The 67,997-nt window shown below is 40.3% G+C and overlaps 3 protein-coding genes across 3 annotated transcripts; all 3 read left to right on the top strand.

The window, feature by feature from the left end:
* The first annotated feature begins 29,176 nt into the window (after window positions 1–29,176).
* On the top strand, window positions 29,177–34,778 carry LOC136753900 (extracellular calcium-sensing receptor-like). Its single transcript, XM_066710281.1, has 6 exons — window positions 29,177–29,379; window positions 29,509–29,803; window positions 30,301–31,113; window positions 31,261–31,488; window positions 33,350–33,473; window positions 33,865–34,778. The coding sequence occupies exons 1-6, from the start codon at window positions 29,177–29,179 to the stop codon at window positions 34,776–34,778; spliced, it is 2,577 nt and encodes an 858-aa protein (XP_066566378.1).
* A 5,806-nt stretch (window positions 34,779–40,584) lies between these two features.
* On the top strand, window positions 40,585–50,492 carry LOC136753901 (vomeronasal type-2 receptor 1-like). The gene is made up of 9 exons (XM_066710282.1): window positions 40,585–41,005; window positions 41,107–41,188; window positions 41,340–41,469; window positions 42,711–42,868; window positions 42,954–43,248; window positions 43,728–44,540; window positions 44,770–44,997; window positions 47,995–48,118; window positions 49,579–50,492. The coding sequence occupies exons 1-9, from the start codon at window positions 40,585–40,587 to the stop codon at window positions 50,490–50,492; spliced, it is 3,165 nt and encodes a 1,054-aa protein (XP_066566379.1).
* A 2,213-nt stretch (window positions 50,493–52,705) lies between these two features.
* On the top strand, window positions 52,706–60,551 carry LOC136754139 (extracellular calcium-sensing receptor-like). The gene is made up of 6 exons (XM_066710471.1): window positions 52,706–52,905; window positions 55,525–55,819; window positions 56,217–57,014; window positions 58,825–59,052; window positions 59,139–59,262; window positions 59,638–60,551. The coding sequence occupies exons 1-6, from the start codon at window positions 52,706–52,708 to the stop codon at window positions 60,549–60,551; spliced, it is 2,559 nt and encodes an 852-aa protein (XP_066566568.1).
* The last annotated feature ends 7,446 nt before the right edge of the window (window positions 60,552–67,997 follow it).

The following is a 67,997-nucleotide window of genomic DNA, read 5'->3' on the forward strand; positions in this document are numbered from 1 at the left end:
TGTGGGTGAAAATGCCTTGTTGATGCTAGAGGTCAGAGGAGAATGGGCCGACTGATTCAAGCTGATAGAAGAGCAACTTTGACTGAAATAACCACTCGTTACAACCGAGGTATGCAGCAAAGCATTTGTGAAGCCACAACACGTACAACCTTGAGGTGGATGGGCTACAACAGCAGAAGACCCCACCGGGTACCACTCATCTCCACTACAAATAGGAAAAAGAGGCTACAATTTGCACAAGCTCACCAAAATTGGACAGTTGAAGACTGGAAAAATGTTGCCTGGTCTGATGAGTCTCGATTTCTGTTGAGACATTCAGATGGTAGAGTCAGAATTTGGCGTAAACAGAATGAGAACATGGATCCATCATGCCTTGTTACCACTGTGCAGGCTGGTGGTGGTGGTGTAATGGTGTGGGGGATGTTTTCTTGGCACACTTTAGGCCCCTTAGTGCCAATTGGGCATCGTTTAAATGCCACGGCCTACCTGAGCATTGTTTCTGACCATGTCCATCCCTTTATGACCACCATGTACCCATCCTCTGATGGCTACTTCCAGCAGGATAATGCACCATGTCACAAAGGTCGAATCATTTCAAATTGGTTTCTTGAACATGACAATGAGTTCACTGTACTAAACTGGCCCCCACAGTCACCAGATCTCAACCCAATAGAGCATCTTTGGGATGTGGTGGAACGGGAGCTTCGTGCCCTGGATGTGCATCCCACAAATCTCCATCAACTGCAAGATGCTATCCTATCAATATGGGCCAACATTTCTAAAGAATGCTTTCAGCACCTTGTTGAATCAATGCCACGTAGAATTAAGGCAGTTCTGAAGGCGAAAGGGGGTCAAACACAGTATTAGTATGGTGTTCCTAATAATCCTTTAGGTAAGTGTACAAGGCATCAATCATTACAAATTCAATTTGGCTAAAACAGCAGTTCAAAATACATTTTACAAATTCCAATTTACAATTTACACAAGTACAGTAAGTGACTTCCTACATCCTGGATGGTGAAAGCTAAGTGCTGTCAAGATGTAGGGTCACAGACAAGGGCTACGGGAAAGGGAGCAAGGAGGAAAACAATCAAGAACACGAGAAGCGTAATAAAAACTGTGAAGTGCTATCTAGCAGGCATAGAGGACTAATATTACAAGTACTGTAGGAAAAGATGTGTCTTGAGTAAGCGCCGGAATGAGGTCACGGACTCTGCTGTTTTGACTTCGGTGGGCAGGTCGTTCCACCATTTAGGGGCCAGGGATGAGAAGGAGAGGGCTCTGGAGGAAGGAGAGTGGAGAGGAGGTAGAGTTAGTCTTCTGGCACTGGAGGAACGCAGTGGTCTGGAGGGGATGTATGGAGAGACGAGTGACTGAAGGTAGCTTGGTGCAGTGTGGTCAAGACAGAGGTAGGTGAGGGTCTAAGTCTTGAACTGAATGCGCGCCGCTGTCGGGAGCCAGTGGAGGGAGCAGAGCAGTGGAGTAGCGTGTGCGAATCGTGGCAGAGAGAATACCAGACGAGCCGCAGAGTTCTGGATGAGCTGGAGCAGGCGGGTAGTAGATGCAGGCAGGCCGGCCAGGAGGGAGTTGCAGTAGTCTAGGCGGGAGAGGACCAGTGACTGGACGAGTAGCTGAGTCGAGTAGTCGGTGAGGAAGGGACGGATCCGGCGTATGTTGCTCAGGAAGAATCTGCAGGTGCGTGTCAGCGTGATGATGTGCTGGGTGTAGGAGAGCGCAGGATCGAGGGTCACTCCTAGATTTTTAGCAGAAGAAGGAGATAGTGTGGTGGATTCCAAGGGGATCGAGATGGGGAGGTCAGCAGAAGGTGAGGAAGAGTGGGGTAAAAAGAGGAGATCCGATTTGGAGAGGTTGAGCTTGAGGTGGTGCGAGTGCATCCAGGCTGAAATAGCAGACAAATCTGGGCACAGATGTAAATCACCCTTGTTAAGTGAAAATAATGTAATGTAAAACGCTCACACATTTTGGCCCAATAAATAAGCATCACCGTTTGTCCCATTTTCACATCAGACACAGCTAGTGCTATACCACTGCACATTTTCAACAATATATTAACCACCACCGTGTTCATCATGTCATCTGACTGGGACCTCTTTGATGAGATAGAACTACTGGAACTAGTATCATGTATTGATGGTAAGTATAGTTCTGAAACAGGGGTGGATATGTATATTAATATAGTCTGGTTCAAAAGTATTAGTATATGATACATAGTTAATGTATATATGTTTGTATTATTTCAGCGAAATTACCGGCTGTGGACTTGCAAAGAGCTGAGATACTGCAGCGTAGAATAACAGAGCCATCACTGCTGGACCAAACAGCCAGCTGCTCGACCCGGAAAGTGTCACTCACAAAGCCCCATTTGTCCGGCACGAACAGCGCCTTCCAAACCACAGGAAGCAGAAGTTTTGAAGGTAGGGCTGTGGAGTAGTGGTTAGGGCTCTGGACTCTTAACTGGAAGGTTCTGAGTTCAAATTGTGGGTAGGGCAGTGCTGCTGTACCTTTGAGCAAGGTACTTCACTTCACAGAAAAATGCCCAGCTGTACAAAAGTAAGTTGCCCTGCATAAGAGCATCTGATAAATGACAAGTAATGTAGGGCCAAGCAATGCATTCTATGCAATACAGACTTTATGGTATGATATAGAACAAGGTGTTTCGTATTTTGAAATAATTATACATTGTATCTTCTAAAACATAGTGACAAGTAATGTGTAAAGTTACGGTATCAATCTCTGTTTTCACTTTTCATGTTGACAGTTTTGGGGGATAAACACACTGTGAATAAACAACGTATTTTCAGAGAGGGAGACCGGCGAGGCAACCTTTACCCTGCATAACTATGCATGGACCCACCTTGTCCAAGTCTCAGAGTAAACTTGTAATGGCGATATGTAACATTCATTGGGTTACTGATGTGTTTTTATTATAATTTATTGTTTTCCAAATGCCGTGAAAGTTACTGTACAAAGCAAGATACCACAACACCTTCTATGTGTTTCTTATAACTGAAAACACTTTGCGGCCAGGGCAAGCAGGCCCCCTACAGAGGCCAGTGAAAGGGGGGCAAGGGGCCCACTTCTAAAGAAAACCGGACGTGTTGATAAGGAAGCTACTGGTGTGCGGCGTGGCAAACAGTTGCCGAGAAAAGCATGCCGTAAGACAGCCTGTGTTGCTCACGATTCAGCTTGTAGCGTTATGATGGGTTATTTTGATAAGAGCATTTTAGCTCTGAGCTGAAGCACTGATCCAAAGAAGACCTCTCCCCCCAAAGTTATAAGATTTCCTTAAAGCGTGGGACTGGTTTACATCAAAGTGACAGTCTGGGAGGATGGCAGCGAGAATAGGCCAATAGGCCAGAATCCTGCTGTGAGATGTCTGGGGAAATGGACGAGAGCCGAAATCCCGACACAGAGCTACGAACCCGGGCCAACTGGCATTTCCAAAAGATGGCATGGATTGACATCAGTCATAAATCAAGCCCCCCTCCAATAAGACACTGGGGGCTGAAACCGAAATCCAATCTCAAAAACTCAAGAACCAATCACCTATTGATCTGACAGGCGCATAAAGAACAGCGCTCTCTCTCTCTCTCTCTCTCTCTCTCTCTCTCTCTCTCTCTCACCTGAACCAGAAACTCGCTGCCACAGCTCAACCTGTAGCTCTGTTGCCCGAACCGGAACCAGAAACCAACCAAGTCTTTGCCGGAAACAGAAGAGTTAAACTGGGAGAAGGAGATTGAGCCGTACGAAGAATTCTTTTAAAGGACTTTATTAAATAAAGAACTTTACAGACTGCGCTGCCCGCCTGTGCCCACCTGATCAGTGGAGTTTTACAGCTGGACAATTGACTAAGTCGACTGTATATGCAAGTGTCAGTCATTTAAATAGCTATTTGAGTCTTAAGAAACTTGACCCTTGGAACCAAACAGGGCCCTGCTTTCCTGAAAGACTTTGTCTTCAAATAAGTACTGTGAGAGACCCTGCTTGCCAGGAAGATTTTGTGCACAACCTTGGAGCCTTCAAACCAGTGGAAAATCTGTTAGGAAAAGACTCTACACTCGCGAAACCCCAACTTCCAGGTGCATCGACTGAGTGGAAGTTCTTGGACAAAGCCGAACCGGACTGCCTTTGTTCCAAACCACACGGACCTCATGTGCTGCTATTATCTGAGTCCGAAGCCAGAGAGGCCTCTCTGTGACAAAGTTCAGATAAGTTTAACAGTTTGGAGTTTGTGATTCATGACATTTGAGAAATCAATTAGAAATGTTAATCTGTGATTCATAACTCTAGAATGTGTAATATAATTTAGTTTTCTTAAATATAAATGTGTGTTGCATTAAACTGTTTTGTTGATAATTTTAGAAATAAAATCTGTCAACGCCTAGCTTCTCATTCCTGTTTAACTGTTTAGTCTGAAATTGACACAAGTTAATAGACATTAGATTATAGGTGGCCCTGCCTATCCTTAATCATTGAATAATAATCAGTTAAGGGAAATTGTGGTAACAAGTAATGATAGGATCTTTCTCGGGACCTAAACGTAAATGAGACTGATATATATATAACAAGAAGTTACGTGACATAAATACTAACCTGCGTAGTTATTTAATGTCTGATTAACAATACTAATGAGAGACTCACCTTCGTCTTACTAACCGTTATTGTAGTCAATGTGTTTATAACCTTTTTTGTTTAACGATTTGTGTGTTATCATATGCAATCCCATGGTCTTTGATTTGGTCACGGAAGTGATTTGTCTTTGATTTGTTGATCTAGAGTTGAATTTTAATTAGTTTTTCCCTTTTGTATAATTAGTGTAGTGCTACATTTAGTCTTTGTTTTTGAATAAATTTGACAATTTATATCTTTGGAATTGGTGTCTGCGTCCAATTATTACAGAAATTGAATTCTACAAGATTCCAGGATTCGTGATAAGGTGATACTATAAATTCACTTCTTAAATTGAAATGTATAAGTGTACCTTACGCTACAAACTGATGACGAGCAGGTCGTGACACCTAAATGGAACCTGGCTTGTAAAAGACAACGGGTTATTGATGGCACCTCCGATGTGGAGGTACACAGTGAAACCCACTACTGTAAAAAGAGATAAGTGGACAAATAGCACAGCTAACGCCACTCCGAGTGTGCATAAAGAGATAGACAGATCAGGTGAACAAATGCCCTGTGCAGACATTCAGACCTCTGATGATTCTAGGGCCCTGTTGTTTAGCAATATATGTCACATTTGTTGGCAACTTGTAGAAGATTTACACACAGCTCATAGAAAAATACATGTTTTGACAAATGTGTTAAAACAAAAAGGGTATAGCACCGTTTCTGATTAGAGTTTGCTGAATGGTCCCACTGTGAGTGAAACATTTTCTCTGCAAGATGTAGAAGAGCTGATACAGAAAATAGCCACTTCTGAAAAGAAGAATGGAATGGAAGACAATGCAGAATGAAAATCAGGATGTTAGAGCTTTTATTTCTGAATCACAGTTACCAGCGCCTTTAGACCTCTCTATTCGGTGGAAGGACGAATGCAGTGACACTGTATTATCAACCAAAACCTGGCGAGGAACTCCGTTACTATGATTTCACCAGTCTGTACACGGATATAAAATGCGAGGGCTTTGAAAATTTACAAAATTACTTTGGGCTCGCAAAAGTCAAAGTTTACCCTCCTAGAAGATTGTTTTTCTCTGTGCTACCAACCAGAGACTTTTCATTATGCTCTGTCGGACATGCACTGACACCAAGCAGGGCTCCCCCTGCACACACAGCGATGAGTGCTTACAGGTGTCTGGTGCATGCCAGAGCTGCTGGCTGCTACAGACAAGGGTTACAGAATAGCTGAAATATACGAGATCTGGCACTTTAAGCACTCGACCAACACTCTGTTCTCTGACTATATTAAAATGCATCTAAAAGGCAAACAAGAAGCTTCAGGCTACCTCGAGTGGTGCAAAAATGACACAGACCGTGAACACCACATCAGGGAGTATTATAATAGAGAGAGGGTACAATTGGACCATTACAACATTACTAAGAATCCGGCCAAAAGAAAAATTTGGACAACGATCCGATTTACAAAACACCAGTATTGTGAGAGACCCCAACAAATTATTGAAATATGTGTTTGCCCCATAAGTCTCGTCTTGTGATTTTATTGACGATGACTGTGCCTGTGCCTGTGTCACCTGGAAACATACAAAAGAGCACTACACACAGCTATCAAATGTAAATATTTTAATCACCAGTTTCACCACCACCTATGCTAGGTTAGAACTGTACTCTCTTCTGGATGCATTACAAGATCGTTGTTTGTATTATGACACTGATTCAATAATTTATGTAAGCAGGTCAAACCAGTGGGACTCCGAATTCTGAGATTATCTGGGGCAATTCACAAGTGAGCTGCTCCCAGGTCAACACATTACTGAGTTTGTTGCTACAGGACCTAAATTGAAAGACCTGAGGTCTTGTCAAATTTAAATACAATAAATAACATATCAGCTCTGCATAAATATTAAAATGTATATGAATATGTATATATATTTCCTAGAATGGAATATATAAAATGTTGTTGTATAGTTCTGTCTGTCTGTCTCTCTCCCCCTGCATACCCACTTTTCTGGTTACACGTGTAAAACACGTGGAACAACTCTTCCCTCCCCCTGCACAGCGACTTTTCTCATTGTCTGGTTCCACGTTCAAAACATGTCGAACCACTCTCTCCCCCACAGTCTTTTGCACATCCCAGAATGCTTTGCGGAGGAAACGGTGACGTCACCCCCGATGCTTGGTTACCCTACACTCCTAAGGAGGAAGAGGAAGTAGAGAAGCAGAGGGCTGAGCCAATCCACATGCACACTGCCCTCTGCTGATTGGACATTATACATCTTTTGTTTAGAACTGTATATAAATGCAAACCCAGAAGAGATCTGTAAGAAAGCTGTTTGAACACGAGTTCACTCTGGTTTTCTTCCGGGCCGGCCTGATTAAAAGACTTCTTTACCATTTGCAACACAACTCCTGCGCTGCCGTTTTCGTCAATTTCTTTGGGTTTCTTCATAAATCCAATGGATATAAGCTCTCAGAAGGGAAAGCTTGTATCAAGGTAAAGGGTATCACATTAAACGTGGTTAATAGTGAGAAAATTAATTTCGATAGCCTAAAAGATTTGATACCTGACTATGCGGATAAGGAGGCTGGTGCAAATGGTGAAATAAAAGACATTACACTGAGGCAGCTGGGGATAGTACGTGTTAAGTGTGACTGGCACCTAGAAATGAGAACACTGCAAAAGACATTGAAAGTCGTGTATGATAAACGTGTCCTGGGACCAGACCTTACATTCTTGCCCTATGGGTATTGAACAATGGATTTTAGACTACAGCACCCGTTTTCATGTATTTTGTCAGGGCCCTCTAACTGCAGCAAGAGTTTTTTTTTTTATCAGACAATTATTAGACAATGGTAGCCATGTGTTATCGTGCATGCATGCAACCGCTCTATAAAGAACGATAGGTTGCGTATGCAACCCCGGTTATCTGAAAAAGGAAGCACTGCCCAAGGTGGAGGGGTTTCTGCGCACTTCCGCGGGAACCCGATCGAAAAGTCACTATATGAAAGCTTCCATTGGCCTCTGCGCTCGTCACTCAGAACAGATCCCTTCCCACTTCCTGTTCTATAAAACGTGACGTCAGCGCAGGTTCATCCTCTTTTGCCGGGAGCTTGGACTCCCGCGCGGCCTTGCAACCCTTGGGCAGTGCTTCCTTTTTCAGATAACCGGGGTTGCATACGCAACCTATCGTTATCTTTCAAGTCGGAAGCACTGCCCAAGGGGGAGGGGTTATTGTATAACAAAACCGTCGCAAGGGAGGAGGCAGCGAGCTGATAAGGGAGCCTGCCCCGAGGTGCACCGCTAGGGGACCTCGGCAACACAACTCCAGACAGTAACCTCAGGGGCCCTGTAGGGCCACAGCTGAGCCGTCCAGGAGCGAGGACTGTAGTCACGCTCTACCAGGAACTGTCTGCAATCAGCATATACAAAGTGGGGCTACAGAGGTTAACTCTTACGCCCTCAGCTTACAAGAGCAAGGCCGGCTGCTCTACTAGTGCAGCTAGGAGCGAGGCCGTAATATACTTGCACAATGTCTGGCGAGGGCAATCAAGCACTTTGTGCGTCCTCCGCGCAATATCATGGCAGTGGACCCCTGATCCAATAGGAGCGGGGCCACAGACCCAGTGAGAAAAATACAATATAATACATAGCTGGCTAGTCAACAGAGTAGCCGAGCTGAACAATATACAATACATATATATCGCGTGACAGCAAGACCTTCATGCTGTCAGCGCACAGCACAAGAACATCCAACTCAAATAAACAGTACAGAGTGGAAGAGCTCCATTGTGCTGACAATTTAGATTTCGTACAATGAACTATATACACCACGGGGCGCAGGAACGAAGTCATGCGCCACCCATGGAACACAGGAGCAGTTGACGCCTGCTGGTTAGACCGGTTAACGCAAGGCAACATTAGCTCTACTGTGTTAACAAAGGAACTACATACACAGCGAGGCAGCGAACTCAAGTGCCGTCAGCTGGGAACAGTGGCAGTAAACTCCATTCTACAATTTTAGAATGGAGCCACAGTCCTGCTGTTTAACACATAATACATATATACACATATAGGAGCTGGCTCATGCACTACACGTGGAACACAGGAGCAGTTGACACCTGTCGAATAGCGCAGCTAACGCAGGACAACTACAGCTCTACCGTGCGAATAAATTAACTATGTACACAGCGGGGCACTGGAGAACTCAAGTGCCCTCCGCTGGAGGACAACAGCAGCGGTCCCCTGCTCTATGGCATAATACAGCTCTTATAGAAATTGCAATATGACCCCGATGGGCAGATCAGCAGAACTGTCGCTCGTTCTCTCCTGACCTTCTCCAGGACCACGGCAGGTGGGCGGGGCTGTGGTCCGGGCTGTGGCCTGGGCTGTGGCCTGCGTTGCTGAACCTGAGGTGTCACTGGGTACACTCGGGCCAGCTGCAGGGACTGCTCCCTCTCCTAGAGGGTGCGCGAAAGCATCTCCTCCACAGAGGGGCCAAAAGTAAAGCCCGGCGAGATAGGGGCGTCCATGAGGCGAGTCCTGTCCACCTCAGGGACCTGCCATGCCTGGGACAGCCAAATCTGGCGGAAAAATGTTGCCTGGTCTGATGAGTCTCGATTTCTGTTGAGACATTCAGATGGTAGAGTCAGAATTTGGCGTAAACAGAATGAGAACATGGATCCATTATGCCTTGTTACCACTGTGCAGGCTGGTGGTGGTGGTGTAATGGTGAGGGGGATGTTTTCTTGACACACTTTAGGCCCCTTAGTGCCAATTGGGCATCGTTTAAATGCCACGGCCTACCTGAGCATTGTTTCTGACCATGTCCATCCCTTTATGACCACCATTTACCCATCCTCTGATGGCTACTTCCAGCAGGATAATGCACCATGTCACAAAGGTCGAATCATTTCAAATTGGTTTCTTGAACATGACAATGAGTTCACTGTACTAAACTGGCCCCCACAGTCACCAGATCTCAACCCAATAGAGCATCTTTGGGATGTGGTGGAACGGGAGCTTCGTGCCCTGGATGTGCATCCCACAAATCTCCATCAACTGCAAGATGCTATCCTATCAATATGGGCCAACATTTCTAAAGAATGCTTTCAGCACCTTGTTGAATCAATGCCACGTAGAATTAAGGCAGTTCTGAAGGCGAAAGGGGGTCAAACACAGTATTAGTATGGTGTTCCTAATAATCCTTTAGGTGAGTGTATAACCATGACTATTATTTTTAAAAAGGCTCTTCTTGTGAACGAAACTGAAACCAAAAGCGCAGCCGGACCTCCGGTGCACGGACGGGACAGAATCGGGATTAGCTATCAATAATAACTAAACACACACAAGACAGAGACGATGTGTAGCGAAAACAGTGGTGAACAACACTATGAAGTGAGCCAGCCAGCCGAAATACGCAGTTTGAATGTTTATTACAAACACAGACACAGAGAGCTTACGTTCCTGAGTCAAGCGAAGAGGCAAAAGAGGACGAACCTGCATTGACGTCACGTTTTATAGAACAGGAAGTGGGAAGGGACCTGTTCTGAGTGACGAGTGCAGGGGCCAATGGCAGCTTTGATAGAGTGACGTTTCGATCGGGTTCCCGCAGAAGTACGCAGAGACCCCTCCCCCATGGGCAGTGCTTCCGACTTGAAAGATAACTGAAGTTAAAATACCCTTTCATTAAATTTATAGAGGGGTTGCTTGAAACATTTAATGGCGATGAATTACTGCCATGTGATAAAGTAAACATGTTGATCATTGATGATCTTATCAAAAAAGCATGTGAAAGCGATGAGATTGAAAAAACTAAATACGTGCACCACAGAAACCTCAGTATTTTATATATTGTACAGAATGTGTTTTGTCATGGACGGAAAAGTAGAACAATTACTTTAAACACCAAATATATGGTCCTTTTCAAAAACCCGAGAGATAAATTACAGATTACAATGTTAGCTCGACAGATGTATCCAGGCAAATCTCAATATGTTTTGGAAGCTTTTGAAGATGCCACCAAGAAGTCTTTTGGATACTTATTTGTCGATCTCATGTCAAATATCCCTGAGGAATACCGTTTAAGGATGGGTCTTTTCCCCCCTGCCAAAGCTGTTGGCTTTACTCTGGCTGTCAGTATGTCACCGTGCATGAAGAGAAACCGCGCTGTCTTGCAGTTGATGGTTAAAGCCACCCCGCAGCAGAGGAAGGCCATTCTGTGTGCTGCGGGGAGTGACCTGGTGCAGGCTGTGTCGCTCTAAATACACTGAAAGGCAACATCTGCTTGAGCGCTAAACAATTTTGGAAACTCAAGAAAAGTGGCAACTCTTAGTAAAAAGACTGTGTCTGTTAAGAGAAAGAGAAATCTATTGAATCAGTCTGGGGGGGTTTATCGGTAATTTGCTAAGTATTGCCCTACCCCTCATTACCGGCTTACTGACTAGATGAAAATGCAATTCACTGAGAAAATGTATCTAGTTCCTCAGAAACAGATGGACTGAATTAAAGAGGACTTTCCAGTTGAACACGACATCAGAAAAATAGCCATGTATAAATTGGATGGGGAAATGACAGATATTCTGCAAAATTGGGTGAATATGACAAAGCGAAATGTATGCACAAGTGTTGTGGAGGTACTTGGCTCTGACGCGGCTGGCTGAATCTGAAAAAGCCACTTTGACATTGCAGATGCCTGATGCCGATACCCCGGACGATAAACCACACACAGAGCCTCTTTTCGATGATATTTTAGATGCTATACCGCAGAGGCAAAAGAAAAATACCAAAATATTACTTAAGACAATGGTGTCCAACAATTCTATAGCTTACTGGAATGAGAATGGGGAATTTGTGTACAAGGGGAGCCCTGTTCACCTGTCTCATGTGATTGATCTGATTAGGGCTGTCACACAGCCACATATGCTTGCTTCAGAGGGGCCCAAAAGGCTGGGGCAGTTTTATGACTGTGATGGTGGAGATTAACATCCCCGGTTCGGTACTGTCTAACAGAATTAACAGGGTGGTGTTGGAGAAACTAAAAATTACACCTACTAAAGACAGTTCTATGTCTATACAGAGAAATCCTATTTCTCCTGAACCAGACTTTGATATTTCGATGGAGGGGGCGGCTGCCCCACCCGAAACACTACAAAGAGACCAGCCTGCTAAGAGGTGCAGGCTGTTTGGAAAATGACCATGGCTGTCTCTGTCTCTGTCCTCATGGTTTTATTTATTGTATTATTATTTTGGTGTGTGTTTGTTTATATATAGGCTATAGAGAAACATACATTTCTGTTATCTTTAAAATGTTTAATCCTTGTGTGATTCTGATAATAAAAAATGTTATATCATTATTATTATTGTGTTTGCATGCCAAAGAACATTGTCAGTGGTGTTTAACTGTTTTTTGTTTATTTGTTTTGTGTGATAAGTGTACTGAATAAAAAAATGTAACAACAGTGTTTGTATGTATGAATTTATTAACTATATATAAACATAATTCATGTGTATATAATATTTTATTATCAGGTTAACAGGTGTTACATATATGAGAATTTCAAATGTCATTAAGCTTAAACACACACACACACAAGCACTATTCTATCATTCCTCTGCGTCTATAGTGTTATTCATACACTGTTCTAACATTGCTTATTTCTGTTGACTGATTTAGCAGTTATGACAGATCCTAAAATCATGCATTCGGTTACACATCTGACAATTCTCATTTACATGAAGCTTAAACAAATACATAGGTCTCATTCTCCTGTTATAACTTTTCACAAACTGCATTACCATGTTGTCATTACTAATGAAATTTTCAGAATACAAATCCAATATCTGATTATAAGCTAAACCTTTACAACATAGTGGTTTCCACATGATAAAGCATCCTGCAACTGTTTGGAGTTATAAACTGTTAACACTGCATCTGTGTTTAAGAAACGCATGATTGATTTAGGGAAAAAAGGAGCATGGATGACATCCGTAAGAATCAAAGAATTCAGCCTTCCCATCTCCTCCTAGATAGATAGCGAGTCAGTGCTCTCCATCGTGGGGGTGGGTGTTGATGACGAAACAGGCCGGCCTCCTATTGTGGACTCCTGACCATTTGGGGAGCTTATCAGATGGAAATACACCATGAAAATAATCTCTTGTGTAACTGTCCTTAGTCATGATGACCCCAATCTGTTGTGTATTCATGACCAGTTTAGTGAAAGCCACAAGGCAATCGTTATTCAACTGTAGTCATAAAGGACTGGAATGTTAATTTCAACAATGTTGTCAAAAACCGCATACACTATCATGTTCACGGTGGTTGGTAATGGCTGGGCAAAACGAATTTCTCTCAGGTTCCCTGTTTTTATGAGCGAATAGTGCCTGGTGCATGCAAACAGTGTGTAACCTCTGGCAAACTCCTTATGGTCCCCTACCAGAGGCTTGTCTTTTAGATGGTTTCCGGCTGTTTCCACCAGGTTAAAGTACTCCCGGACAGTTATCATTTTCGAAATCCGGTTGTAGCGGTTTAGAGGGGATCTGTTCCCCATCTGCATACAGGGCCAGGAAATTAATATCACAATGTTTAAGGTTGAAGGGGTTTTGTATAACGTCACCGCTGAAAGCGGCATTGTCCACAAAACCAATTACTATTATTTAAGGAAATTAGCCCAGAAACAAATTTTCCTGGTTGCAGACCCGGCTTCCTCTGGCCAACACTTTCATCTGAACCCGATCTACAGGGTATTTTGCATTAGCCACCTGCATCGCATCGGTGTGGCCCAGCCTGACAGCGGGGGCCACCCGGACCCTCTTCACAAACAGAGCTGCTGAGAGAACCGACAGTTTAAAATCCTCAGCATTGCTCATGAGACAGAATGCTTCTCTGTTACGGGTGAGTTTAATTTTCATATCAACACCATTCAGCATTAATTTGTCTTGAAAAAACATGTCTGCATGAATACACCCCAACAATTCCAGTTTTTGGCTTCCTGCTGTATAGGCAGCTCTATTTTTTAACCCCAGGTTTGCCCCGTTCAGTGCGGTTACTTCATGCTGGCCGGCAGTGTCTTTGACAAAAAGGCCTGCAGAGTATTGTGTGTTCAGGGTGCTTTCACTGTAGTTGAGAATGGATTCTATTATAGCCCTGTACGGAAAACAGTTGTTGCTCTGGCTAATAAGTGTGACGCTGATTGTGATGTTGACCTGGCTGGAAAGGGAGGCCACGGGGTAATTTACCAGGCCCACCCGATCATCTTGGGCCAGATCGGTGTCATCGTGCTTAGTAATTTTACAATTCAGATAGATCAGTGTTGTTCAGATCTAGATAGTCTTTGCCATTTCCAGTGATGTAGAATTCCAGTGGGGCGTTGACAGAGAGCGCTGTGAGAGGCGGCACCTCCACATAGAAGCTCTTCTCAATACTGGTCTGTGTGGGCGCAAGCTGAAAAAGGTCCAGTTCAGATTTGGTGCACTCCTCAGAACTCCAGTGAACGAAAGCCATGTTTAAAATATATCCCCGCGATGTTGTTGCCTGGAGCTCCTCTTCCTATCGGCCCCGTTTCTTTTATGATTGTGTTTCTTCCAAACAGCCCTTCTTTTAACAGGTGCTGGGGGTCTTGTGAGCCCCAGTGGTGACATTCTTTTCCTTTTAATGCCTCTCCTGATATACATTAGTCCCGGACCCTCCTGTTCCGGAGCATTTATTCTACTTGCCACCGCACTTGTAACCTGTACGACCACATCTTTAGCTATGTTTGTGGCCGCCGATCTGACGTGTGGTTTGACAATTTCTAATCCGCGTCTCAGAAAAGGCATAGCTTTTCTGAATAATGATCTAAATATACCAGCTACCCCCGCACCGTATTGTACCGGCATCCCAGCGAAACCGGGGAGGCCGTTACCCGCCTGATACTTGTAGTATTTCCTATACATGTGCGGGTCTCCATAGTTCTTAACAATCACCATGATTTAAAAGTGGTTGTATCTGGTCGGAAATGCAACTTCACTATTACCTTCCCGTATGCGAATGTGACATGTTCGTTCTGATCAGTCTTTATTTCAATGCTGATGGTGTCAAATTGATCCATGCTCAGAGGGACATAGTGGGGCTTATCATATAACAGTGTAACAAACTTGCCTACTTCCCCTTTTTTAGGCACACAATGCAGAAGTGGGGCATACGTGTCACCCGCTAGTTGGTGTTCAATTATATCGGTATAAACATACATGTGGTTAAAACCAGCAGTAATATCGGCAGGATGGGGCGATTTTTTTTCCCCCTTCTCGGGAATGAACCCCAAGACATGTGCTAGTTGGCCCCTGGTAAAAAAACAATTTAGTCGAATCCCCAAAAAGCCTCACGCTTCTACTAATATTGTATTGAAAGTATACCTTGGGCGATGTGGGGACTGCCTTGACAGCATTATTCATGGCTGTTAACAATACATCAATGTTCTTATAGTAGCCTTATGATATTTCATAATACCAGTTTGTATCAGTTGTCTCAGAATGCAATTCAAAGCTCTGTTTCCTGTCAAACATATTTATGGTCATGGGGTAGTGCATCTCCACCATCCCTACCTCCCATTTACCCAATAGTTCGATGGATTTGGCTAGATGATCAGTGAAGTTGGAACTCTTGTTGTTGGGAAATATTGTCTCCGAGGCATTACTGGTTAAAGTCAGCTAAAACCTGTTTTCACTCATTTTTTTGAGTCTCACAACCCCGGTGCTATGTCTTTCACCTCTGAAGCTTTGATCCAACTATTAAATTTAACTCCCCAACCCAGTCATTTGACTAAAACTTGTTTATTCCGGCCACAGCCTCTGGAGTATACTTTCTGTATACGATGGACTCTGTCACCATTCGGGTTTATCTTTTGTAACTCTTCTGTGTAAAACTGCCCTTTTATGTCATCACCAGCATAATATTTTAGTTTGTAAATAGGCCTTAATCCAGGCACACATACTTTGACTATGAATATTTCATCTGTGAATGTCAGCTAATACCCCTTTTCAAATTTCCCTTTTATTCTTGACACCTATGATCACCTTCTTTAAACTTAAATTTGTAAGGTTTGCTTTTTACAATTTAACACAGTCCTCCATACCCTCAGGGAATTGTCAGTTCTATGGAATACATGATTGTAACTATGAACCAGGTCTGGTAAGACATCCACATATCTAAAAGTGTTCACGGCTGTAAAGTACTTCCACATTTTTGATTTTATAGTCCTACTGAATCTCTCTACCACGCTGGATTTCACTTTACTGTTTGTCACAAAATGTACAATTTGGTGTTGCTTAAGAAGACTTTGAAAACCATGGTTGAGGAACTCTTTCCCCTGATCTGTCTGCAATTTCTTTGGAACACACCCTTGGGTGAATATTCTTTTAAAGGCTGTACACACTTGCTGACCCATATTGTTTTTTAACGGTGCTGCCCAGGCGTATTTGGACAGCATATCTATATAGGTTAGAATGTATTTCATGCCATTATTGAACTTTGATAATTGACCCATTTCCATCAGGTCTGCCTGCCATTGCCAGTCAATGTCTAGTACCAGTGTCAAGTTCCTTTTAAACCGCACCCTTGCCGGTTTGTGCACTGTGTATGTATATTGATCCGATAACCATTGTGAAACATGTTCTCTTTTTGCACGGTCACCCTTTGCTCTGGCACTTCTCAGTAGTGTATCGAGTCCTACCATCCTAACAAGATGGCTGACTGGAGAGGGTAAAAGGGTAAACCCCGGGGGGGGGGGGGGGGGTGGGAAGGAGGAGAGGGTTATGGTTCAAAGGGCCACTGGGGGTAAGGAGGGACTTCCTGTCCCATGGGACATCTGGGTAAGGCAGGACTTCCTGTCCCATAGGTTATACATTGATTTGCATGTTAATGAGGGAAATAAGTATTTGATCCCCTCTCAATCAGCAAGATTTCTGGCTCCCACGTGTCTTTTATACAGGTAACGAGCTGAGATTAGGAGCACTCTCTTAAAGGGAGATCAAATACTTATTTCCCTCATTAACATGCAAATCAATTTATAACTTTTTTGAAATGTGTTTTTCTGGATTTTTTTTGTTGTTATTCTGTCTCTCACTGTTAAAATACACCTACCATTAAAATTATAGACTGATCATTTCTTTGTCAGTGGGCAAATGTACAAAATCAGCAGGGGATCAAATACTTTTTTCCCCTCACTGTATATCCTGATAGGTGTCATCTCTTCCAGGATGACAATGCCCCCATCCACAGGGCATGAGGGCTCATTGAATGGTTTGAGGTGTATGATGTGAATCATATGCTATGGCCTTCCCAGTCATCAGATCTCAACCCAACTGAACACCTGCAGGAGGTTTTGGACTGACATGTTAGACAGCGCTCTATAACACCATCATCAAAACACCAAATGAGGGAATATATTTAGGAAAAATGGTGTTCATCCCTCCAGTAGAGTCCAGAGACTCATAGAATCTATACCAAGAGCATTGAAGATGTTCTGGTGGTCGAACACCTTACCGAGACACTTTATGTTGTTTTTTCCTTTAATTTGTCACCTGTCTGTATATTACAAGTATATTTAATTGTACTGTGTGTTTTGAGTAAAATACAATTTAATACATTATCCATTTACAATTCAGGATGTTTGCTGCACTTTGCTAATACATTTATAAAAAAAAAAAAACTATCATTGAAATTACTTTCTTCCAGTACACTCAAAATACAATACTTTTTGTTCTGGAAAATACCCTTCACCATTATGTGATACATAAAAAAAAGTTTCAATAATGAAAATGACAATTAGTCTTGATCCTTGTGACTTGTGATCTTTGGTAAATAACCTTTTGTTTTTGTTTTGATTTACAATTAATATTTGCAATGCTAATGTTGATTTTAATTCAAAGTGTTTTTTTCCCCATTAAATTCTGAAATTAGGGGAATTTGGTAATGGACTGCCACCCCTAGTGGGTGTGCAGGGGCGACTACGCTACATGACCACGCCACCTCCTTTGTTCAACAAGAGAGGACCTCTTCACCCACACCGATTCTCTCCCCAGGCAGGCTCGACAGAACCCCAAGACACTCCCACACGGACAGGTAACGGAAAATAATATTTATTAAATGAAATTCCAGTCAGGGAAAGACGACTGTACTGGATGTCCCAAGTTGTACAAGATATGTAAAAATAGAATTACTATATAAAACGTAGCTAAAACCGCCTTTATCAAAAACCCTTCAAAAAATATAACAAAGAAAAATAAGTAAAAGGAATAATAGTAAAATATTATAAAACTACTATTTCCCTACAACTAATAATGTAAACACAAAGACATCAACAATTCTTGTTCCTCTTCCTATCACAGGTGTGATCAACGCTCAAGCCGCACAGGTAAGTGGGATTAACCTCATGCTTTCTCATCCCAGCAGCCCGACAGTGCCCCGTTGGCCAAACGGACACCGGCAGGTTAGGAACAAAAAAATAATTAATACAGAAAACTCACTAAGCCCGTGTTTTGATCTATCTCAATGGGATCTCTGTTTTGCCCAAGGGCAGCGAAACCTCAGGTAAAATAAGAGCTATCAATGTTTAATGTCAGTTTCTTGCCGCAACTCTGAAGTATAGTCCGCAATAATACTCTCAAATGCAGTTCAATTGGAAGAATACCAGAAGGAGGAAGAAACCAAATGATCTAGGTCTCTTCACTGCAACACCAACCAAGTTCAAAATAAAGCTAGTTCCCAAAAGAAAAATGTCCTGTGGCTCTTAATTGCCATATTCAAAGTCTCTTCCAATTATGATCAGTGCATTGTCACTTACTGCAACCCTCCTGCATACAGAGTCAACCAGAAACCCAATGACTTAGCTGCTTGAAGCTCATGCCATCAATGCTCTGCTGCCAAGTCCGTAAGGTATACCCGTCTCAGGGTTTGGAATCTCCGTTTACACCATTTATAATCCACCAGGAAGTAAAGAATTCATCTGTCGCCGCAATGGTTCCCAAAGCTCCCCTCTCCAGCACTGGCTTTGCTTCTTCTTCCTCGGTCCTGCTACTGGCCACATAGCGATGTCTCTCATTCTGTTTGCTCTCTTGCTGAAGGATCTCTCCCAGCTTAAATTCTGAGACAGAGAACTGGGGTGCAGGTGAAGGTGATTAGGAGAGAGCGTGCAGGTAAATCCAGATGAGAATGTGGTTTGGTAACATGCACTTGGCAAGACAGACAATAAAACAATAAAAAAAACAATAAACCAATTATACAAAAAATAACATGATACAACAAAATAGAGAAGCAAAAGAATCATACTGAAAGCCCCTCGGGACAGAGAGGAAAAGAAACCTGTAACATTTGAGGAGATAACATATTTGCACAAATCTGTGTAGATGTTTGTGCAAGTCTAGAAACTTAAAGTACGTGACTAGATGTCCTCTTTAAGGACTGCCCAGAAACTCTTGCAAAACATCATCTTGGTATGTATAAAAGAATACATTGAAGTGAAACAAACTCCTTCCCGAGAGCTCGTTCTCTGCTGAGAGTCTACACTGTTGCTGTAAAGCGCTGACAAGGTGTGGTGTGGTTCGCTGGAATTCGAAGGGTTCCTTCAACTGAAGCATTGTACCTTAATACATACTTCATAAGTGAAAAGAACAACCGTGATCAAAAAAAGAAGTGCACACAACAATTTAATTAAGTGAAATAAATAATACAATAATTAACCAATTAGTGATAAATTGCCCGTCAGGCACTGCCCGTGACAGGACCTTTTTATTGTTTTCAAAAAGTTAATAAATAAATAAACAACATTCTAGAAAATGTGGTTAGCTAACAGGTTAGCTGTTCTAATTCATGCACTCATTTGGTACTGCAATCTATCAGGAATTAGTGAGAAATGCAGTAGGGCTTTCACTGATGTAAATATTAATTGAATGTTCTTTCTCTCAGGAAAAAAAAAAAAAATATCCACCTTTGAGAATTGATTAATTGGTGCGAGGCTGAACATTGTTTCATACTAATTTAGCATTTGAGGTTTACACAGCAGTATATAAGTGCCATAAATTAAGTACTTTGGCTCTAGGCAGGAGGAAACATATAAGACACTTACAATGTTGCGTCTTGCAAAAGTAATATTAATTGTTTTGTTCACAAGGGCTGATAAGCCTATTTGTCAGCTGTATGGAGAAAAAGAACTGCCTCAGTTTTCAAAAGAAGGGGACATCAATATAGGAGCTATTTTTTTCAATTAATAGAAGCCCTGTGGTTTCAAATACAACATATAAAGTCAATCCAGGACCAACTACATGTAAAAGGTTAGTGGTTTATTAATATTAAAATATACATTGTTAATATTAAGTAAATATGTATGTATGTGTATATACACATACATACATAGTAAATTAAGTATTATCATACTTCAGATTTATTGAATTGCATTTAAATATGTTTTTTAAATTATTATAATTAGTATGTTTATCATAATTATTATTTGAGAAGTATGTATTTTCTCCGCAGTATAGATCATAAAGAGTTGCAGTTTTCTCAAAGTATGATATTCGCCATTGAGGAAATAAACAACAGTTCAGACATTCTTCCTGATCTGACCCTGGGATATAAGATATATGATTCCTGTCATTCCATAAGTTTGTCTATAAAAGCATCTCTGGTTTTAATGAATGGCCAAGAACAAGGATTTCTCTCGGACCAGTCCTGCATCCAACCATCAACTGTCCATGCAATCATAGGTCAATCTAGTTCCACACCAACAATAGGCATTGCAGCAACTGTTGGACCCTTTGGGATGCCATTGGTGAGAAAAGTGTAATTAATGTCCTAGAGCAGGGGTGGCCAACCCTGTCCCTGGAGAGATGCAATCCTGTGTCATTGGATACCTTGGATACCTAATTAAGAACCACAATTGGTTTGATTAAGCAGTTAACAATCTGCAGCTCTCCAGGACCAGGGTTAGCCTAGAGGAATAACATTATAACTGTGTCAATCTTTCTATGTATCTGTCTATCTTTGCAGCTATACATATGTATATGTATCTGTGTCAGAGTGCATTCAATTCAGCAAAACTTCTTGAAAAATATGTAGTCAATGTTCCTGTTTAAGATCTGATCATTTATTTGGATCAGATTTTGTTCTGTACAATATTAAGAAATTAAATTAATTATGTCCAGTCACATTTTCAATGTGTTTTAAAATAAATAATCAAATCATTACAGATCAAGTACTAACCCAGAAACAGGACTATAACTATAACTTACATTTATGTGCATAATGTATCCTTCTAAAAACAAATGGAGCCAAAAGTGAAAATGGTCAAGAACCTATATTTTATTGTTCTCACTCCCATTTTAATATTTTGAAAGACTGTACAAACTGAAATAGGAGCGTATGTATGCAATCAATTAAGTAATGGAAATTAAAAATATGAGCAGTTACATTCTGTTTCTGAAGTGGTTCATCCAGTGCTCTGTACAAAATTAAGAACTCTGAGAGTGAAGTCCAACAACATGTTCTATTATGAAACTCACAGTAAATTATTTACCCAAAAACTAGGACTTGGGCTATATATCATGCTCTTTTAAGTGGAAGTGGACAAAAATGTAAAAGGTATTTTTCTAAATCAGGCTTAATTTCTTTTAAAGACATCTGTAAACGTAGACGTATGTTTTATTCATTTAACATTTTGTTTCTCTTTTACAGATTAGTCATTTTGCTACCTGCACATGCCTCAGTAATAGAAAGGAGTTCCCCACCTTTTTCAGGACAATCCCAAGTGATTATTACCAAAGCAGAGCGCTGGCAAAGCTTGCCAAACATTTTGGATGGACCTGGGTTGGGGCCATCAGAAGTAATGTTGACTATGGTAATAATGGGATGGCTACTTTTCTACAGGCTGCCCAACAGGAGGGAATATGTATTGAATATTCAGAGGCCATTTATAGAACTGATCCAAGAGAGAAATTCCTGAATGTTGTAGAGATTATTAAAAAATCTTCTTCAAAAGTTATTATTTCTTTTACAGGTGATTTAGATTTAAATTTACTGGTTAAAGGACTCTTGATTCAGAATTTCACAGGCCTCCAGTGGGTGGGCACCGAAGCCTGGATAACAAACTCATATCTGGCAACAAAAGAGAACTATAAAATCCTGCAGGGGGGAATTGGATTTGCAATTCCAAATATTGAAATACCGGGTGTGAAAGAATTCATTCTAAATGGTCGCCCATCAAACATCCCTGGAAATACTGGCTTAAATAAGTTCTGGGAAAGTATCTTCAGTTGCAGCCTATCTTCCCAAGCAAATTCAACCATTAAGCCATGCACAGGGAAGGAGACTTTGAAAGAAACAAAGAACCAATACACTGATATTTCAGACATGGGAATACTGTACAATGTGTATAAAGTAGTGTATGCTGTAGCCCATGCATTACATCAACTTTTTAAATGCAAAAATTACCACAGACCTTTTGAAAATAAAACATGTGCAGATAAAAAGAGGAAAGAACCTTGGCAAGTAAGGAAAATTGAACATATTCTAAGTTTGTATGTCCTTTTCTTGCTGCCTGATCTCTAAGTATATTTTAAAGCCCTCTGAGTGGTCCTGTATGTTGCGCCACACAGCATTTAGCATCACATTTGTCTTGTGCATCTCTTGTGTTCTGGGGAAAACAATAGTGGTGTTAATGGCCTTCAGGGCTACACTGCCAGGCAATAATATTATGAAATGGTTTGGGCCCACACAGCAGAGGTTAAGTGTTCTTGCTTTCACGCTCATACAGGTCCTGATTTGTGTCTTTTGGTTGACAATTTCACCTCCTTTTCCAAAAAAGAACATGAAATACTACAAAGACAAAATCATTCTAGAGTGTGATGTAGGATCGGCAGTGGGGTATTATGCTGTGTTAGGGTATATTGGATTCCTCTCTGCCATGTGCTTTGTGTTGGCTTTTCTGGCTCGTAAACTGCCTGATAACTTCAATGAAGCCAAATTCATCACATTCAGCATGCTCATATTCTGTGCAGTCTGGATCACCTTTATCCCAGCTTATATCAGCTCTCCTGGCAAGTTCACAGTAGCCGTAGAGATATTTGCCATTTTATCTTCAAGTATTGGATTACTGTTTTGCATTTTCTTACCAAAATGTTATATTATTTTACTTAAACCAGAGAAAAATACCAAAAAACATATGATGGGTAAATTGCCCTCAAAATCACTTTAAGAAAGATATTGGAGTGTGTGTATATATATATATATATATATATATACTCTAATTTAATTAACCCTACTGTTGATTTGATATGATGATATTATATGAGCAGGGAATGTGAGCACTAAACTGTTTTATGTGATATCTTCATGAGATGTAGAAAGTACAGTAACACTTTACATTAAGTGTCCCTAACTACTGTGTATTTACACTGTAATTATATGGTAACTACCAGTGTAATTATGCTTATTTACACTGTATGTATACTGTAATTGTGCATGATTACAATGTATTTACTGTGCTAGGCCTCAGAACGGCATATGTAACTACAAGATCGTAACAGTGAAACTTCAGCATTTGAAATTACAATGTTATTATGTATTCCACAAATCATAATTATTGTTACACACATAATTGCCTGTAAAACCTCAGTTCCAATTTGCTCATCTTGGGATATGTAATTACTTTTGTAACTGTAGTTACAAAATATAGATAATATACACACAAATGTTTCAGCAATTCCTACACCAATGTTTTACATATTTGTGTTCCTTGTGATGCTTTTCTTGTGGAGTACAATTTAATTTGATATGTAAACTTAAGAAGGTTTTATCACATTTATGTAAACATTATCCTAGGGTGTAACACATGTCAGGAAGAGGAAATACTAAGCTGTGACATTACTGATCATGAGTGCTACACACCAGTCCTGAAGACAAACAGGGTCTTGTTTTCATAACATCCAAGCTATTGATAACTTTATTGAGAAAAATTCCCTGGCAAACTTACTGTACGTTTATGGTGTTTACTGATTATTTGACCTAACAAAAAACAATAGTGGAGTTAATGGCCTTCAGGGTTACACTGCCAGGTAATAATATTCCTAATGTATCAAAATACTGCAGAAAACCTTTCTCCCAGCCTATTAACAGCGGCCTCCTGCTCTACCAGCAGAGCTAGGAGCGGGGCCCCATATACTAAAACAACACCATATAAGCACAGGTGTACAGTCCCGCACCCTGTGCTCAACACACAGCGGGCTAACCAGACTGGAATACCCACTGCTGGACAATTCAATAACAATGGAACTATATACATAGCGGGGCACAATGTACCTCCGCTAACAACAGGAGCAGCTCTCCACCCTCAACTTAACAGTAAGGAGCGGACAAGCTCTACTGTATATTCCAACAAACTATATACACTGGAGCAAGTTACACACTGCTGAACAGCAACTAGCGGCAACAGGTGCTCTACTAATGTAGGAAGGGAAACGGTTCTGCGTAGCTTCTCCAAGCACGCTCAGCAGGGGCAGACAGGGATAGAATAGCCAGGAGCCAGTGCCTGATAGGCTACTGAAGCTCAACTGAAGACAGCACCGGGTTCCCAATAGAAGGAGCCGGTCCCGTCATGTCCAGCCTGTATAATCGAAATAAGCTGTGCGGCAAGACCCAACTCGCAGCCACACAAATGTCTGCCAGTGGGGTGCCTTGAAAAAAGGCCCACGACGTGGCTACACCTCGAGTTGAGTAGGCCACCAGGTGTTCAGGCACTGGGGCTCCAGTCAATTTATAGGCTGTTGTCCTATGTTGTCCACAATGCAGTGTGAGGGGCGCTGCTTTGAAAGTGCCTGGCCTTGTGTCTGCATTCTGTAGGACACAAACAATTGGTCTGAGCGCCGAATAGCACCTGTGAGCCTGCACAGGGCACAGCAGGTGCAGCCTACTCTCCTCCTCCAAAGAGAACTCAACCCATCAACTCAATAGGCCTGTTGATATGGAAAGGAGACAGCACTGTAACGAGGAATGCAGGATTAGGCCAAAGCCTAATCCTGGAAACAAGGGCTCAAATGTGTCCTTGGACAGCCCGTCTAGCACTACATCAGGGCGCCACGTGGGCAGGGAAGGGGCGTGGGTAAGTCTGAAAAGTCTGCCAGCGGTAGGAGTACAGTGACTTTGTTCAGGGAGCTCTCACTGACAGAATAGTGGCCACTACCACATCCAACAAACCCCAAGCCATCAGGTGATCCCGCTCAGGGGCCAGGCCCAGAGCTGGAGCAGGCCCGGATTGGGATGTCAAAGTGTGCCGTGCACCTGAGACAGCAAGTCCGCCCGCAGGGCAAGCTGCCAAGTCTCTCAGTCCAAGAGGGAAACCAGATCCGCAAACCACAGTCTGTGGGGCCACTGGGGCGCTACCAGCAGAACTGTCATTTGTTCTTGTCTGATCTTTTCCAGAACCACCAGGAGAAGAAGGAACGCATAGAGGAGACTACGCAGCCATGTGTGGGCTAGTGTTAGTGTGTAGGTCTTGGACGGAGATCGATAGTGGACAATGTGTGGACTCCGCTGAGGTGAAGAGGTCCACCTCTGCCCTGCTGTAGTGGCTCCAAAGCTGTTGAATCACTAGCGGGTGCAGGCGTCATTCTGATACCAAGGGGCCTCCCTGAGACAGGAGGTCCGCCGCCGTGTTGGAGATGCCCGGGAGGTGAGATGCTCTGATGGAACGAAGCTGAGGCTACAACCATAGAAGCAGATTACGCACTAGACAACAGTTGATATAAGCAAGCACCGCTGTGTTGTCTCGCGCATTACAACATGACTGCCCCAAAGAGCCAGCATGAAGTGACGGAGACCGAGGAGCACAGTCGGCAGTGCATTCCATGGCGTTGATATGGAGGGCCCTGACTGGCACCATCCAACTGCTCCAGACTCCTTGTCCATTGCAGACAGCTCCACAACCCTGCTTGGAGGCGTCTGTTGTCAGAACCACTTGGTGGCAGATTGCCCCAAGGGTACACCAACGGCTAAATTCAAAGGGTTCCACCACCAACGGAGCACCTTCCAGCATGTCTGATTGAATGTCACTCGACATGCTCTGTCATGCTGAGGATGCATTTGGAGAAAGTGTGAGGAGCTAGAGACAAGGCGAATGGTTGAACAGCAAACTCGTACGCTCAGCCTTTGAAAGCAAAGTGGAGAAACTTCCTGTGCATCTGTGCGATGGGGATGTGAAATCTTTCAAATCCACCAAGGTGAACCAGTCCCCAGGCTTGATAGCCTGTAACATGTCGTGCAGGGTCAGCATCTTGAAGCACAACATCTTGATGTGGCGATTCAGGTACCTCAGATCCAAGATGCTACCCGTCCTCTTGACACAGTTCTTGGGATTCGGCCTAGCTCTACCACTTTACCTGGGTAAGCGCCTACCTGCTGGTGAAGTGCTGGCGAAGGTCAGCTGGACGTCTAGCCTTTGTGGGTTGTCTGTGAGCCTGACCCAGAAGCGCTGGGCATACACCCTGGCAAGCTGTAGCGACTGTTCCCTCTCCTGGAGGGACCGTGCCAGCATGTCCTCCACGGATGGATGGAGTCATGGCAGGAGGAGGGGGGACCGCTTGGGCCACATGCACAGTGATCAGGGTGCAGATCTGATCCATCCTGGTGTTAAGGGCCAGGATGGCAGCATCTCGCCCCTTGTCCGCAGAGCTTGGACCCCTACGCCGGCATCTCGGCGGAGACGGAAACGACAATGGTGGATGCCGGGGACGCCTCTCCGCTGGCCTCCCTCTCTGTCCCCAGATTTTCATGGACATGGCTGGGGCGGGTGCCTCAGCAGTTGGGGGCCGGACAGAGGAGACAGAGGGGCTGAGGGCCAGGTGGAATGTCGGATCCACTGAAGCCCTGCCCTCGCTTAGAGAAGAGGAAAGCCTGACAACGAGGCGGCGACGTTAGCATCCATGATGTGACTGGGACCCCGCACGCGCTGGAGTGGGGACTGGGCCCACATTTGCTTTGCCCCCCTGTTCCATTCCCGGACAGACAGGACAGAGCACGTCACCACTCCACACCACAGGTAACATGCGTTGGCTGCAACACCACACCCCCTTTTAATGCACTCGGGGGTGGATAATTAGTACTGGGGAGCAGGTGGAAATGGGTAATTAGCATGAGAATGCAGTATAATAATAATAATAAAAGTGGGTGTCCTGTTGGTCAAGAAGCTCACAAAGAATGTGTTCCACACAATAAACACAGTGAATATAGTGTGAATAAAGGAAAACGCATCAGAACAAAAGAAACCATAATAACACAAACCAATATATCAATATAAAGAACAATTAGTGATAATCAAGTAATTAGTGATAACAAATTAAACCCACACAGTGATACATTATATAAATGAGCATCTGTCATATCTGTGACACAGATGTCACCTTTTATACTAACAGGAAGTTGAAGGGTCCTGTTTGAATGATGGGCACAGGGGCCAATGGCAGCTTTGATAGACAAATGTCTTTGATATGTTTCAGCGGATGGGCACTGAAACCCCTCCCCCTTAGGCAGCGCTTCTGACTTGAAAGATAACTATATGTGCCAGTAGTGACAATCTAAAACATTATAAGGAAATGTTTGAGCAACTGAAAAGACAACAGAGACAGTAAAAAACATGTTTTTTATGAACAAAAACAGCTGAGCCAACTCTTTCAACATCTCGTCATGATTCAACCACATCACACCCTGATAACCCACAAACACAGGGGTTGTCAGATACCGATGGCTAAACATCTCAATTGATTCCTAATGACCAAATATTGTGCATGTAAACGTAGTCATTGTCTAAACTTAAACAGACATGTAGAGTTGAAATTGAGTATTTGAAAGTCTTAAACACCTGGAATGTGTCCTTATTCTTTCTAGACTGAGTGGGTGTTTAAAAATATTAGCGTTTATTAAACTGAAACACTACTATTTGCCAATGAATGAAAGAGCTGCAACTGTGCAATATTATCTTCTATTAACACAATAATTATTGCACAATAACGAAATATCTCATATGAACCAAATTATTATTTCTGAAATAATGCATTAATTATTGATAGTAATAGTAATTTTTGCAAAATAATGCAATAGTATATTTTATTAACACTAGAACCGCCATAGCCACATTCTGATTGGCTTTTACAATTCAGTTGTAAATATCTCTGCATATGTGAATTTCTCGCTCATGTCCATTCCTATGTTTTACTAAATACTTGAATTAAATACCTATACAGTGTTTCACCTGTAAACTTGTTATAAATACAGACCCACAGTTTATGCAGTAGGCTATATTTAATATATCTAACAATCTGAGCTTTGTAATAAAATCAGTAATTGTGAAAGAAATATAATCTTGTTGAGTGCTGAAACACATGCATTTCTACACATTGCATATTATTATCATTATTTATTTTATTAGCAGATAAAAATACACAATTCAAGAATTGTACGTGATATAGCTCTCGTCTGCCTGTCCTAAGAGACTTGTTCACCTGTTTGTTCATGTATGCTAATTCTTTTGATTTGGTGTAGGGCTGGTGACAGGCTGATTGGTGTTCGCATTTATTAGACTGCTGTTAGCACTACAATTCAGTATCTATACAGGAAGATGAACCTCAAGCTTCAGCCAGTGCTGCGCTCAGTAGCACATGGAATAAAGATACTGCCAGGTTGCTAAATGCAACACAAACAGACCTGTCTATGACATCTATGCACGGTGTGAAAAGGCAGTCTGTGGCAAATGCACTATAGTGTGTTTTCTGCAGTGCATTAAACAGTTGTAATAGACAGACGATTTTCATATATATGTGCACGAATTAAAAAAAAATAAGAAAAATACTTATATTTTCAATGTCAATGCAGTGTTTCTGTTGTGAAAATGTTGTGTGTGTGTGTAAAAAAAATGAGTTTTATTAAATTGTTTTTTTTCATTTTTGTCTGAAAGATGTTTTATAAAGGGACACGTTTTGTGGGTGTGGCGGTTGCAGGTAGTCTGACAACTCGGTGGTTCTAGTGTTAACACAATATGTTAGATTGCTCTGTGACACTAACGATAATGAAAAATAAAATGCACAACTAGCTGCCAACTATTTAACAAGTCAATAGTAAAATTTCATATGTTCTTAATGTTTTAACTTGAAATGTACCTGATAGAAACTACTGCTATTTAGTTTCAGTAGAGTGACTTGATTGACATGTTGAGGCTGTATTCCGAATAAAATGTTAGTTAGCTGTTCTCAGTCATGCGTACATTTTGCAAAGCATTAATTATTTTCAGTTAGTGACAAATCCATGAACTGATTTTGACTAAGATACTAATTAAGTGATGTCTCTCTAAGGCAAATAAAAGCATTGTGTTTACCTTTGAGAGTTGCTGCTTTGGTGTGAGGTTGAACATTGTTTCATGCTAATTAAAATATATCGGATTTACACAGCAGTATATAAGTGCCCTGAAGTATTTAGTATTAAGTTTAGAGTGAAACTTATATAAGACATGTAATATGTTGCTGCTTGGAAAATTACTATTAACTGTTATGTTCACGAGGGCTGATCAGATTGTTTGTCAGCCTTATGGAGAAAAAGAACTGCCTCAGTTTTCAAGAGAAGGGGACATCAATATAGGAGCTATTTTTTCACTTCGGAGAAACCCTGTTTTTCTGAATGCAACATTTCAAGTGAACCCAGTACAAACTACATGTAAAAGGTCAGTGATATCTTTCAAACATATTATTATTATTATTATTATTATTATTATTATTATTATTATTATTATTATTATTATTACTACTACTACTATTATTGTATAATGTGTGGTCTTATTTTCTTGCCACAGTATAGATCCTGAAGAACTGCAGTCTGCTCAGACTGTGATATTTGCCCTTGAAGAAATCAACAACAGATCAGATATTCTTCCTGGTGTTTCACTGGGCTACAAGATCTATGATTCATGTGGAACGACACATTTGTCTTTAAAAGCATCACTGGCTTTAATTAATGGGCAAGAACAAGGATTTCTCTTAAACCAGTCCTGCACCAAACTATCCACTGTCCATGCAATCATAGGAGAGTCTAGTTCCACACCAACAATAGGAATTGCAAGAACTACTGGACCTTTTGGGATACCATTGGTAAGAAACGTATATTTTTTCTTGAATTGTATAATATGTTATATTATATAATATAACATATAATGTTGTAAATACAGTAATATATAAAAATTGTATATACAGAGTATATTGTATACTCTTGTAAACTATGTAAGTCACCTTGAATAAAGAAGTCTGAGAAATATAAATGCTATAAAACTAACAACCAAAAATTATTCAATAGACAAAAACATTTAATTTGCTCTAATACATAAATAATACAGTATTTTAAATAAATGGTTCTTTTACATAAAATGCAGTTATTGTATTTGATTGTACATTGCATTTGGGATTTGGAAAGACAACACATGTTCAGACAAGTAAAAACAAAAGCAGAAGGAAATATAAATACCAAAACTTCCAATCACAGATAAATAACAATACATAACAATCACGTTGTGGACTACTACACTGATCCATAGTTAACACTGAGATGCAGGTGAAACTAACATGATTCTTATTTTCTTTACTTGCTGTAGATAAGTCATTATGCTACCTGTGCATGCCTCAGTAACAGGAAGGAGTTCCCCACCTTTTTCAGGACAATCCCAAGTGATTATTACCAAAGCAGAGCACTGGCAAAGCTTGTCAAGCATTTTGGATGGACCTGGGTTGGGGCCATTAGGACTGATGATGATTATGGCAACAATGGGATGACTACTTTTATACAAGCTGCCCAACAGGAGGGGATTTGTATTGAATATTCAGAGGCCATTTATAGAACTAATCCTAGAGAGAAATTCCTGAAAGTTGTAGAAATTATTAAAAAATCTTCTTCAAAGGTAATTGTTGCATTAGCATCTGATACTGATCTGGTTCTACTGGTAAAAGAACTGCTGATTCAGAATGTCACAGACCTCCAGTGGGTGGGCAGTGAGGCATGGATTATTGACAGGTACCTGGCATCATCAGAAAGTTACAACATCCTGCATGGGGCGATTGGCTTGGCAATTCCAAATATAGAAATACCAGGATTGAAAGAATTCATTCTTAATGTCCAACCATCTAAAACTCCTGGAAACACTGGCTTCAATGAGTTCTGGCAAAGTATCTTCAATTGTAGCTTAGACTCTCACAAAGACTCAAATATTAAGCCATGTACAGGTAAGGAGACCTTGAAAGAAAGAAATAACCAATACACTGATGTCTCAAACATGGGGATATTAAACAATGTGTATAAAGCAGTGTATGCTGTAGCCCACTCATTACATAATTTGTTTACATGCAAAAACAACCAAGGTCCTTTTCAAAATAAAACATGTGCAAAGAAAAACAAGACAGAACCGTGGCAGGTAAATACAATGTTAAACTTTAAATTATTCAGGAATAAATTACAAATTTAAAATGATATGTATTATACTTTGTCTCTTAAAATTATTGCATACCTAAATATGTTGTGCAAAGTTTTTTGACTGAGTGATATTTGCTTTTTCCTGTAGGTTTTACATTACCTGAAGGAAGTAAACTTCACAACCTGGAATGGAGAGAAGGTGTATTTTGATGAAAATGGGGATCCAGCAGCACGATATTCATTAGTGAACTGGCAGCTTAAAAATATTGGAATGACAACAATTGAACAGATTGGTCTATATGATGCCTCTTTACCAGAAGGACAGAGATTTGTAATGAATGAAGTCAGTGCAGTGTGGGCTGGTGATCGGGATGAGGTAATATTCATACTGGCTGAAACAGAAGCAAACAAGCATTCTCATACACACAAATATAAATATAAAATAAAATAAATGTGCGTGTATATTACTGAAGTCTTTGATGTTTTTGTGGTATATTCCTGTAAATTGACAGGATTCATACACTGTAGATATCTGCTCTAAATTAGTTTGATTACTGTATTTTATACAGTAAAATACCACATTCAATGTTAATGGTACATTACTGTAAATTGCCCACATTTCTAGGACACTCATTGTGTGGTAAGGAACCAAGCCTTCAGGAGCAATGTTAATGTTTATTTTATTATGGCAAGCCTGTTGTTTTCCACACACACATTTATATAAATGCTGTAAAGTAAGAATGCTTTTAAAAATAGACTAATAGTCTAAACTAGTCCATTTTTGAAAGCATTCTTACTTTACAGCATTTTTTCACACCTGCCTAAAACATTTGCACAGTACTGTGTGTATATACACTCACCTAAAGGATTATTAGGAACACCTGTTCAATTTCTCATTAATGCAATTATCTAACCAACCAATCACATGGCAGTTGCTTCAATGCATTTAGGGGTGTGGTCCTGGTCAAGACAATCTCCTGAACTCCAAACTGAATGTCTGAATGGGAAAGAAAGGTGATTTAAGCAATTTTGAGCGTGGCATGGTTGTTGGTGCCAGACGGGCCGGTCTGAGTATTTCACAATCTGCTCAGTTACTGGGATTTTCACGCACAACCATTTCTAGGGTTTACAAAGAATGGTGTGAAAAGGGAAAAACATCCAGTATGCGGCAGTCCTGTGGGCGAAAATGCCTTGTTGATGCTAGAGGTCAGAGGAGAATGGGCCGACTGATTCAAGCTGATAGAAGAGCAACTTTGACTGAAATAACCACTCGTTACAACCGAGGTATGCAGCAAAGCATTTGTGAAGCCACAACACGTACAACCTTGAGGCGGATGGGCTACAACAGCAGAAGACCCCACCGGGTACCACTCATCTCCACTACAAATAGGAAAAAGAGGCTACAATCTGCACAAGCTCACCAAAATGGGATAGTTGAAGACTGGAAAATGTTGCCTGGTCTGATGAGTCTCGATTTCTGTTGAGACATTCAGATGGTAGAGTCAGAATTTGGCGTAAACAGAATGAGAACATGGATCCATCATGCCTTGTTACCACTGTGCAGGCTGGTGGTGGTGGTGTAATGGTGTGGGGGATGTTTTCTTGGCACACTTTAGGCCCCTTAGTGCCAATTGGGCATCGTTTAAATGCCACGGCCTACCTGAGCATTGTTTCTGACCATGTCCATCCCTTTATGACCACCATGTACCCATCCTCTGATGGCTACTTCCAGCAGGATAATGCACCATGTCACAAAGGTCGAATCATTTCAAATTGGTTTCTTGAACATGACAATGAGTTCACTGTACTAAACTGGCCCCCACAGTCACCAGATCTCAACCCAATAGAGCATCTTTGGGATGTGGTGGAACGGGAGCTTCGTGCCCTGGATGTCCATCCCACAAATCTCCATCAACTGCAAGATGCTATCCTATCAATATGGGCCAACATTTCTAAAGAATGCTTTCAGCACCTTGTTGAATCAATGCCACGTAGAATTAAGGCAGTTCTGAAGGCGAAAGGGGGTCAAACACAGTATTAGTATGGTGTTCCTAATAATCCTTTAGGTGAGTGAATATATATATATATATATATATATATAATGTACAGAAAGACACTTTATGTGTACTCATGTGTTACTGTAATAAGTACAGCAACTACCAGCTGTACAGAAGCTGACAGTGTAGCTGCTGTAGTCTTAACTCAAATCTCCTTGAGTTAATAGCTCTGTGTTTCAGGTGCCAAAGTCAGTCTGCAGTGAGAGCTGCCTTCCAGGGACTCGTAAGGCAATTGTCAAAGGAAAACCAATCTGCTGCTTTGACTGCATTCCATGTGCTGAGGGAGAAGTCAGTAATACAACAGGTAAGTTGAAAACATAAGGTAATTCTCTTCCTTTGTGAGATCAAACATAATTTTGATGAAGGACTTGAAGAAACAATTTTGATTTAAATATTGAAATATTAAGGTAACCTTTAGAGAAAGACAGTATTTTTTTTTCCCAGATTAAATAACAATCAGGAAACATATTTGTTTTAAAGTCTGAAGAAATCACAAATTCTGCATTTATATGCACAAACTAGTACCAATAAAATACATTGAGTTTTGCTTCTTAGTTTAATATGTCTTTAATTGTTGAATTTATCTCTGGATGTGAACACATTTCAGGAAGTGTCAATGTCATATTTTTCTAAATTAAGATGAATGTCAAAGAAACCAGCTTGCTTTTAAATGTTTGTTTTGCTTCTATTTTCAGATTCAATTGAGTGTGCTAAATGTCCATTGGATTACAGATCAAACAGGCAAAGAAATCAGTGTGTCCTGAAAACTGTTGAGTTTCTGTCTTTTGATGAATTAATGGGAATACTGTTAGTAACATTTTCTATATTTGGTTCTTTCCTTACCATAATAATAGCAATCGTTTTTTTCAAATATAAACATACACCAGTTGTTAAAGCCAATAACTCTGAGCTCAGTTTCCTCCTGCTCTTCTCATTAACTCTGTGTTTCCTTTGCTCACTTACTTTCATTGGCCAGCCCTCTGAGTGGTCCTGTATGTTGCGCCACACAGCATTTGGCATCACATTTGTCCTGTGCATCTCTTGTGTTCTGGGGAAAACAATAGTGGTGTTAATGGCCTTCAGGGCTACACTGCCAGGCAATAATATTATGAAATGGTTTGGGCCCACACAGCAGAGGTTAAGTGTTCTTGCTTTCACGCTCATACAGGTCCTGATTTGTGTGCTTTGGTTGACAATTTCACCTCCTTTTCCAAACAAAAACATGATATACTACAAAGAAAAGGTTATTCTCGAGTGTGATGTAGGATCAGCAGTGGGGTTTTATGCTGTGTTAGGGTATATTGGATTCCTCTCGGCCATGTGCTTTGTGCTGGCTTTTCTGGCTCGTAAACTGCCTGATAACTTCAATGAAGCCAAATTCATCACATTCAGCATGCTCATATTCTGTGCAGTCTGGATCACCTTTATCCCAGCTTATATCAGCTCTCCTGGCAAGTTCACGGTAGCCATAGAGATATTTGCAATTTTAGCTTCAAGTCTTGGGTTACTGTTTTGCATTTTTTTACCAAAATGTTATATTATTTTACTTAAACCAGAGAAAAATAACAAAAAGCATTTGATGTGTAAATTGCCCTCAAAATCACTTTAAGAAAGATGTTAGAATATATATACAGATGTGCTCAAATTTGTTGACAGCCCTCTACAAACAATGAACAATGCACAATTTCCTCTGAAATAACTTGAAACTGACTAAATTCATTGTCATCCATCCATTGTTTATTCCATATTTAATAGAAATCAGACTTTGCTTTTGATTTTGGTTTTCAACATAATATTGTAAATAATAAAACAAATGAAAATGGCATGGACAAAATTGGGATGGGACCCTCAACCTAATATTTTGAGGCAATCACTGCAATCAAACATTTTCTGTAGCTCTCAATGAGACTTCTGCACCTGTTGACAGGTAGTTTGGCACACTCTTCCTGAGCAAACTGCTGCAGCTGTCTCAGGTTTGATGGGTGCCTTCTCCAGACTGCAAGTTTCAGCTGTTTCCATAGAAGATTCAGATCAGGACTCCTAGAACGCAACTTCAGAACAGTCCAATGATTTGTTCTAATCCATTCTTGGGTGCTTTTAGCTGTGTGTTTTGGGTCATTATCCTGTTGGATGACCCATGACCTGTGACTGAGACAGAGCTTTCTGACACTGGGCAGTATGTTTCGCTCCAGAATGCCTTGATAGTCTTGAGATTTCATTGTGCCCTGCACAGATTCAATACACCCTGTGCCAAGCGCAGCAAAGCAGCCCCAAAACATAACCAAGCCTCCTCCATGTTTCACTGTAAGTATGATGTTCTTTTCTTTGAAAGCTTCATTCTGTCATCTGTGCATATAGAGCTGATGTGACTTGCCAAAAAGCTCCAGTTTTAACTCATCTGTCCAATGCACATTCTCCCAGAAGGATTGTGGCTGGTCAATATGCATTTTAGCAAATTCCAGTCTGGCTTTTTTATGTTTTTCTTTCAAAAGTGGTGTCCTCCTGGGTCCTCTTCCATGGAGGCCACTTTTAGTCAAAAAGCAACAGATGGTGCGATCAGAAACTGACGTAACTTCACCTTGGAGATTAGCTTGTATCACTTTGCCAGTTATCCTTGGTTCTTTTTCTGCCATTCACACTATCCTTCTGTTCAATCTGGGGTCGATTTTCCTCTTGCGGCCACGCACAGGGAGGTTGGCTACAGTTCCATGGACCTTGAACTTCTTAATAATATTTGCTACTGTTGTCACAGGAACATGAAGCTGCTTGAAGATGGTCTTGTAGCCTTTACCTTTACCATGCTTGTCTATTATTTTCGTTCTGATCAGACAACTCTGTCCTTTGCTTTCTCTGGTCCATGTTCAGTGTGGTGCACACAATGATACCAAATGGCACAGTAACTACTTTCCCCATGTAGCGTAAGGTACACTTATACATTTCAATTTAAGAAGTGAATTTATAGTATCACCTTATCACGAATCCTGGAATCTTGTAGAACTCAATTTCTGTAATAATTGGACACAGACACCAATTCCAAAGATATAAATTGTCAAATTTATTCAAAAACAAAGACTAAATGTAGCACTACACTAATTATACAAAAGGGAAAAACTAATTAAAATTCAACTCTAGATCAACAAATCAAAGACAAATCACTTCCGTGACCAAATCAAAGACCATGGGATCGCATATGAAAACACAAATCGTTAAACAAAAAAGGTTATAAACACATTGACTACAATACCGGTTAGTAAGACGAAGGTGAGTCTCTCATTAGTATTGTTAGTCAGACATTAAATAACTATGCAGGTTAGTATTTAATGTCAGGTAATTCTCGTGATATATATATCAGTCTCATTTACGTTTAGGTCCCGAGAAAGATCCTATCATTACTTGTTACCACAATTTCCCTTAACTGATTATTATTCAATGATTAAGGATAGGCAGGGCCACCAATAATCTAATGTCTATTAACTTGTGTCAATTTCAGACTAAACAGTTAAACAGGAATGAGAAGATATTTCTCGGCGTTGACAGATTTTATTTCTAAAATTATCAACAAAACAGTTTAATACAACACACATTTATATTTAAGAAAACTAAATGATATTACACATTCTAGAGTTATGAATCACAGATTAACATTTCTAATTGATTTCTCAAATGTCATGAATCATGAACTCCAAACTGTTAAACTTATCTGAACTTCGTCGCAGAGAGGCCTCTCTGGCTTCGGGCTCAGATAACAGCACACGGCACGAGGTCCGTGTGGTTTGGAACAAAGGCAGTCCAGTTCGGCTTTGTCCAAGAACTTCCACTCAGTCGATGCACCTGGAAGTTGGGGTTTCGTGAATGTAGAGTCTTTTCCAAACAGATTTTCCACTGGTTTGAAGGCTCCAAGGTTGTGCACAAAATCTTCTTTGTAAGCAGGGTTCCACCGTAGTTACTTGAAGACAAAGTCTTTGAGGAAAGCAGGGCCCTGTTCTTTCCAAGGGTCAAGTTTCTTAAGACTCAAATAGCTGTTTAAATGACTGACACTTTCGTATTCAGTCGACTTAGTCAATTGTCCAGCTGTAAAACTCCACTGATCAGGTGGGCACAGGCGGGCAGGCGCAGTCTGTAAAGTTCTTTATTTAATAAAGTCCTTTAAAAGAATTCTTCGTACGGCTCAATCTCCTTCTCCCAGTTTAACTCTTCTGTTGCCGGCAAAGACTTAGTTGGTTTCTGGTTCTGGTTCTGGCAACAGAGCTACAGGTTGAGCTGTGGCAGTGAGTTTCTGGTTCAGGTGAGAGAGAGAGAGAGAAAAAGGCTGTGCGCTGTTCCTTATAGTCTGTCAGATCAATAGGTGATTGGTTGTTGAATTTTTGAGATTGGATTTCGGTTTCAGCCCCCAGTGTCCTATTGGAGGGGGGCTTGATTTATGACTGATGTCAATCCATGCCATCTTTTGGAAATGCCGGTTGGCCCGCGTTCATAGCTCTATGTCGGGATTTCGGCTCTCGTCCACTTCAAAGAGTTTTTATCACCTACAGGCCCCTTTCTCCAGACATTTCACAGCAGGACTCCAACCATTCGGCCCATTCTCGGTGCCATCCTCCCCAAAACTGTCACTCTGATGCAAACCAGTTCCAAGCTGATGAGTTAAGGAAATCTGATAACTTTGGGGGGGAGAGGTCTTCTTTAGATCAGTGCTTCAGCTCAGAGCCAAAATGCTCTTATCAAAATACACCCAACATAACGCTACACCCATTTAAATAGGGTGAATGACTGATTACAAGATTTGGAGACATGTGTGACACTAATTAAAGAAACTAATTACTTTGGAATATCACTATAATCAAATTATTTATTATCTTTTCTAAGGGGTACCAACAAATGTGTCCAGGCCATTTTAGAATATCTTTGTAGAATGAGCAATAATTCATCTATTTTCACAGCTTCTTTGTGTTATTCTGTGACATACCAAAGGCATGCAAGTATACATGATGCAATAGCTTTTAATTTCCTCACTTTTCAGGAGGAATGAAACATTATTTCAATGAGTTGTAAGGGTACCAACAAATTGAGCACGTCTGTATATATTCACTTTATATCAGATTGCATTATATAAGGGTAGAGGTGTATATATATATATATATATATATATATTTATTCAATAAAATTAAACTTTGTTTTAAAAACAAGAATGTTTTGTCTAAATACCTGATACAAGTGAGAGTACAGCTACAAAATAATGTTTTCATTATATATTTTCCCTTACTTGCGCCAGCACCTAATGGGAGTGAAGACACTGCAGTACACAGATGTTTTTAGGTCATATTCATTATATATATGGTAACACTTTACAATAATGGGCATTAATTCCTCATGAATTCCAATAGTACAACACATGAAAAACACATGAATACATGATTTAAAGGCTCTTATTCATATGGAATTCATTTTTAATAAATTAAGTTGATCATATGTACATATCATGTCTTCACACATTAATTCATGTTTTTCACAACCGCCTGGTGAGCGAGTAAGAGGGTATGAATTCATTATGATTTATGGTTATTAAGTGTCTTTTTTTAATCCAGTATGTTCCTCATGAATTCATGCATAATTCCTTTGCAACAAATGGTGTTAATTGCGTGTACAAATTGGGACTGGCTATATGAATAACACTGCATGAGCAGACCATTATAGTATAGTCATACACTATTCATGGTATTTCCTAATGAACACTACATGATCAAACAATTATAGTAAAGTCCTTAGTCTAGGGGCAAAGAATGTATACTGAAATATGTGGGTATAGGGGTTTAATGCTATTTGGGATGTAGTACTACAAACGGTGCCCAGTGACTGTGAATCGAGTCGCACACGGGTCCGCTGGGTGATCATCAACATGTTCCATGGCATTAATTAATAATAATAATAATAATGATAATAATAATAATAATAATAATAATAATAATAATAATAATACCTTTATTTATTCAGCGCTTTTTGATGGTGCTCAAAGCGCTTTACAGACGTTATAAATAGTAAAACAAGAAAACAATGAAAAATGTAACTGTTAATAAGGTCACAATTAAATACCAAGCAATAATACAAGGATAAAAAAATATGCACACAAGTGCAAGTATTAATTCTATGCAAAATGTGTATATATGAAACACTATATTTTACTGATATTCACCATGACACCTACAGCCGATCTGCCTGAATAACGTTTCCAGTTTCTTTTAAATAATTCTAACCAGTCAAAAGCTCTCAGTCCTTAGTCCCGCCTTTCATAAGTCAATTACTCAATCATTGAAAAGATATTTATGAAAGCAACTCTGCTCATAGGTCAGAACTGCTCCGGGGGCAGAACGTGTATGATTCCTCTGATTGGTTACTTGGCTTTAGGAGGCGGGAACTTAATTTTGAAAGCTTAGTGTTCTTTTTAAGAAAATTTAACTGGAGTTATCTTTCAAGTCGGAAGCACTGCCCAAGGGGGAGGAGTTTCTGCCCACTGCCATAGGAACCTGATCGAAATGTGACTATCAAAGCTGCCATTGGCCCTGCGCTCGTCACTTTCCCACATCCTGTTCCATAAAATGTGATGTCAGTGCAGGTTCATCCTCTTTTGCCACTTCGCCTGGAACCGAGAATGTGAGCTCTCTGTGTCTTGTCTGTGCATTGGCTTCACGGTTGTGCTTTCACCACCGTTTATTTCCGTGTCTATTTGTATTGTTTAGTTATTATTAATAGCTAATCCGACTCTGTTCCATACACGCTCCGGGGCTCTGGTGCACTTCGGTTTCAGTTTCGGCTACAGATAGCACATTTTAAAAATAATAGTCGTGTTTATATCGTGCTATATATATTCAGACTGCATGCTGTGTTGGTTGTTTGTCCACAGGGCTTTTTTCTACACAGTAGGAGCACTAGCAGCGGAAGCAAAATCCGAGACCCAGCTGCCCGGCCTAAGCCTCGGTGTGTCGTAAGAGATTTTGCATGCATGAGGTGCTCCTCTGCCAGCTTGCACCTGCACTACAGTCCACGGCGGCGGCTGTAGGAGATCTCGCTCTGACAGTTCGCTGAGAACGTGCTCTGCTAGCCCTCCCCGTCCGTGCGTGTAGGCCTCAGTTTTAGATCCCGCTATGGCTGGTGGTATATCCCAGCACACATGGTGTGGTTAAGCCTACGCGGCGCTTGTATCCAGCACCTGGTGCTTGGTATACACAGTGTTCAATCCGCCAACAGCAAGGTTGCGTGTGGTTGGTGTCGCAGTGCCCCCGTGTACATAAACATTGCCGGGTGGAGACGCACTTATAGCGGCTGGCCCGCTAGGCTTGTTGCAGAGGCGTTTCAGTTGTTGTGTGCCCCCGGTGCAAACACTGACCGGTGCCTCTGCTGTACGTTTCCCTCGGCATTCAGCGATGAGCTCCTTTCGCCCCCGCCACTGTGCCGCTTGCGGCCAGCGCACCTTGCCCGCCTGGAGTGAGGAGGTCTTATGCCCCTTATGTCTGATCACCGACAGCAGGCGCAATTTGGCTGCAACTTCCGGGTCTGCTACGGCGCACCCGGAGGTCCGCCTCTCCCCAAGCCCTTCTGTCTCCTTCTCCAGGGTTGCAGTGACGGAGACAGCCGCGCCCACCGCGCTTGCGTCTCCTCCTGCTTCCGCTGCCACGCCCCTCCTGCCTGCAGTGCCCGCGGTGTACGCCACTACAGCCGCATGCACCCTCCACCCGCATGTACATGTGACCGACAAGGAAGAGCAGTGGAGCGATGCCCATGGGCTCCCTCCCCCTATTTGGCGTCATCCCTTGCCTCCTCCCTGCCAGACCATCAGTGACGGAGGTCAGGCTCTGTGGACAGGGAGCGTGATGAGGCCATCCTTGCTTTAAACAGTGCAACAGGTGCCACCCCCCCCTCCACACACCATGATGCTCCACCGCCAGCTCACACCGTGCCAGTGGAGACTGAGGGGAGTCTGTCTGCCCCATCCCAGGACAAGGGCAGTGGACAGGCCAAGCTCATGAAGTAGGAGCTGGTTGATCCCACCCCTCCTCCTCTGTTGAGCGTGGACACCCCTCCTGCTCCCATGGGACAGGACAGGGAGTTCTGGGCAGTCATTCAGAGGGCTGTGGAGTTTCTCCAGCTCCCCTGGCCCTCTGACCCTGCCCCGCTCCAGATTCGAAAGCAGTCAGCACGTGCAGCGGCCCACACTGGCCCTCCCGCTGCTGCCTGACCTCCTCGAGGAACTGAGGGCTACCTGGGACCATCCAGCAACAGCCCCCACCCTAGCCATGCCAGGACCCAGGGTGCGGCAGAAGTGGGCTTGGTGGAATTTCCCTTGCGTGTCTGCGGAGCCACGAGACCTGGACTGCCCCAACAGGCAGTGACGTGTCACACAGACGCTGCTCCAGAGGGCTTTTGAGGGAGGAGCCCAACCGGCTCGCATCAGGAACCGAGAGCATGCTGGGCCTGTACTTGGCCCAGCTGGCGGAGCCCTCGGAGCAACATGGCGCATCACCAACCCTGCCCCCTGGTCTGTACCCCGCTTTGCATATACTGTATATATATATATACATTCACCTAAAGGATTATTAGGAACACCTGTTCAATTTCTCATTAATGCAATTATCTAACCAACCAATCACATGGCAGTTGCTTTAGGTTTAATCCTTTAGGTGAGTGTATATGATTAACTTAATTTATTAAAAATGATTTCCACATGAATAAGAGCCTTTAAAATCATTAGAATTCACATACTTGAATTACACATTAATTTAATCTGAGTTCACAAGAATTACATCATGTATTCATGTGTTTTTCCTGTGTTGTACTATCAGAAGTCACGAGGAATTAAAGTGTTACCACTATTTTAACAGATGGCACGGTATACTGCAGTTTAAGGTGGACATTCCTACAGTCAGCATGCCAATTGCATGCTCCCTAAAAACGTGAGATTTGAAATTCATAAAGTAAGGCCTAATTAATGTAGTTAAATTGACTGAATTCCTTATATGAACTGCAACGCAGTAAAATCTTTGAAATTATTGCATGTTGCAGTTATATATTTTTTCAGTGTCTAATGCAATCAGGAAACACAACTAGCAGCCAAGTCTTTAACAAGTCAGTAATAAAATGGTTATATGCCCCTGATGGTTTTGAAATGTACCTGACGGTGACTGCTTTTTGTTATTATAGTGACTTGATTAGCATCTTGAAGCTTTATTCTGAATACAATGTTAGTTAGTTGTTCTCAGTCATGCATGAATTTCGCAAAGCATTAATTATTTTCAGTTAGTGACAAATGCATGAACTGACTTTGACTAAGATACTAATTAATTGTTATCTCTCTAAGGCAGATACATGCATTTGAGATTTGCTGCTTTGGTGCAAGGCTGAACATTGTTTCATGCTAATTTAAGCATATCAGATTTACACAGGAGTATATAAGTGCCCTGAAGTATTAAGACTCTCAGTAGAGTGAAATTAATATAACACACATACTATGTTGCTGCTTGCAAAAGTAGTATTAACTGTTTTGTTCACAAAGGCTGATAAGCCTATTTGTCAGCCTTATGGAGAAAAGGAACTGCCTCAGTTTTCAAGAGAAGGGGACATCAATATTGGAGCTATTTTTTCACTTCGGAGAAACCCTGTTGTTTTGAACGCAACATTTCAAGTGAACCCAGGACAAATTACATGTAAAAGGTTAGTGAGATCTTTCAAAAATATTATTAATATTATTACTACTATTATTATTTGCATAATATGTGGTCTTATTTGCTTGCCACAGTATAGATCCTGGAGAAGTGCAGTCTGCTCAGAGTGTGATATTTGCCCTTGAAGAAATCAACAACAGATCAGATATTCTTCCTGGTGTTTCACTGGGCTACAAGATCTATGATTCATGTGGAACAACACATTTGTCTTTAAAAGCATCATTGGCTTTAATTAATGGGCAAGAACAAGGATTTCTCTTAAACCAGTCCTGCACCAAACTATCCACTGTCCATGCAATCATAGGAGAGTCTAGTTCCACACCAACAATAGGAATTGCAAGAACTACTGGACCTTTTGGGATACCATTGGTAAGAAACGCATATTTTTTCTTGAATTGTATAATATGTCATATTATATAATATAACATGTAATGTTGTAAATACATTAATATATAACTATCATATATTGTGTGGTCTTGTAAATGTTGTAAGTCACCTTGAATAAAGGAGTCTGACAAATATAAATACTGTACATCTAAAAATCAAAAATCATCCAATAGATGGATACATTTAATTTGCTCTAATACATAAGGCATTATTTTAAATAAATGTACCTTTTAGATAAAATGCAGTTTATGCATTTAATTATATATTGGAATTGGATTTGGGAAAGTCAGCACATATTCTGACAGGCAAAAACAAGCAGAACAAAATATGAATAGCAAAGCTTCCAATCACCTAATAATCATAAATAACAATCATGTATTGGACTACTACACTGATCCATTGTTTCCAACACTGAGATGGAGATGACAGTTACTTGATTTTACTTTTTTACTTTGCTGCAGATAAGTCATTTTTCTACTTGTGCATGCCTCAGTAACAAGAAGGAGTTCCCCACTTTTTTCAGGACAATCCCAAGTGATTATTACCAAACCAGAGCACTGGCACAGCTTATCAAGCATTTTGGATGGACCTGGGTTGGGGCCATTAGGAGTGATGATGATTATGGCAACAATGGGATGGCTGCCTTTGTGGAAGCTGCCCAACAAGAGGGGATTTGCATTGAATATTCAGAGGCAATTTTTAGAACTGGTCCTAGAGACACATTCTTTAAAGTGGCAGACATTGTTAAAAAATCCACTTCAAAAGTAATTGTTTCTTTTACAAGCATATTAGATATGGATTTATTGGTAAAAGAACTGCAGCATCAGAATGTCACAGGCTTCCAGTGGGTGGGCAGTGAAGGCTGGATTACATACAGGTATCTGGCATCAAAGGTAAATTATAAAGTCCTGCGTGGGGCGATTGGCTTGGCAATTCCAAATGTAGAAATACCAGGTCTGAAAGAATTCCTTCTGAATGTCCGTCCATCAAACACTCCTGGAAACACTGGCTTCAATGAGTTTTGGGAAAGTACATTCAATTGTAGCTTAAAGTCTCACAAAGATTCAAATATTAAACCATGCACAGGGACAGACAATTTGAAAGGAATAAATAACCAGTACACTGATGTCTCAGACATGGGGATTCTATATAATGTGTATAAAGCAGTGTATGTTGTAGCCCACGCATTACATCATCTGTTTACATGCAAAAACGGCCAAGGACCTTTTCAAAATAAAACATGTGCAAACAAAAACAAGACAGAACCATGGCAGGTAAATAAAATGTATAACTTTAAATTCAGGATTCAATTACAAATTAAAACATTTTTATATTATAGTTCAACACTCCATACAGTAAGTCTGAAATATTACAGTTTCAGAAGAAAATACAAGTTGTCCATAAATACTCAAATCTTTAAGAATAAAATAATTGCTTAGTTAGAGTTAAGTTCAAGTGTTTTACAAAGTGTTTTGACTGAGTGATATTTACTTTTTCCTGTAGGTATTACATTACCTGAAGGAAGTGAACTTCTCAACCTGGAATGGAGAGAAGGTGTATTTTGATGAAAATGGGGATCCAGCAGCACGATATGCTTTAGTGAACTGGCAGCTTAAAAGTACTGGCATCACAACAATTAAAGTTATTGGTCTTTATGATGCCTCCTTACCAGAAGGACAGAGATTTGTAATGAATGAAGTCAGTGCTATATGGGCTGGTGATCAGGATAAGGTAATATTACGTATGTCATTTTTAACTTGTAATTTGTACTATGCTTTGATCTCTAATTCTAGACTGTATTGCACTTTTATAATGCTCTTATGTTTTGTAAGTCGCCCTGGATAAGGGTGTCTGCTAAGAAATCAATAATAATAAAAATACTTATATGATGCCTCCTTACCAGAAGGACAGAGATTTGTAATGAATGAAGTCAGTGCAGTGTGGGCTGGTGATCAGGATAAGGTAATATTCATACTGACTGAAACAGAAGCAAACAAACATTCACAAACACACAGATATTAATATAATATAAAATGTATTTGAGTTTATATTACTGTAGTTTAATTTGTGTGGTATGTTACTGTATTTCTACTCTTTATTTGCTGTAAATGTGCTCATATATACTTTTTTACAGTAAAATACCACACACACAAAATATTTGTATGTATATTTTCAGGACCCTCTTTGTACGGTAAAAAATAAAGCATGTAACAGAAATGTTAACATTTTATTATGGCAAGTCCGTTGTTTTCAACATACACTCACCTAAAGGATTATTAGGAACACCTGTTCAATTTCTCATTAATGCAATTATCTAACCAACCAATCACATGGCAGTTGCTTCAATGCATTTAGGGGTGTGGTCCTGGTCAAGACAATTTCCTGAACTCCAAACTGAATGTCTGAATGGGAAAGAAAGGTGATTTAAGCAATTTTGAGCGTGGCATGGTTGTTGGTGCCAGACGGGCCGGTCTGAGTATTTCACAATCTGCTCAGTTACTGGGATTTTCACGCACAACCATTTCTAGGGTTTACAAAGAATGGTGTGAAAAGGGAAAAACATCCAGTATGCGGCAGTCCTGTGGGTGAAAATGCCTTGTTGATGCTAGAGGTCAGAGGAGAATGGGCCGACTGATTCAAGCTGATAGAAGAGCAACTTTGACTGAAATAACCACTCGTTACAACCGAGGTATGCAGCAAAGCATTTGTGAAGCCACAACACGTACAACCTTGAGGCGGATGGGCTACAACAGCAGAAGACCCCACCGGGTACCACTCATCTCCACTACAAATAGGAAAAAGAGGCTACAATTTGCACAAGCTCACCAAAATTGGACAGTTGAAGACTGGAAAAATGTTGCCTGGTCTGATGAGTCTCGATTTCTGTTGAGACATTCAGATGGTAGAGTCAGAATTTGGCGTAAACAGAATGAGAACATGGATCCATCATGCCTTGTTACTACTGTGCAGGCTGGTGGTGGTGGTGTAATGGTGTGGGGGATGTTTTCTTGGCACACTTTAGGCCCCTTAGTGCCAATTGGGCATGGTTTAAATGCCACGGCCTACCTGAGCATTGTTTCTGACCATGTCCATCCCTTTATGACCACCATGTACCCATCCTCTGATGGCTACTTCCAGCAGGATAATGCACCATGTCACAAAGGTCGAATCATTTCAAATTGGTTTCTTGAACATGACAATGAGTTCACTGTACTAAACTGGCCCCCACAGTCACCAGATCTCAAGCCAATAGAGCATCTTTGGGATGTGGTGGAACGGGAGCTTCGTGACCTGGATGTGCATCCCACAAATCTCCATCAACTGCAAGATGCTATCCTATCAATTTGGGCCAACATTTCTAAAGAATGCTTTCAGCACCTTGTTGAATCAATGCCACGTAGAATTAAGGCAGTTCTGAAGGCAAAAGGGGGTCAAACACAGTATTAGTATGGTGTTCCTAATAATCCTTTAGGTGAGTGTATAGCCTATATAATATGATTTATAATTGTATACTTCTACTCTGTTGATGGTCAACATCCTGTTCCTAATTGAATTTAGCAAAAATAATGGCATGTAGACTATAATAAACTCATGTTGTTTGACAGCTTCCTTATTGTATTATATTATATAAGTAATTATGTCTGCAGCATTTTCATTAATATAATGGATACAACATACTTAGTTTATAGCATATTGCTTTCCATGGTCCCTTTGGATATGTTATAAGTGGAGTTTACCTCTACATTTCAAAAATCACCTAAAACGGCTAGTGTACAGTGGCGTAATTAGTGGGGGGCAATTTTGAAATAATAAGCGATTCTTGCCCAAGACTATACCTGAGTTCCGAGGCTGGATATTTTCTTTCTGAGTGCATAAACCATGTCCACTGACTTCTTTACATTGACTGGTATCCAGCTTCAATAGTGAAAGTTAAACTGGAGTGGAATCTATTATTTTTATCTAATATTTTGCAACTATGCCAGTTACGACAGCAACAGGGGAGCAATCATTCAGTGCACTAAAATTACTCAAAACATCTGTGCTCCACTATGAAAGAAGAAAGATTTAATGGGCTAGAACACCTGTACATAAATAAGGAACTCAAACTAATTTATGGAGATGTTATTGATTAATTCAAACTCCTACATCAGCGGCAGAAACAGCTTATTTACAATGTAGAAAATTATGCATCCTCACATCACCCCCATTTCAATTCAAGGGACCTCAACCGAAATATATCGCTTTTATGGACACACACCAGAAACCACATCTAGTTTGTCGGTCGGTTGATATGTGATTTTTCGCCAGTGTCCCATAGTGATGTGTGGTTGGGAAGCAAAGATATGTTTGATGAGTCAAAATCTGCCTGATTTCATGACTCTGCCCACATTTCCCCCCCCCCCCCCCCCCTTGCGAATTCCTTGCTACATCATGCCTGTGTATATATCCAGCACTAATAAATTCAGTAACTCTTACCAGATTTTACAGTGCTGGGTTTTACTGAAAAAGTTACAGTACATATATTTTACTATAAAATATACAGTATGACACTTTACAGATACTCATTTGATACTGTAATAAGTACAGCAACTGCCAGTTGAACTGAATGAACTGAAGTTAACAGTAAGTTACTGTACATTTTACATAAATGTTTTACAGTGTAGCTCCTGTAGTCTTAAGTCAGTTCCTTATTTTGTAACTCATTGACTTCATAGCTCTGTGTTTCAGGTGCCAAAGTCAGTCTGCAGTGAGAGCTGCCTTCCAGGGACTCGTAAGGCAATTGTCAAAGGAAAGCCAATCTGCTGCTTTGACTGCATTCCATGTGCTGAGGGAGAAGTCACTAATACCACAGGTGAGTTGAAAACATATGGTAGTGCTCTGCCTTTGTGAAGTAATACAACAGGTATGAATATGATGAACATTGAAATTCTGCTCTTTTGTCAGCACTAAAATATATTTTGGTCAGACACAAAACTAAAAATATGAAGGTAAAACAAATATAATTACTTTAGAAAAAGGCTTTGATTTTTGCAACTTGAAGCAAAGACTGATAAAATATATCGAATGTTGGTTGAAATTCTGTATGTTCCAAATGTCTTGAATGAAAGATTCTTGAAATGTGTGAATGAATTACAGGAAGTATCGATGTCATATTTAGAGCCCTACTGATACAGGTTTTTCGGGTCCTATACCGATACCGATAATTGGGAAGCTAAATTTCCCGATTACCGATATATCTGTCGATATTTACTCTTTTTTTTTGTTAGCATGCATAACAGACATTTTGTCAGAAATTGTGTCAAATGTGCACTGCATGGAGGATTTTTTACATTTTTACATTTTACATAATAAACAACATTAATTCTCATCATAAATAACAACCACAAATCAAGCATTTTAAAAATAAATTAAATAAGTTAGAATAAAGGAGAATAAAGGAAAAATAAGAAAATATGTATGTTCTATACATTAGAACAAAGACCAAGGTATATGAGCAATTTCTCACACAAATGGAAAAATTTGCATGTTCTATACATTTGAGCAAATAATAATATTGAGTTAAGTGCTGGTCTAGATTATATTTACATTTTACATGTGTCAGGTTCTCTCAGGTTTGCAAGTCCTCCTCAGTGTTCAATACTGCCAATGCAACAGTGGCAGGTTATAGTGCAGGCAGCACAGCACAGCACAGATGCATTTGTTTAAAAAAAATGTATTTAAAAATGCCCTTGAAAGTGTAACTTATTTAATACGTATGTTAAATGTATTGCAATAAGAATCACAGTCAACACATGATGTAGGATTTGAAATAGTTTTATAAATAGCATGTATAGGTTCAGTTTTATCCAACATTGTCTGAGAGATGCGCCTCTATACCATATGAGCCCTGTGTTTCTCAGTGGGGGTGTGTTTGTTTCACCACGGTACTCATTAGTGCACGAGGCGCCGCTGCACTGAGAATTACTGTGAAATCTAAAGCACCATAACTATGTTAAAAAAGAATGGCAAGTAATTATAATAATGACTGTAAAACCAAGTAAACATGTATATATTTATTGTCTGAAGCCTGACGAAGGATTTTATGGAAATTAAAAATATATATTTTTTCTCAATAGTTTGAGAAAATATATCGGTACATTATCGGTGGGATATGTGCTGATACAGATATTTCTGTAAAAGCCCAATATCGGCCAATAATATCGGTGCTCCGATATATCTTTTGGGCCCTAGTCATATTTCTTTTTCAATTTAAGGAATAGTTACAAAGACAGACAATGTACATTTCTATGTTTGTTTTGCTTCTATTTTCAGATTCAGTTTGGTGTGCTAAATGTCCTTTGGATTACAGATCAAACGAGCAAAGAAATCAGTGTGTCCTGAAAACTGTTGAGTTTCTGTCTTTTCATGAATTAATGGGAATACTATTACTTACATTTTCTATATTTGGTTCTTTCCTTACCATAATAATAGCAATCGTTTTTTTCAAATATAAACATACACCTGTTGTTAAAGCCAATAACTCTGAGCTCAGTTTCCTCCTGCTCTTCTCATTAACTCTGTGTTTCCTTTGCTCACTTACTTTCATTGGCCAGCCCTCTGAGTGGTCCTGTATGTTGCGCCACACAGCATTTGGCATCACATTTGTCCTGTGCATCTCTTGTGTTCTGTTGAAAACAATAGTGGTGTTAATGGCCTTCAGGGCTACACTGCCAGGGAATAATATTATGAAATGGTTTGGGCCCACACAGCAGAGGTTAAGTGTTCTTGCTTTCACACTCATACAGGTCCTGATTTGTGTGCTTTGGTTGACAATTTCACCTCCTTTTCCTCACAAAAACACAGAATACTACAAAGAAAAGGTTATTCTCGAGTGTGATGTAGGATCAGCAGTGGGGTTTTATGCTGTGTTAGGGTATATTGGATTCCTCTCTCTCATGTGCTTTGTGCTGGCTTTTCTGGCTCGTAAACTTCCAGACAACTTCAATGAAGCCAAATTCATTACATTCAGCATGCTCATATTCTGTGCAGTCTGGATCACCTTTATCCCAGCTTATATCAGCTCTCCTGGGAAGTTCACAGTGGCTGTGGAGATATTTGCCATTTTAGCTTCCAGTTTCGGGTTACTTTTTTGTATTTTTATGCCTAAATGTTATATTATTTTACTACAACCTCAGAAAAATACAAAAAAACATTTAATGGGTAAAATGCCCTCAAAATCACTGTAGGACTGAATTAACACCACATCACTGAAAATGTTTTTTCCAGTACACTAAATAAAATATGTTTTGAGCTGGTAAATATTCATCACCATTATGTATATGTACAATTGTGAATTCAATTACATTACAAAATAAAAATAAATTTCAGTCATAAAAATAATATCGATCCTGTCATACATAAATGTGTATTGAAATAGATTTGTGATTTTTGACAGATAACCTTTTTGGTTTTGTTCGTATGTTTTACAAGATCTATTTGCAATAGTCCTGATGTTGATTTAAATTCATTCCAAAACCATGGGCCCGATTAAACAGAACATGTTTACATGCTAGAAATAAAAATAGTAAAAAAAAAAAAAAAAAACATTTTATATAACAGTTCTCCATTCTTTGTCATTAACAGTTATATACATAAATACAGGTTCACAATCCCTTATCTGAAACCCTTGGGGGCAGATTTGTTTCGGAATTCTGAATTTTTGGGATGAGTGGAAGTTTGGTTTCTGCCTGACAACTGCTCAGGAAGACCCATATATGGTCAAACTGGGTTAAATTTAGGGGGGTTTGTACGATGTATCGAGCCCAAATTACTGGTGAAAACTGGTTCTTATCAGACTTTGTTCTTCTAGGTATCAGGGTTGAACTATAGCACAGTACTGCAGCACAGTGAGACAGTGACCTTGTTTACATAGACACACAGGGAAAGAAATGAAGTTCTTCAAGTGTTAGTTTTTTATTTAGTCGTAGTTTTAGTCAGGTCGACTAAAATGTCTCTGAGATATAGTTTATTCATGAACTTTTCTTTATTTAGTCAACTAAAAATTTTCTAAAATATTAGTTTTAGTCAACTAATATTGCATTAGTTTTAGTCATATTTTAGTCATGCTATTTAATTTTGTCATATTGACCTAAATGTAGCTTATATTAAATTGAAATATTAAATATTACTGTAAATATATATAAGAATCATGGATTACCTTACAGTCAAAATAATTATTTTATCCCCAAGGCCTTCACTTGTTTCTCTAAGAAATAAATAAACACAAAAATCTTACAAATGGATTTTGATTTATTTCATCAGGTCGCTTCAATCGTTGTATTTGTTCCAGTCATATTGCAGCCACAATTGGTTTAGTTAAATTAAGTTAATATCTTACAAGACATTTTCTTAATTTCCTCATTGTATTTGAAGTACTGCTAGACTGCAGGTTTCTTTCTGAATGATTGGTTACTCGCAATACAGAAACTATCCAGTTTAATCAACCGTTTTTTCAACAGGAATTGCTGACCTGTTATTATGTATGTATGTATGTATGTATTTATTTATTTATTTATTAGCAGACGCCCTTATCCAGGGCGACTTGCAAAATATAAGAGCAATACAAAGGGCAATAATACAGTACAGTTCAAGGCATAATGCAATTTGCCAATTCCAAGTGTATATGAGATATACAGTAAGCAATATATAAGTCTTACATCTTAGATTATAAAAGCTGATAAGTGCAGACAAGGTGTTAACTCACAGTTAAGAGCTAAGGGAAAGGGCATAGGGGCAATCAAAATAAACAATACGAGTACTATTAATGCAAAAGCAAGACTGACAAAACATTATATAAGTGCAATTTTACAGGAAACTAAATTACAAGAACAGTCTGAAAAGATGCATCTTGAGTAATCAACAGAAGGAGGTCAGGGACTCTGCTGTCTTGATTTCAGTGGGAAGGTCGTTCCACAATTTAGGGTCAGGGATGAAAAGGAGTGGCTCTGGAGGAAGAGGAGTGGAGAGGAGGCAGAGTTAGTCTGGCACCAGAAGACCGCAGCTGAACTTTCTGAAAATAAAAAAGGCCCTAACTTCCTTTTGTTTTGGACGAAAATTATTGTGTACCAATTAGATCAGCATGATTGGCACCATGAGACTTTACTCTGAGAGTGTTGTTAGTTAATCTGATCTAATTCTTGCATTCATTTTCTAAGGCCTTACATATTAGCAATTAGTGAGAAATCCATCTAGGCTAATGGCTTTCACTAACCTGATTGTTAATTCAATTTTCTTTCTCTCAGGCAGAAAAACAAAACACAAACATTGCATTCACCTTTGAGAATTATATATTTGTGTGAGACTCACCTGATAATTTAGCATTTGAGTTGTACACAGCAGTATATAAGTGCTGTGAATTAGGTACTTGTCTCTCAGCAGGGTGGGAAAGATAAGATATACTATGTTGCTGCTTTCAAAAGTAATACTAATTGTTTTGTTCACAAGGGCTGAGAAGCCCATCTGTCAGCCTTATGGAGAAAAAGAACTGCCTCAGTTTTCAAAAGAAGGGGACATCAATATAGGAGCTATTTTTTCAATTCATAGAAACCCTGTTGTTTTAAATACGACATACGTCAGCCCAGGACAAACTACATGTGAAAGGTTAGTGTTTTATGAATACTAAAATATAAATGTTTTTTTTATATATATTGGTATTTTGGTTCTTATATGTAGTTCGAAATGTCGGCGCTTAGTGTTCACCGTATAATCGCCAGTCATTAAAAATTAAAATAAATAAATAAATTGCTCGATTAAATAAAGAAAATATGGATTGTCAATCAATTCATTACTATTAATAGATCCGATTAATCAATTAATTGAGGCAGCCATAATATATATGCCTTGATTAATTGATTAATCAGATCTATTAATAGTAATGAATTGATCAACAATCAATATTTTCTCTATTTAATCGAGCAATTTATTTATTTATTTTAAATTTTAATGACTGGTGATTATACGGTTAACACTAAGCGCCGACATTTTGAACTACATATAAGAGCCAAAACTGCTAATTTATATAAACCAATAGCTATTTAAACGCTGTGGTATAGTAATGAAAGGCAAACAATCAAAAAAAACTAGCACAAATGGAGTAGGGTATTTATATGGAAACACGAACATAAAACATTACAATTATTGGTATAAATAACATCAAAGTGCTTTTTTTTCTAAACGTGTACACTGCACAGTCAAAACAAATAAATGAAACACTTGTTTATTTGTGGCGTAACCACTCTCAGTGTCCACTCAATCTGACTACAGTTGTAAGAAGACATTTGTAATGCTATACAATACCTGTTTTTCAAGCACATGAAAGACTAGACGTGAGGCAGAGATTGCGACTTGAACTTGATTTGTGTTTATTCAACTATAAAACGCCGGGTATGCACAGTGTATTCAGGAACTTAATTAAAAAATAAATATTTCAAACTGGCCAGCCCTGTACAAATAGTGTTAAATTATAAAGGTGAATCACGCAAGAAAATTAATCAAGAGAGTTACAGTACAACATCCTCAAACAAACTGGAGAGTTACAAGTCACTTAAAACAACAGTCTAGCTCTGGATTCAAACTGGATTCGTAAGGAAACATTGAAGACAAAGTTAAGGTTTTGTGTTTAATTTGCAAGCAATGCTTTTCTTACAAGGACAATGATAAAGTTTACAGTATCATTTGTGACCAAAACATCCGTTTGCCGTAGCAATTATATTTTACTTTGCTGATTATAATGATTGTGATTTTTTTTAAATATACATTTCTATTATTATTATTATTATTATTATTATTATATTTTTTTAACATTCCAGATGAGCGTTGTAATACTGTAATATCAATGCTTAGTATTAATTAAAGTATTACTGTGTGACACAACCACTTAAACACTGTTACACTTATTTTAATCTACTGATTAATCAACTAATGCCCATTGATTAACCGATCAAATATTTAATCGACCGATTGATATATATATATATACAGTGAGGGAAAAAAGTATTTGATCCCCTGCTGATATTGTACGTTTGCCCACTCACAAAGAAATGATCAGTCTATAATTTTAATGGTAGGTGTATTTTAACAGTGAGAGACAGAATAACAAAAAAAAAAATCCAGAAAAACGCATTTCAGAAAAGTTATAAATTGATTTGCATGTTAATGAGGGAAATAAGTATTTGACCCCTTCGACTTAGAACTTGGTGGCAAAACCCTTGTTGGCAATCACAGAGGCCACCAGGTTTGCAACTCGAACTCGAACCTTCAGCTCCCTCCACAGATTTTCTATGGGATTAAGGTCTGGAGACTGGCTAGGCCACTCCAGGACCTTAATGTGCTTCTTCTTGAGCCACTCCTTTGTTGCCTTGGCTGTGTGTTTTGGGTCATTGTCATGCTGGAATACCCATCCACAACCCATTTTCAATGCCCTGGCTGAGGGAAGGAGGTTCTCACCCAAGATTTGACGGTACATGACCCCGTCCATCGTCCCTTTGATGCGGTGCATTTGTCCTGTCCCCTTAGCAGAAAAACACCCCCAAAGCATAATGTTTCCACCTCCATGTTTGACGGTGGAGATGGTGTTCTTGGGGTCATTCCTCCTCCTCCAAACACGGCGAGTTGAGTTGATGCCAAAGAGCTTGATTTTGGTCTCATCTGACCACAACACTTTCACCCAGTTCTCCTCTGAATCATTCAGATGTTCATTGGCAAACTTCAGATGGGCCTGTACATGTGCTTTCTTGAGCAGGGGGACCTTGCAGGCGCTACAGGATTGAGATTACGAGCTGAGATTAGGAGCACTCCCTTTAAGAGAGTGCTCCTAATCTCAGCTCGTTACCTGTATAAAAGACACCTAGGAGCCAGAAATCTTGCTGATTGATAGGGGATCATATACTTATTTCCCTCATTAACATGCAAATCAATTAATAACTTTTTTGAAATGCGTTTTTCTGGATTTTTGTTTTTGTTGTTCTGTCTCTCACTGTTAAAATACACCTACCATTAAAATGATAGACTGATAATTTCTTTGTCAGTGGGGAAACGTACAAAATCAGCAGGGGATCAAATACTTTTTTCCCTCAATGTATATATTAAATGAAGTATTATCATTCCAAAGATATAGTTAGTATTTAAATACATATCTGTGGTACTTCACTAATTACTATTATAATTATGATTCTGATTAGAAATATTATTTAATTTGCAAAGTGTGTATTTTCTCCACAGTGTAGATCCTAAAGAGTTACAGTCTTCTCAAACTATGATATTTGCCATTGAAGAAATAAACAACAGTTCAGACATTCTTCCTGATGTGACCCTGGGATATAAGATATATGATTCCTGTCGTACCATAAGTTTGTCTATAAAAGCATCTCTGGTTTTAATGAATGGCCAAGAACAAGGATTTCTCTCAGACCAGTCCTGCATCCAACCATCCACAGTCCATGCAATCATAGGTCAGTCTAGTTCAACACCAACAATAGGCATTGCAGCAACTGTTGGACCCTTTGGGATGCCAGTGGTGAGAAAACTTTATTTAATGTGATTAATAGGTTGCATGAAAAACTATGTATATATTTATCTGTCTATCTCTCTCACTATCTCTGTCTATTTTAATGTGTGAATGGTTGTGAGAGTGCAATACATTAATGAATGGAAATGAAAAATATGAGCAAATTCAATTTCCTAAGATCTGTTCATTTCCTTGGTTCAAAAAGTGAACTTTGAGAGTCAAGGTAAAGTCCAATAACATGTTCAATGAAGAAACTCACAGTAAATTAAGAATTAAGACTTGAACAAGAACTAAGAAGTGAACAAGACTCATATTGGTATATATCTAAATCACAATTTAACCTTTTTAAAGACATTTGTAAACATAAACATATTTTCTTCATGTAACATTCTTTTCTCTTATACAGATCAGTCATTTTGCTACCTGTGCATGCCTCAGTAACAGGAAGGAGTTCCCCACCTTTTTCAGGACAATCCCAAGTGATTATTACCAAAGCAGAGCTCTGGCAAAGCTTGTTAAACATTTTGGATGGACCTGGGTTGGGGCCATTAGGACTGATAATGATTATGGCAACAATGGGATGGCTACATTTGTACAAGCTGCCCAACAGGAGGGGATTTGTATTGAATATTCAGAGGCCATTTATAGAACTCTTCCTAGAGAGAAATTCCTGAAAGTTGCAGAAATTATTAAGGAATCTTCTTCAAAGGTAATAGTTGCTTTTACATCTGGTACAGATCTTGTTCTGCTGGTTAAAGAACTGCTGATTCAGAATGTCACAGGCCTCCAGTGGGTGGGCAGTGAGGCATGGATTATTGACAGGTACCTGGCAACAAAGGCAAACTATAAAATTTTGGGTGGGGCAGTTGGCTTGGCAATTCCAAATGTAGAAATACCAGGTCTGAAAGAATTCATTCTCAATGCCCGTCCTTCAGACACACCTGGAAACTCTGGCTTCAATGAGTTTTGGGAAAGTATCTTCAGTTGTAGCTTAACAGGTGAAAATCGATGCACAGGGATGGAGGCTTTGAAAGGCATGAATAACCAATACACTGATGTCTCCGACATGGGGATACTATACAATGTTTATAAAGCAGTGTATGCTGTAGCCCACTCATTACATCATCTGTTTACATGCAAAAACGGCCAAGGACCTTTTCAAAATAAAACATGTGCAAACAAAAACAAGACAGAACCGTGGCAGGTAAATAAATAGTTTTCCTTCATTTTGTTCAGAATTCAAAACAAAACAAACAAACACACAAAAAAACTAAACAGCTTTAAAATGTATTTATCTCTGAAATTGAAGTTCATATGTATTACATAGTCTTTGTAATATTACAGAAAATTAAAAACGTTTTTGATATGTTGTATTTAAATATCCACACGTATTTAGTAGTAATAATATCTATAAGAATATATTCATACAGTGAGGGAAAAAAGTATTTGATGGATTAATGGTAATAATGAGACAGAATAACAACAAAAAAATCCAGAAAAACGCATTTCAAAAAAGTTATAAATTGATTTGCATTGATGAGTGAAATAAGTATTTGATCCCCTATCAATCAGCAAGATTTCTGGCTCCCAGGTGTCTTTTAGACAGGTAACGAGCTGAGATTAGGAGCACTCTCTTAAAGGGAGTGCTCCTAATCTCAGCTCATTACCTGTATAAAAGACACCTGTCCACAGAAGCAATCAATCAATCAGATTCGAAACTCTCCACCATGGCCAAGACCAAAGAGCTGTCCAAGGATGTCAGGGACAAGATTGTAGACCTACACAAGGCTGGAATGGGCTACAAGACCATCGCCAAGCAGCTTGATGAGAAGTTGACAACAGTTGGTGCGATTATTCACAAATGGAAGAAACACAAAATAACTGTCAGTCTCTCTCGGTCTGGGGCTCAATGCAAGATCTCACCTCGTGGAGTTTCAGTGATCATGAGAACGGTGAGGAATCACCCCAGAACTACATGGGAGGATCTTGTTAATGATCTCAAGGCAGCTGGGACCATAGTCACCAAGAAAACAATTGGTAACAAACTACGCCGTGAAGGACTGAAATCCTGCAGCGCCCGCAAGGTCCCCCTGCTCAAGAAAGCACATGTACAGGCCTGTCTGAAGTTTGCCAATGAACATCTGAATGATTCAGAGGAGAACTGGGTGAAAGTGTTGTGGTCAGATGAGACCAAAATCGAGCTTTTTGGCATCAACTCAACTCACCGTGTTTGGAGAAGGAGGAATGCTGCCTATGACCCCAAGAACACCATCCCCACTGTCAAACATGGAGGTGGAAACATTATGCTTTGGGGGTGTTTTTCTGCTAAGGGGACAGGACAACTGCACCGCATCAAAGGGACGATGGACGGGGCCATGTACCGTCAAATCTTGGGTGAGAACCTCCTTCCCTCAGCCAGGGCATTGAAAATGGGTCGTGGATGGGTATTCCAGCATGACAATGACCCAAAACACACAGCCAAGGCAACAAAGGAGTGGCTCAAGAAGAAGCACATTAAGGTCCTGGAGTGGCCTAGCCAGTCTCCAGACCTTAATCCCATAGAAAATCTGTGGAGGGAGCTGAAGGTTCAAGTTGCCAAATGTCAGCCTCGAAACCTTAATGACTTGGAGAGGATCTGCAAAGAGGAGTGGGACAAAATCCCTCCTGAGATGTGTGCAAATCTGGTGGCCAACTACAAGAAACGTCTGACCTCTGTGGTTTTGCCACCAAGTACTAAGTCAAAGGGGTCAAATTCTTATTTCACTCATTAACATGCAAATCAATTTATAACATTTTTGAAATGCGTTTTTCTGGATTTTTTTCTTGTTATTCTGTCTCTCACTGTTAAAATACACCTACCATTAAAATTATAGACTGATCATTTCTTTGTCAGTGGGCAAACGTACAAAATCAGCAGGGGATCAAATACTTTTTTCCCTCACTGTATTGTACTACAGAGAGCATAGTTTGCAAAGGTTTATGATAAAATTATAGTTTCTTGTTTTATCCTGTAGGTATTACATTACCTGAAAGAAGTTAACTTCACAACCTGGAATGGAGAGAAGTTCTATTTTGATGATAATGGGGATCCAGCAGCACGATATTCATTAGTGAATTGGAAACGTAACATGGAGGGAATCACAGCATTTCAAGTTATTGGTCTATATGATGCCTTATTACCAGATGCACCGAGATTTGTAATGAATAAAGTCAGAGCAGTGTGGGCTGGTGATCGGGATGAGGTAATATTCGTACTGGCTGAAATATATTAAAATTAAATAGAATGATGTATTATTTAACTTTCTGACTATATATCATTGTGCTTAAGGTGCCAAAGTCAGTCTGCAGTGAGAGCTGCCTTCCAGGGACTCGTAAGGCAATTGTCAAAGGAAAGCCAATCTGCTGCTTTGACTGCATTCCATGTGCTGAGGGAGAATTCAGTAATGCAACAGGTGAGTTGAAAACATATGGTAGTGCTCTGCCTTTGTGAGGACTAACATAATTTTGATGTAGGACTTGTAAGAAACAATTCTGATTTAAATATTCAAATATTAAGATAAAACACAACAATATATACCATTAGAGAAAGACAAACAGGAAAAATAATTTTTAAAAGTCTGCGGCAATCACAAATTCGGCATTTATATCCACAAACTAGTACTGATAAAATACATTGAATTTTGCTTATGAGTTTCATATGTCTAGAAAGTATTGTCCTCTGGATGAGAACACATTTCAGGAAGTGTCAATGTTTGTTTTATAAATTAAGACATGAATGACAAGGAAACCAACTTGCTTTTAATTGTTTGTTCCATTTCTATTTTCAGATTCACTGGAGTGTTTTAAATGCCCTTTGGATTACAGATCAAACGAGCAGAGAAATCAATGTGTCTTGAAAACAATTGAGTTTCTGTCTTTTGATGAATTAATGGGAATACTATTGTTATCAATTTCTATATCTGGTGCTTTCCTTACCATGATAATAGCAATTATTTTGTTCAGATACAAACATACTCCAATTGTTAGAGCCAATAACTCTGAGCTCAGTTTCCTCCTGCTCTTCTCATTAACCCTGTGTTTCCTTTGCTCACTTACTTTCATTGGCCAGCCCTCTCAGTGGTCCTGTATGTTGCGCCACACAGCATTTGGCATCACATTTGTCCTGTGCATCTCTTGTGTTCTGGGGAAAACAATAGTGGTTTTAATGGCCTTCAGGGCTACACTGCCAGGCAATAATATTATGAAATGGTTTGGGCCCACACAGCAGAGGTTAAGTGTTCTTGCTTTCACACTCATACAGGTCCTGATTTGTGTCCTTTGGTTGACAATATCACCCCCTTTTCCTCACAAAAATATAAAGTACTACAAAGAAAAAATCATTCTAGAGTGTGATGTAGGATCAGCAGTGGGGTTTTATGCTGTGTTAGGGTATATTGGATTCCTCTCTGCCATGTGCTTTGTGTTGGCTTTTCTGGCTCGTAAACTGCCTGATAACTTCAATGAAGCCAAATTCATCACATTCAGCATGCTCATATTCTGTGCAGTCTGGATCACCTTTATCCCAGCTTATATCAGCTCTCCTGGGAAGTTCACTGTAGCTGTGGAGATATTTGCCATATTAGCTTCCAGTTTCGGGTTACTTTTTTGTATTTTTATGCCAAAATGTTACATTATTTTACTAAAACCTCAGAAAAATACAAAAAAACATTTAATGGGTAAAGTGCCTTCAAAATCACTGTAGAAATAATGTATACATTTAAGATTAATCTTAAATATTCTGCTTCACTGTTCTGGAAAACCACCCAACCCATTATGTATATAGATTTCTGAAAAACAGTTAAAATTAAATAAATATAATACACCGGGTTCATACAGCTTTTCAGAAGTCAAATTCAAGCACTTTTAAGGTGCAATGTCAAAGCTTTTCCAGCACCTCACACTGAACTAAGCACATTCAATTATAATTTCACCACACTAGATTTAGATGTTACTGTGCTGTAAGACCCAAAATGTTTAATGAGAGCTTTCATGTAGACTTGGCATTGTGTTGTTACCTGGCTTAGACCAATATAAATCAATCACACAATCAGACAAAATTTGTGAACACCAGTACACAGTGACTTGTTTTAAACATGCAAACATAATACACTACATCAATACTTTTCTGTATTGAACTTCCAACATGCAAATGTAAATTAGTGGATAACGTTTTAAGTTCCACGTGTTAATCCATGTATATTCAATATGCTCACTTACTCTCTAAACATCATGTTTATTCTCTTCAGAACAACCAAGTATAAATTCCTATAACCATAGCCTAGTAAACGGTCTTTAAGTTATGGAATCTCCCTCAGCTATAAATACTTTGCATTAGTATCTGCTGGTCTCTGCAATTTTTTTTATGGAATTACACTTTATAATAATTGAATATGAATACAAAACCATCAACATGTCCACATATGGACAATATTTATTTTTTGGATTTTTTTTTAAATTCTTTTGGTTATCTTTCGAGTTAGAAGCACAGCACAAGGGGAGGGGTTTTCAGTGCGCATCGCTGGAACATATCAAAGACATTTTTCTATCAAAGCTGCCATTGGCCCTTGTGCCCGTCACTCAAACAGGACCCTTCCACTTCCAGTTTGTATAAAAGGTGATGTCTACACAAAGACTTCCTCTTTTTGCCCTTCCCCTTGGTTCGTCGAAATGTGTAAGAGAGCCTTCTGTGTTTATCCAAACCAGAAATCTGTGTTTTTCGCCTGGCTGGCTGGCAGTACATACTGTGCTTTCCTTCAACCAATTCGCTACAGTTGTGTGTTGTTGTGCTATTTTAATTCTATTTAAATTAGCCACGTTATTTTGTTCCATCCGCGCCACGGAAGTCCGTCGGCGCCTCGTTTCACCTCGGCTTTCACACAACTACTAGTTGTTTAATATTATTATTATTATTATTATTATTATTATTCAGGTTAGTTCGCTGTGTTGGTTTTTGTCCACGGGACTTTTTCCTTCACAGCAAGAGCGCATGCAATGGCAGTAATAGCCCAGGCCAGCCGCCCCGGCCTTAGTCTCAGTCATAAGAGACCTCGCCCGCACTACAGCCCGCGGCTGCGGCAATAGGAGATCTCGCTCTTCCAGTTTACTGGATTAAGTTCTGCTGCGCTCACTCATCCGTGCAGCGGTTCTGGTGTGTTAAGCCCCACTTCGGCTGGTGGTTTTTCTACCGTGAGCCCTCCGGATCCCGAACAGCGCGGCGCCCCGTGTCCCCGGTACCCCCCCCCGTCACACGTGGTGCGACTAGGCTTGTACGGCCCACAGGGCACTTGCAGTATGCAGTGCTTTGTTTGGCACACTGGCGGTGCTTGATGTTACTCCTCGGGACCTCCCGTGTTGTTGCCACAAAAGAAAAGGCAAAACTTGGTTGAAGTGTTCCCTGTTTTTTTAACCCAGTACCCCAGTGCAGTAACGTGTGGTTGGTGTGTAGTCCCCCAACACAACACTGTGTTGTGTTGCGTTGCCATTGTTGCAAGACCACCTCGGCTACTGGTGTGCCTTCGGTACCCGTGCTGACTGGAGCACTCACTGCATGCTCACATCTCAGTGCGCGTGTGTGGTACTGACAGGATGGAGAGACCCCATTCCTCCTCTTCCCGCCGCTGTGCCACATGTGGCGTCCCAGGGCCCCCTTCCCCTCCTCTTCCTCACCGTCAGTCTCATCTCCACCAAGACGTCGGCGCAGGGGCCCGAGCTCTGCGGACAGAAGGCAAGATGCTGCCATCCTGGCTCTCAACACCAGATTGGACCAGATCTGCACCCTATTTGCTGCACAGGCAGGCAGGCAGGCAGGCAGGCAGGTAAGGTATACGTCAGGATTCTACCATCTTGGTATTGGCTGGAGCCCATATGGAGTCCCTGCTGGCCCTCTACATTGCCCAGCTGGTGGAGGTCCCAGATGCGAGGCCCTCAGAGGCCCCACAGCCTAATGGGGAGTTGGCTGCCGTGGCAGACCTACTAGTGACGGTCATGTGTCACGGGGCACATGCGAATGGCCGTTCCCTGGCAGCCATTGTAGCTGCACGCCGTCAACTGGCTGTCCCAGGCGAGGTGAGTCCCAGACGCAGACAGGACCCGGCTGATGGATGCCCCACTCTCGCCCGGGTCCACGTTTGGACTGTCCGTGGAGGGCATACTGGCATGTTCCATCCAGGAGAGAGAGCAGTTGCTACAGCTCACCCGAGTGTACCCCCAAGCAGCACCTCTGGGCCAGGCCCGCAGACAACCTGCAGGGCCTAGAAGGCCAGGCCCCAGGCAGCAGCAGCCACGGCCAGGACCCAGGACTCCTGGGTGCTCCAAATTATAACATACAGTTCCAGACCCGTCCACTCCCTTCAGAGTTGTGGTGTGGACACGAGTGAGGGACCTGTTGCAGTGTGTGGCGTTTCTTGTTTCATTCGTTAATTCTTCCCAGTTCAGCATGACTGCATCTGGGCAGCCTGGATGTGGCCACAAGGGGCACCTGTGGCTTCTATCATAGAGTTGGTACAGCTCCTAGTAGGTATGCCTCGGGGCAAGCTCTCTTACCAGCTTACTCCTCCTCATTCTCAAACCCCTCCCTTCCGACAGTTTGGTTATACTGTAACCCCTCCCATTTGAGCACTGCCTAAGGGTTACAAGGTCACGTGGGAGTTCTAGCTCCTGGCAAAAAGAGGAAGTCTTTGTGCAGACATCACCTTTTATACAAACAGGAAGTGGAAGGATCCTGTTTGCATGACGGGCACAAGGGCCAATGGCAGCTTTGATAGACAAATGTCTTCGATACATTCCGTGCTGAAAACCCCTCCCCCTTGGGCAGTGCTTCTTTTCTCAGATAACCACGGTTGCATACACAACCTATCGTTTTACTGGAGTTAAGCGAAGACCTAATTTTAAAAACTTTTTAGTTTTTTTTTTTTTTGTTTTTTTTTGTGCTGTGTTGTGCCAGTGCTGAATGACACTCCTACCCTGCAAAGGTATCAGTGTATCTTTCTCGCTGTTGTGGTTCTACTGGTTTGATTATTGATTTGTGAGTCTGAAAAAGATAGATATCAATCTATCTTTCTAGGAATTTAATTCTAATTAAGTACATGTTTATTGCTTGTATTTCATGTACAATGATCAATTAAATACACATAAGCACAGTTATTATTATTATTCTCTCTCTTGATTGCGGTTGTGCTTATTGCTGTGCAGGTCTGAAAAATAAAGGCTTATTCTATCGTATTCTAGTAATTTTATTGTAATCAATGCCATTTACCTTTGGCATGACTCGTCAGCGCAGAATCTCCCATAGTGAAAACTTTAATCTCTTTCTTGCAAACCTTGAATATGCTGTCTGTGGATTTAGACCTTGTTTTACACATAATTTATATTTAATGTTTTCGAGCCACCTCTCTTCAAAACAGCAGTCTCCCGGCATATTTGCTACATTGGGCGATGATGCCGAGCCATATCTCGTTCCTGTCATTCTGCGGCTCACATTTGCAGCCACATCAAAACACACCGACAGATCAAACAGGAGTCGTATTGGCCGCAGCAATAAAGCAATCAACTGGCTCTCTCCAACCACTGTAGTTATATCCCAAAGTTAACTCATTTACTCAGATTGCCAATTTATTATGACAGTAATTAGCAAACTTGGATAAATTACATTAACAAACTACCAGCATTTTCAAGCACTCTATTAAAAATTCAAGCACTTTCACAACCTTGAAAATACTGGGATCCCATCTTTTCTTCACGCACTTTTCATCACATACATTTAATCAGTGGTGACTGTTCATCACAAACATTTCATCACCAGCGTCAGTTAATCACCAATTTGCATATTCATCAACAATATGCATATTCAATTACAAATAACACAAGGTCTGTCTCTTTTGATTTAGATCGAATATTCCTTAATGTCCTACGATTCCAAAACAGACTTTTAGACTGGCAGTTGTAGTCGGTTTTTCAAAGTACATATTCAATTAATTAATAAATAAACACATACATACATAATTAAATACATAAATAAAAACCTAAATAAATATGATTGATTTCTTTCTTTCTTTTTTATTAATCTATGCATTCATTTATTTTGTATTTTATTTATTTATTTATTTACATTTGGCACATTGATGTTGTGTATAAGGGAAATTGAGTATTTAACAAATACTTACAACACCCCACACAGGTCCCCTTTGGTTAAAGCAAGAATACTGATGTATAATTAAAAAAGATGTCCAAAGAGCAGTTTATTCACACACTATAATACAATTCATAAATAGGTCAGATAAAAGGAGCAAACAATAACATTAAAAACAGTTTAACACTAGAACCAATAACTGCTGTGCAGCTTTTACAATTTAAAAGTAAATATCTCTGCATATCTCTGTGAATTTCTCCCTAATATCTATCCCCTAAAAACTTTGATCAGTCAAATGTTTGATCATGAATGCTACTTATTCTGTATTAGTGTAAAGCACTATAGTGTTAAAAAGCGCATTTTCTACATTGATACACAGCTGTAATAGATGGAGCCATTTCAAAGTGCTTTCATTTTTCATATTTCAGTTTTATGCTATTGTTATATGCTGGTAATTTATGTTTTATAATTTTATAAGTCTGTTAAGATATGTGCATACTGATAATACACAAGTTTACACAGTTTATTGCAGAAAATTGTATTCGTTTTTTTTTTTCTTGTTCATGTATATGCGTACATTTTGATAAACAATTGAAGGATTGCAGGTGATATAGCTCATCTGCCTGTCCCCCGATCGGCCCAGCAAGTTTCTAATTTTCCTTTTGAATTCAATTTTTGATATTGGGTGTAGGGCTGGCAACAAGCTTGCTGGTATAAGCCTTTACGCTGCTGTTGGCACTACAAATAAGCATCTATACAGGACTGAAGGTGCCCCTCGGCTTTCAGCCAGCTGCACATGGGCACATGGAATACAGATACTGCCAGATTGTTAAATTACGAGATTTCAGATTTCGAAGTAATACATTAATGGTTTCAGTAAATTGGTGATGAACTGACACTGCTGATGAAATGTACCCCATGATGAAATGTACCCTGTGATTAAATGTGCATGATGAAAAGACATAGACCCAAATAATCCACCTTTAAATTCAAGCATTTTCAAGGACTTGTACGAACCCTGAATACAGTATTTGTTGTAGTAGAAGTAGCAGCTCTATCATAGACAAATTTACTATGTAGTAAACATACAGTGACCTGTACAATTTTCTTTTGTTTGATAGTTTCAAAATTAAAAACTTTCCAATATGATAGTGAAGAACCTTTTAAAGAAGTGAAGGAGGCTTCGAAGTACAGAAAATAGAATCTTTATTACGATCTTGGAAGAATCACGTGTGGGGGCAATCCCACAGTGAGACTTAAAAGTTTATCAAAATGACATAGGGTACTGCAACTGGTATACAATCACAAGCTTAAAAAAATCCAAGCTCCTGCATAGAGTGAGGGCTGATTTCGGGGGGGTGGGGGGAGGGATGGAGGATGTCCTCATCATGGAAGAAGGTGTCTTCCTGCTATTGCATCCAAAATGTCCAATCTCACAATTTGAAACAATGGAACAATAGAATACAATGTGATATTTTCAGCCTTGAGTGGAAAAACAGGAAGCCCACAAAGGATACTGGGAGATTTTCTGGAGGATAAGCCCTCGTAAAAACAGCCTTGCTAGCATTTGTTTGCCTGACCCTTAATATGTTAAGACAAATCATTTCAGTTGATATTAATCATTAGACTGGTTCTTCAGATAGTTTACTTAAATCATGGGTATCATGTAGCATTGTAATAGTACAATTGCACTTCACCAGCCCCTATGTCCTGTGCATGTTACTGCTGTAATCTGCAAACACTCTATGGTAAATTTACCAAGATAAATGTACTGATGATTATTTGCAAGAATTAATTCTTAAAGAATAGCAAAATAGTTTCTGAAGGTCTGACAGTGTAGGACATGTTTGGTAATAAACACCTTTGTGATTTGCTAATAATGATAATGAATAGAAACATTTCAGAAAAAAAAGTTTCTTAACAGAAGATTACTTGGGTGGAAGAGGTTTGATTATGCAACATAGTTTGAATATTTAAAGGTGCATACAATTTTAATAACAACTAACATTTTAAAAATATGCATGAAAACGATAGGTTGCGAATGCAACCCCGGTTATCTGAAAAAGGAAGCACTGCCCAAGGGGGAGGGGTTTCTGGGCACCTCCATAAGAACCCGATTGAAACGTCACTCTATCAAAGCTGTCATTGGCCCCTGCGCACGTCACTCAGAACAAGTCCCTTCCACTTCCTGTTTTATAAAACGTGACGTCAGCGCAGGTTTGTCCTCTTTTGCCGGGAGCTAGCACTCCCGCGCGACCTTGAAACCCTTGGGCAGTGCTTCCTTTTTCAGATGACCAGGGTTGCATTCGCAACCTATCGTTATCTTTCAAGTCGGAATCACTGTCCAAGGGGGAGGGGTTACTGTATAACAAATACAGCATATACAAAGCGGGGCTACAGAGGTCAACTCTTACGCCCTCCACTTATAATAGCAAGGCTGGCTGCTCTACCAGTGCATCTAGGAGCGAGGCCGTATACCTACTTGCACAATATATGGCACGGGCCATCAAGCAACTTTTGTGCCTTCCGTGCATTAACATGGCAGTGAACCCCTGATCCTGCAGGAGCAGGGCCACAGACCCAATGAAAAACACACAGCTGGCTAGTCACTGAATAGCCACAGCTGGACATAACAATATATACAGTGTGGCAGCAGCAACATTCATGCTGCCTCCGCGCAGCACAGGAAAATCACGTTCACTGAACGGTACAGAGCATCCAGCTCCACTGTGCTGTCTTAACAACTAAACACATCGCGGGGTGCAGGAAGCAAATCATGCACCACCACATAACATGGGAGCAGTTGTCACCTATAAGCACAGCTAATGCAGGACAACCGCAGGCTCTACCATGACCATCAAACCATAACATTGGGGTGTGCAGGAAACTGTTCATGCACTCTTCGCATAACATGGGAGCATTGGCCACTTGCTCCACTAGCCCAGCTAGGAGTGAGGCCACACCAGCTCTACAATGTTGTACAAATGAACAACAATATATATCGCGTGGCAGCAGGAACAT

This window comes from Amia ocellicauda, chromosome 7, assembly GCF_036373705.1.
Source record: "Amia ocellicauda isolate fAmiCal2 chromosome 7, fAmiCal2.hap1, whole genome shotgun sequence".
In the NCBI taxonomy this organism is placed as follows: Eukaryota; Metazoa; Chordata; class Actinopteri; order Amiiformes; family Amiidae; genus Amia; species Amia ocellicauda.

Bases quoted from the DNA above. Each gene is read 5' to 3' on its own strand.
- LOC136753900 (XM_066710281.1), top strand. From the start codon at position 29,177: ATGTTGCTGCTTGGAAAATTACTATTAACTGTTATGTTCACGAGGGCT. The intron at 29,804-30,300 runs GTAAGAAACGTA...TACTTGCTGTAG, and splicing joins GACCTTTTGGGATACCATTG to ATAAGTCATTATGCTACCTG. The intron at 31,114-31,260 runs GTAAATACAATG...TTTTTCCTGTAG, and splicing joins ACAAGACAGAACCGTGGCAG to GTTTTACATTACCTGAAGGA.
- LOC136753901 (XM_066710282.1), top strand. From the start codon at position 40,585: ATGAGCTCCTTTCGCCCCCGCCACTGTGCCGCTTGCGGCCAGCGCACC. The intron at 43,249-43,727 runs GTAAGAAACGCA...ACTTTGCTGCAG, and splicing joins GACCTTTTGGGATACCATTG to ATAAGTCATTTTTCTACTTG. The intron at 48,119-49,578 runs GTGAGTTGAAAA...TTCTATTTTCAG, and splicing joins AGAAGTCACTAATACCACAG to ATTCAGTTTGGTGTGCTAAA.
- LOC136754139 (XM_066710471.1), top strand. From the start codon at position 52,706: ATGTTGCTGCTTTCAAAAGTAATACTAATTGTTTTGTTCACAAGGGCT. The intron at 55,820-56,216 runs GTGAGAAAACTT...TCTCTTATACAG, and splicing joins GACCCTTTGGGATGCCAGTG to ATCAGTCATTTTGCTACCTG. The intron at 57,015-58,824 runs GTAAATAAATAG...TTTATCCTGTAG, and splicing joins ACAAGACAGAACCGTGGCAG to GTATTACATTACCTGAAAGA.